Raw genomic sequence first — 70,586 nt, forward strand, 5'->3', positions numbered from 1 at the left:
TATCAGCTGCTTTCTTATCGCATTAATCTGTCTTTTGGAAACCTTGAAATATGTAAAATACATTTTATTTGGTTCCAAACTTCGTTTTAATTTTTGTGTGATTTTCTTGTTCCCATCTACTCTGTATGTATATATAGTAGGTGTATTTGAGTCCAAGTCTTTTAGTTAGTGGGCAAATTACATGCCTAGTTGCTTTTGTCCGGGAATCTTTATCTTTTGTTATCTCCAAGGAAAAATGATTGTGGTCCTTCATCACTTGTCTCTGCAAGATGCTTATTGTCTAACCGAAATCTGAAGCCCTTTCTAGATTCTAGTTTCTTTTGATTTGGGCATTCTGGGCACATCTGTTCTGACCATCTTTCCACATGAGCCATGTTGCAGAATTTTCGAAGTTTTTTTACTCCCCGGAAGCTTGCTATTCTATAAAAGATTTCTTTTCTTTCAAATAAATCTTTTGCAAAACATGTTGTTTTTATTGTCATAATATTTAGCATGAATGATCCGTTTAACGAATTATGATAAAATTTAAACGGAAACTTGACTTTGTCCATCTCGGTTAGATAGATCCCTAGACCCTATGCTCTTCTGGTAATGTCATCTTCAGTTATTGAAGCAACAACATGTGTTTGTTATGTTGGAGGATCCTTGCTAAATTTTTGAACATTTATATCTGACCTTCTTAACTTGATAGAATGAAAGGTTTCGTGAGAGCCTTTTCCTGCTGGTTCTGGTGCTGCACTGAAAAAGATAGCTCCAGAATATCTCCTCTCGTTATTTGCCCAAGTTTCATGAACCACTTCCTGAATCCATTTAGGTAGTCCTGAAATTTCGAGGAAGTTGGGTGATGTAATATAAATTGAGACAAGAGGCTCGAATAGATACGAGGCTTTTACTTCCTTTGGATATGAATTTGGTTTCATTCATACCTTAGTATATTTTCCTGAAACATTAACCCTGATTGTGGCGGGGTTATTGCCTACTCTTGTTTTTAATTTCTCTCAAATTTGTTGATAAACCTGAAATGGAGAAATTATAGCTTCATTAGTATCAACCTTAGATTTACCCTTATCTGTATTATATCTAAGGTTGATCTGTCCCTCTTCAATTCTTGAGGTGAAGGGTTGACTTGAAGACTCGATATATGAATCTAGAGTTTCAATTTTTGTTTCAGCCGACTCATATGGAGATGATCCCGACTTAACAGTTGTGCTAAGGATATTTGAATCCCTACTCCAGCTATAGAGTCATGTACTCGAAAATTCTTCATTTGGGAAACCAGTGGCTTCTCAATATCTTAGAGGATAGGCCTTTGCATTACAGACCATAGCTGAGTGAATGTAAACATCCTGTAATTCAATCAGATACAATTCTCTTATCTGCTTGTTGTAGCCTAACCGCGACTTCTGCATTTAGGGCAAGCTTGTTAAACTCGTTTTGAAGCATTTCAAAGTGTTTCCCTCGAATGATTCTGCATTTTTATGATGACATCGATGTCACCGTTGTCATCTGTTGTTAAAAAATCTGCAAAAAATATTTTCATGAGATTTTATAATCAAAATATCAAAAATATAATTTTGACATAGAGCTTGCCATCTAAGTAGTCTAGCCTTCTCGAGTTTAGATTCTATTCTATTTCTTAAGATAGATCTTACTTGTGTATTATCAACTTTCAAAGTAAATTTCTTTACTAATAAAAATAATGGTCATCTTTCAAAAGCCATTTTACTGCATAAAATTCATTTTCGTTGATATGTCATCTTATAGCTTCTGCATCTGAGAAAAGTCCACTGAATATCTGTATGGTTGTTTTTCATCTGGTGTGCACTTAGTTAATAATGACACATACCAATTATCACTGGCATTTGTATATAATACCAGATCATCTTCATCTTGAAGAATAACCATTTTTGAAAGATTTTTACAAATCTCATTTAGTTGACTAATTCTTAGTGTGTGTTCTTTCGTCTATATAAATTTCGCATGGTCATTCTTGAAACATGCAGCTTGAAAGCAATGCTATTGCAAGAAAGTATCCAGAGGAGTACTGGCAACATGTTACGAAAGATGAGCCAAAGGCCTCGTTGGTGCAAGGCAAAGTTACATGCACCGACAACAATAACCACAAGCAAACCAAAGACATATATGATCACAAAAAACTGGCTTGGATCCGCACTACAACAAAAATGGCTTTCCGCAGCGCGCATATGAGCTTTCCGCAGCGCGCATCGCACGCTACAAAGTTAAAAGCTGTTAAAAGTTCAAGATTATCCGCGGCGTGCATTGTACGCTATTAATACTATTATTAACGGCGTGCATATGGACGCTGTTAATACAACTTTCCGCAGCGTGCATGTGTACGCCGTTACTAGTCATAAAAAAAAAATATTAGCGACGGTTTGGATAAAACCGTCTCCTATCAGCGACGGTTCACAAATTAAATACCGTCGCTAAAATAACGACGAAATTTAAAAAAAAGACGGTTAAAACTTCGCGACGGTTATAAAAGCCGTCGCTAAATTTTGTGTAAATTTTAAAAAAAAATTACTTTATAATTTAATAAATTTTAACAAATAAAAATTAAAAAATTAACCAAAAATGGAAACAAAAACAGGTATCTAAATCGAAACTAAAATCATATAAGTATAGAAAAATTTTAAGTGTTGTTAAATATTGTGGAAGAAATGAAACGGAGATCGGTTTAAATAGATAATTTGCGCTTTGTTGCGACGGTTATTTATTAAACCGTCGCCGATTTCTTTCTATTAGCGACGGTTATCAGTTAACCGTCGCGGATCTACATCGGCGACTGTCGTAGATAACCCGTCGCTAAATGTGGCCTTAAATCGTGTAAGGCGGCGACGGTTATAGATCAACCGTCGCTAATTGTGACCTTAAATCGAAATTCGGACTCATTTTCGGCAGCGTGCTAATAATATGCATGCCGTGAATAATACTATTAACGGCGTGCGGTTAATGTACGCCGTTAATATCTGAACACGAATTTTTTTTAAAAAAATGATTTATTTTTAACAGCACACATAAACTTGCACGTCGTTAATAATTCTATTAACGGCGTTCGTTTATTGTGAGCTGTCGTTTATATAATTTATTAACAGCGCACAAAATTGCAAGCTGCAAATATTACTATCCGCAGCGTGCGTTTAATGCACGCCGTCCATAGTAATATCCACAGCGTGCTTTTAATGCACGCTGTTAATAGTATCAAGTTACTATCCGCAGCTTGCTTTATATGCACGCCGTCGATAGTACTATCCGCAGCGTGCTTTTAAAGCACGCCGTTAATAGTATCAAGTGTAACCTATTAACGGCGCACAGGTCGGTGCACGCCGTGAAAGTCGTATTCGCAGCGTGCTTTTAATGCACGCTGTTGATGACGTGCTGCGGAAAGTCATTTTTCTTGTAGTGCGTTCCGAGTCTGACGGTCTACGTCGATGATGTTAAACCAGAAAATGCTAATTATTTCATGAAAGATCAACTTAAACGGAGTCCCAATATCCCAGTTTATAGAAACAACAAGCACTTCCATGTCTCGTCCGAGAGAACTAGCTTCGATCCAATTCCAAGTGTCACGGCCTACACCGATGATGTTAACCCGAAGGTGAGAAGATTTACTCAAAAGAATTTGAGCTGAGCCCCAATATCTCAGCTCATAATGATGGTATTATTGAGTTAAAAGCAGAAAATTAAAGGATTTCAAGCCCATGCCTAATATTCATGTTTATCAAGAAAAGAAAATTAAGAAGCTGCTGATGAAAATAAATAAATATATGATTGTAAACTTTTGAAAGAGTACTGGTTCATGTTATGTTCAATGTGCACGGTGTCAGGACTTTGTATGTTTAATGGTGTTCAACTTGAATATGTGGCTACTATCAACGTATTAACCTTTTCTTTTATCAATTCAAAGTATATATTAGAAAGTTCACAAATTTGATTTCTTTCCTGATTTTTTTTTTTTTGCATATAATCGTGTTGGTACATAAGACGATCATACGATTGTTTTATGTTTTTTAAGTGTGAATTAAGAAGAAAGTTAATAAAATTTTTAGACAAACTTGTATTTTTTGTTATGTAATTGTAGATTTTTCACTTTTATTATGTTATCGGTCAATTAATCTACGATCTTATTCTATTAATTGTATTTTTTATTTAATCTTTTTCATTGTGGTGTTAGAAAATGATGACGTGACAAAATATATTACTGGTATTGCTATGATGAAAAATGCAAAAAAATTACAAGCTAATAAACTAAAATCGTGAATTAACTGATAACATTTAACTAAAATTAAAAATAAAAATGTATAATATTACATGACTAAAAATTAAGTTTTCCAAAATTTTAAGAGGTTTAATCGTATCGTCCCTGGATTGTGTATTTTTATTTGGACATTGCATATGATAAATAAAACACGTCCATTGTATGGAAATCTTGGATTTAAATATAAAATAATTCTAATTAAGATAAGATCCATATAATGAGCAATAATCAATATGATAAAAATATATTATATCAAGATATATAATGCCTCATCTTACGTTCGATCGACTCGCCAGGAGTTTGCAAGACCACTAAGGCGAGAAAGCTCCCGTCGATCAGATTTTAATTCCTTTATGCCATTTCTATTGTTTTTGCCCATTTATCCTTTTAATCCATATTAATACTTGGATGCACACGAGCGACTATTTATACATTAAAAATAAGAAAAGAAAACTCTATGTTTAAGCACATATTTTACTATACTTGGGCATATTTTTTTCCATGTGGTAAAGTTGTATTTTTTACATGTATCTGCGTGTTTTTTTTTTTTTTTGGATCATGTTACGGTAAAATTTCGATTAGTCTTGTATATTATTTTTCAAATTTAGTCGTGTAACTTATATACAGTTTTTACTTTTGATCATTCTTTGATTGATAATGACGATAGATTCTGATTAAAAAAAACATAACATAAAATTTATCAGACGAAAAATGAAAAATTTACTCTAACATGACATCAAATGATTATAAAAAAAAAAGTTACTTGACTAAAAAAATAAATTCATTCTCAATATGACTAAAAAAATGAATTTCATACTTGGAATTAGAAGCCAACACTTGTTTGGCCAATAACTTTGTTAAGTAATTAGATGTAAATAGCCATTGGCTTTTTTTCTCCCACATTTCTTTGAGAGTCGTACATTAATTATCCTCGACCCTTCTCCGTAAGGTATATTCATTATGTTCCGCTCTTCTTCTCCCTCCTTAATTTCCCTTCATTTTTCTATAATTTTTTTTATTATAATGTAATTTTTACAGTTGATATATAATTCATGGTCGTTCTCTTTATCAAGAAACGTTCATGAATCTTGATATCAAGTTATTATTAAGGAAAGTGACGACGGGGTTAACAAGCTTTCATCGAAGATTTTAAATAAAGATCTGAAAATTGTGAATATGTCGCAAGAGGATGCTTCGCCACCCTCTAATTCATCATCCCCGTCTCCGCCCCCGCCAGACTCGTCAGATTCATCGCCGCCGCCCCCACCACCACCGTCACCATCCGATTCATCAACATCACCACCGCCAAAAAATGATTCATCATCGCCACCACCTCCTGACAACGGCTCAGATTCTCCATCCCCGCCACCTCCATCCTCCGATAAAAATTCCCCACCTCCACCTCCACCTCCTAACAACAACGATAACAACGATGACAACAATAATTCTCCACCTTCGAACAACAACAAACATCCTCCACCGCCCAAGTCAAGTTCATCAGACGGGTTTTCACCTCCCCCGCCACCATCATCTCACTCAGGATCGCTTCCTCCGTCTAGTGATCAGAGGTCATCAAACAATGAATCATCCAATGGTCCAGACCAAAAGGCCATCATAGGTGGAGCAGCAGCTGGGGCAGGATTACTGCTCTTTATCGTGATTCTCTTCATGATATGTTGTGCTAGAAGAAAGAAAAGAAGGGCACGAGACCATATGCATTACTACACAGATAATTCCCTAGGACACAAAAGTACGTGCAACATTCCCTTTATTTTCCATCAACCTTTCCTCATGTGATACAAATGCAATTATTATTATTTTTCTGAGAATTTTCATAACACACACACACACATATATATATATATATATATGATGCCTCGGGATATCTCGGGCCATGGATTGTGCCTGGGTCAGGGGTATGGATTGTGCCTGGGTCAGGGATGATCCGGGACAATTGATGATGTCTACAAAGGAGCCCGGGTCACAAACAAACCGAGATATCGAATGCCGGGCAATTGAACACCCGTGACGTATTTTCCCTGGGATATTGGATGCCCGGGCTCTTGTACAGGCTCCCGGGAGATTTTCTACCCAGGACACCTCGATATGAGCACCGCAATCGAGTGTACTATCAGGATAAGGTGTGGGCGGCTGTCCCATCTCTGACACTAATCCAAGTGGTTGACAAAATCAGGTAGGGTGGATATGACTAGTGTGAGATTTGAAATGTCAAAATATAGGATATGACTAGTCGTCATGCTATAATTAGTAGGTAACACGCAGAACGGGGTCATAATTACTTCTCCTACTATAAATATCAGGTTCCTTCTTTGCATTTACTTCATTATTCAGATATTGAATACTCATATTTACTACTCATTTATTGCACAAACTCCTACACCAATATCATAATCATCACTTGGTTACATTGGTTTTCTGCTTGAATCATTAACTGACTTAAGCATCGGAGTGGCCACGCCGGACACCCCTCCAACGCCTGTTCGTGTGGTTACCTTCTTGAGTGCAGGACATCCTACTCGCCCGAGAAAGAAGTTTCTAGCTCAGATACCTCTTACTCTTATTTCCTTCATTATCTTGATAGCAGATCTGGCGGAGTACTCATCCATTTCGCCCCATCAATATATAATGTGTTATTTGTTTTTTAATAAGAAAAGTTATACAATTCATCCAAATTATAGCTTATACATGCACCTAGAAATCGAACTGTGCAGGTGATATATATTACAACAATATTCCTCCACACGGCAACCTGAACTCGGAACTAGGCTGGCCTGCGGCGCCTCCCCCTCCCCCTCCAATGATGAGCAGCAGCGAACTAAGCTCCACCGGGTTCTCCGGCCCACACCAATCATCACTGCCGCCTCCCCATCCAGCTGTCGCCTTAGGGTTCAACCAGAGCAGCTTCACGTACAACGACCTGTCAGTGGCCACTGGCGGATTTTCGCAAGCAAATCTACTTGGTCAAGGCGGATTCGGATTCGTTCACAAGGGGATTTTACCTAATGGGAAGGAGGTTGCGGTTAAGAGCTTGAAATCGAACAGCTCGCAGGGGGAGCGGGAGTTCCAGGCGGAGGTGGATATCATCAGCAGGGTTCATCATCGACATCTTGTGTCGCTGGTTGGGTACTGTATCGCAGGATCTCAAAGGATGTTGGTCTATGAATATGTTCCCAATGGAACTCTTGAATTTCATCTTCATGGTATATATGTTTCAACCATAAAATACACACACACACACATATATATACACCAGCGAGGGAGTAATTAACATGATATCTATATATATATATATATATATATATATATATATATATATATATATATATATATATATATATATGTGCAGGAAGTGGTCGGCAAACAATGGATTTCCACACGAGACTGAGAATTGCCATTGGATCAGCCAAAGGATTCGCTTACCTTCATGAAGACTGTATATCTCATTTTCATAATTATAATTCGTTTGTCTAAAATTTGTTAATCTGATTAATTTTATAAGAATTTTTAGGTCATCCTCGGATTATCCATCGAGACATTAAAACTGCAAACATTTTGCTGGACTACAATTTTGAAGCCAAGGTAAACGTAATTCCGTCGTGTAATTTATATAACACAAAAACTCCTGTGAGACGGTTTCACGGGCCAATTTTTTGAAACGGATATTCTATATGGGTCATATACGAAAAGGTATTATTTTTTATGTCAAATATATTAATTTTTATTGTAAATATGTACATGATTGATCCGTCTAACGAATAAAGATTCGTGAGACCGTCTTATTAAAGACCTACTCCATATATAATCATCTATTAAAGAATTTAAGTTTTGATATTTATTAACATATTACTTGTGATTTTTTAAAAATTAAACTTTATGTCTTTAAGGACATAAATCGTTAATGCTCTTCAAAAATATTATCGAATTACATGCTCTAATTTGTAGGTGCATGGGAATTAATTAATTAATTAATTTATATATCTACAAATTGTTGATTAATTCATTTTTGTGTGGCATAATTCCATGCAGGTGGCTGATTTTGGATTGGCTAAGCTATCTTCAGACACCAACACTCATGTCTCAACTCGGATAATGGGAACATTTGGGTGTGAAATAATATACTATCCTCATAAATTAATAATTTCTATTCTTATAAGATTAATTCCTAGTAGATTAATCTTATATTAAATATTGAATCATAATAAATTATTGATTTATCAATTAATTACACCTCTTTCAATTAATATGTTTTCCAGGGTCGATTCTATTATCTTATAGCTAGAAGTGCTTGCATAATAATTATGTTAATTGATTGATTAGTTATCTAATGTTTGAAACATGTTATATATGAATATTTGAAGATACTTGGCACCTGAATATGCATCATCCGGGAAACTTACTGAGAAATCCGACGTCTACTCCTATGGGATAATGCTTTTGGAGCTAATAACCGGCCGTCGCCCCATCGATCTGAGCAGCGACGACGACGATAGCCTAGTTGACTGGGTACGTACACGTACATTTTGAATTCTTGAGTATATATATTAAGTGGGTGATTAGTAAGACAAATATCTCCATAATATCTTGAGCAACCATGTTAATTTTTCCAAATAAATGCTAATCTTCGTTGTATAACATTTTCTCCATTTGGAATGATTACTGCATTATTCGAGATTAGAAAGTATTTACAATTATTAATTTAAATGTGATCATAGTTCTAATTTTCTTAATTATATTGAGTTTCATGCATTAATATATTTAATAACAGGCTAGACCAATTCTGATCCAAGCAGTAGAGGGAGGAAGCTATGAAGAGTTGGTGGATCCACATCTAGAAAACAACTATGATCACCATGTTATGCTGCGTATGGTGGCTAGCGCCGCCGCCTGCATTAGGCACTCTGCGAGACGACGTCCGAAAATGAGCCAGGTAACAACAAATCAAGATTTTTTAACTCAAGTTTCCCAATATTGTTTGTGCATATGTATATATCTATCTACAGATTGTGAGAGCACTGGAAGGTGATGTATCCCTAGAGGACCTCAACGAGGGAGTGAGACCAGGGCACAGTAGCATGTTCGGGTCAAACAGTGGCTCAGAGTACGACAGTGGCTCATACACAGATTTGAGAAGATTCAAGAAAGTAGATGGGATGTCGAGCCAGGAATTCACCAGCAGTGGCGAACATGGACTCACCGGCGAGTTCGTTCACCCTAACAAAGCACATTAGCGAGAAGTTCGTCCCAACCATGCAGTGATTCGAAGAATGAGTATGATTGTATGAAGAAGCATGTGATGCACCGTGACGTGATGGCGGAATTGTGATTTTGTATAACACACATATCAAACCTATGCAATGTGTAGTTACTAATTAGGTTCTTTGACAATGTTTATTCAATTATTTGGGAGTACTCAACTTCAAATTGTGCATGCAGTACGTGTTGGGGATTGGTCATATTTGTCTAATATTTTGTATGTTATGTGATTGCTAAAGTACTTTTGAAAACACGAGAGCCGTACAGAGACTGTTAGGCAGTTTTTTGCTTTCATCGGTCCAACATTCAACGCACTCAGGTCGCGCTCGTACGCATACCTTTAATCCAACATATATTGGGGATTGATGCATATAGTTTGAAGAGTGCGTAAAAAGAGGGGAAAACCTCCCAATCCTCTGAAAAAATGAATGAAATGGGCAGAATACTACAAAAAATCAGTGAGGAGTACTTGGCATTTTCTTTTGTATTGTTCTTGTTTTGATTCCTAATTCATGAACCCTTTAAATTTCAACAACTCTTCTTTCTTTCTCTCTTTGTTTTTGCGATGGAGGAACTCGTCGCTGTTATCATTTGAGTATGTAATAAGTAAAACATCCGGGTTTAACATAGTAACCTGCAATAAGATGAAAAAAGCGCAATGATTATGTGTTAAAGATTTTTATCTACACAAATTGAAATTTACATATCAAATATTGAGGAAAAAATGGAAGAATTTTTTTTATTGAGATATATCAAAACCGGTTATTCATATCCTCATGATTAATAATATAATATAAATAGTATAGATCATAGAGATCGAATTATGATATTTTTTTAAAAAAAATTATCTAAAATATTTATTTTATCCTTTATAACAAAAATGGTATATTTAGATTTTATGTAAAATTTTATATAGTTGATATTATGTATAGATTGAAGAAATAGGAAAATAATATTAAATAACTAAATTGATAATTATGAAAAGATAAACTTTACATTTCGATCATGTATTTTAGCTTTACTTTTTATCCATTTTGGTCATTTTGTTTATTAAATTCAAGTGTCATTCACGCATCTTTCAATTTTTGATAATTTTATTTTTTTTAATCCAAGTGATGCGACACTCTACACACATCAACAATATATCAGGTTCATGTTGTTGGGTGCAATAATTATCCCTCTTAAATAATTGAATCGGTGTACAGTTTAAAAATTTGAGTTATATCATTACCACAAACTATAAGTTTTGACGGTGAGATCCGATGATAAAAATGTTAGTGATGCTATTCATGAAATTGTTACAAGTGGATAATTCATCTTTTTTAATCCCCTAAGCTTGATGGTAATATTTTTATTTTTATTTTTATTTTTTACGTTGAGAAGAAACGTGTCACGGGCTTGGATTATGCCGTTTTGTATGTTGTATTTCTGACGACTGGAATACATGTACTTTCGTTTGTTTCTGTGTACTCTTTATTCAATATTTTTATGTATCGATGATAGACGCTATAATATGAAAATTACTGTGAGGATAAAAGATTTGAACTAACAAAATTTTCAATCGTTTTGCTTCACAATTTATCCGACCACATTAATCATCTAGTTTTGTTAATAAGAGACGTGACAACGATTAGCATATAGAATATGAAGACTGGTTACTTTTAGCATATCGAATATTGTATTTTCTTGAAATAAAAATATATATCACAATATTTAGTGATTAAACATTCCATTTTCATATATACCACCAATAACAGAAAGGAAAAATAAAATAAAAGATTTAACAATTAAAATCAAGACTCCATCGATCAATCCTTCCTCTATCTTACATTTTGCAACTTACCTAATGACTGTCTGTCTTTCAGAAAACATAAATATTAGAGGCAAAAATACAAAACAATTACATCTCTACAACCCAAAAACAGAAATCATAAACAAAAACATAGCTCTGAGTGTCGATTTACCAGAAGCCAGAGCAATGAAACTAAACACTCCAATCTCTCAGCTCACTTTTCTGTAACCTCCAAAAGCCCAAATCTGCCATGCCATAGATAATAACAAATTAAATATGCATATAATGTTGGAATGTTGTGGGAATCAAATTTTGATAAACTAAGTCACAGACAACTAGCCTTGCAATTTCAGTTATATACGATAATTGGTTTCCCCGATTTCTTCGTTAATGTTGACCATTTTAAATAAATTCCATGCTCTACAAGCTAAACAAATTCTGCATGTATTTATGTGGCGTGAAATACTACAACGTTCGAAGGCGATGAATTCATTCCATAAAAAGTAAATATATCCAAGGGGATTTCTATAATCGATTTAAAGAATACAGGAGGTTTTAGCATACTGGTTTTTCACCTAGGGATTGTAGCCTATTTCAAATAACACAGGAGGGTAATATGCAATCTAGACTTGAGAATATTTTAGAAGATATCATTCAAGTTGATATCTATAAAGGGTTCAACAAAAATGGCACTAAGAAAATCGACCTGGTAATCACTAAGAACGACAATATACACAGCAAAAACAACGATTTGACACTCACCTTAAGGTTTGTATCCCAACTTCCTGTACATAATGCACTCCCATCAGCTGATAGCCCGAGACAGCTAATCCGAGATTCATGAGAATTTTGAAGGGATCCCAAGTTCAAAACCACCTAATGCAAAATACGAGTTAAAAAGAAAGTAAGGACGCATAAAATCGACCCAACATTGAGATTGAAGAAGAAATTTTTCAACATGATAAGATGAGCAGGAGGGTACTATAAGAATTCCATATACCTTAGCGAGCAGAGTGTCCCACACATAGCAGTCGCCATTTGTATATCCAGCAAAGAGGAGTCGGCCTGAGATAGAAAATGCAATAGAAGTTACATGAGGGACCTCGTTATCACCATGTGGTTGCTGGTACACTTGTAGCTGGTGCCCAGTTCTAATGTCGAATAGTCTACAGGCTCCATCATCTGAACCAGTTCCAAAACTATTGCCATCTGGGAAGAACTTTACAGTATTAACATCTCCTTCATGTCCATGAAAAGTGCGAACAGCTCGACTGGCAACACGAGTATCCCAAAGGCGGGCAGTTGAGTCGCACGAGCCGGACACAAACATTCTCGAGTTGGATCCGTTGATGGAGACACTAAATTGAAAATGGTACATGTCAGAGTCCTAACTTTGCAAGGATAAATTCAAGCTCAGCAGGCCCGATAATGCATTTCAAGAAAAATGCATCAGAAAGACTCTCCACTCCAGCATACCTTAGCACATCAGCGGTGTGGCCAGACTGAAATTCGCCTCCAAATACAGAAGTCCTCAGGCCAGTGGTTATATCCCATAGAACACACGTGTGATCACCAGAAGCAGTTATCAGATGCGAGTCTTCGTCGGGTACATATTGACATGATGACACATATCCTTTATGCCCTGTTAGCATTCTTGACACCGGCAGATTCCCATCCTTGTCAGATGGAGAGTTAAGGTTAAAGACAGAGCAAACACTATCTAAGCCACCACAGGTAACAGACTGCCCAGTGGGAGAGAAGGCACAGGTCATGACCCATGCACATGGTAGCTTAATTGCATGAGTTTTTTGGCTTGTTAGAGCATTCCACACTATTAATCTGCCATCTTGAGATGCACTTACAATTCGATTCCTTTCAGCAGTCCAATCCAGGGAATAAACCTACAAGTAATTCAAAATTTATCAACCATAAGATTTCTGGCATATAGACATTTGCACGCATTCTATACACTATGCGGAAACCAATAAGGAACTACAGGCTGGCATGAAAGAATAGAAAACCTAATTTGAAATAGAAAAGATTTCTTTATGGAAAAGTGCTACATTCATTGAGCCACACCGATGTTATGGGCATTGGCGGACTAATGTGCTGGTAGGCTGAAACACCATGTTCTGAAAGTGGGATCATTGTAATATCCTTGCGCCACATTGCTTTCTAGGAATTATTGGATAAAGTTGTAATGTTACACATTTAAGTTCCAAAATTCTCAATTCAAGCTTAGAATAGGAAACTAGTTAACTAAAATTTATAAATCAGAGAACATATCCACAACTTCAAAAAATGGCTACCACCCAAATGAAATCTTAGACCAGAAAATGAGCATAATCAGGCAAGAAACCGCTAATTTAAGAAAAATGAAACACCAAAAATAAATAAAATAAAGAAAAGGGTACCTTTCCCGTGTGACCCTGCAACGTTCGACAACAAACCAGATCGGTTGGCCCAAAATTCAACGGATTTTTCCCCTGCAACCTCGAGTAACCAGCAACTGCAATTAAAATCATCACGGGAAAACAAATCAAGAATCTTTAACCAAAGGAAGATTTAAGCACAATTACGTAAAGAAAGACAAACCATCAGTGTCGAGAAGAAGAAGACGTTTTTGCTTCAATTTTTCCCGGAGCCCATTAACGGTTTCGGAAGCAGCCAAGTGACGCTGTTTCAGCTCAGTAACTGACGCCATCCTTCTTCGTCTTCACAACAAGATGCAGAATCAGAGCTCCATTTTGAACACTGATTCCAGCTCCCGAAGAAAATTAGGGCTCTTGAATCGCGACGGGGCAGAAACAAGAATTGAAGTGAAAAGTCGAATCGATGTTGACCGTGGGGGAAGAGAATGATTGTGAAACGGGGATGTCATTAATTTAGTATTTTACCCAAATAAAAAAAAAAAGAAAAGAAGAAAATTAAAAAGGTTCCATTGCCGGGAATCGAACCCGGGTCTCCTGGGTGAAAGCCAGATATCCTAACCGCTGGACGACAATGGAATTGTGATAGATTGACGATTTAAATAATTATATAGAAATATAATATTATATAATATTATATCTTTTTAAGTTTATAAATTAGTAATTGACTATAATCAGCTTTATAATCATTGCACATGCACTATGAAAAAAAACAGAAGAAAATTGTTTTAAAAAACTTTAAATTGAAGTTGTTAATTTTTTAAATTGAAATGATATGCGAAAAGAGATAACGAGGAAAATAGATTTGTAACATATTGAATGAAATTATTTAAAAAAAAATTGGAATTTTAAAAAAGTTTCATCAACGCACCAAAAGTTGGTCGATCTATTTGATTTTATCCATGAAACATAGAAATAAAAATGAGAAAAAAAAATTATCAAAGCTTAGCTGTTATATGTATGTGTGTGTATGATGTCCTTAGGGATAAGAAAAATTGAAGAAAGAAATAAGAGTAGGATTTTTGTGAAACGGTCTCACGAACTTTTATCTGTGAGACGGGTCAATCATATCGAGACATTTTATGTGTATATTTAGAGGCTCCATAGCTCTATTAATATTGAGTAGGTATCTTATTAGACTATCTTACAGATTTTTATTCGTGAGATGATTTAATCATATTCATATTTATAATAATAAATAATAATTTTGAAATAAAAAATTATATTTTTCATGGATGACTCAAATAAAAAAATGTCTCTCAAAATTGACTTGTGAAACTGTTTTCACAAAAAATTTGTGATCGATATTACTAAGATTCTTGAAATTTTTTTTACCATTTACTATTTTTATATAGACTCTATAATAGAAGTACTTTTTTTCATTGTAAGTTATTTCTAAAAATATAACAAAAATTATTCCAGGTGAGTTTTGGATAAATCACCCCAATATATTTATATATATATATATATATATATTTTTCGTTAAATTTTTTGCGGAGCCAAGAAAGTAGTATACAGTTGAAAGAATCTTTATAGGTACATAAATAAATAAACAAAAAGAGATAAAGTTGAGAAAACTTACACAAACTTTCTAGAAGGTTTCTCCAATAAACACACAGGTTGAAGCCTGAAGGGGTTGTGATTTTAAGAAGGAAAAAAAAAGAGTACATAACTCTGAATAATAATATATTAATGGCTATAAATAATCGTCATAAATACAATCGCAAAATAAACAATAGGAACATAAAAATCTTTACATTCAATGGAAATTATTAAGCTATAAAACTGCATCAATAACTGAAGTTTGCCAAATTACAAGTGCTCCTCCTCATGTATTTCCACCAGGGTAAACGCAAGCATTGTAACCTACAATATAAGGAAACAATGATGGCAAAAACAAATGTTTCGTATGATAGGATGATGAATTAAAATACAAAGTTAATAAATTTCAGACATAGGATGTTGAATCTCATTTTCGCACCAAATGATGATGGTTTTCTCGGGTTAAAGATTTGTCAAAAACTCATGTGAGACGATCTCACGTATCGCATTTTGTGAGACGGATCTCTTATTTTGATCATCCATGAAAAAGTATTACTTTTTATGCTAAGAGTATTATTTTTTATTGTGAATATCGGTAGGGTCGATCCGTCTCACATATAGAGATTCGTGAGACCGTCTCACAAGGGACCTACTCTAAAGATTTACCCAAAAACTTTTCAAATCTCATAATATCTGATTTATTTTCTCTCCATGTTAACTCGAGATAGATATATAATATATATGTGTATTTTTTGTGATACGGTTTCACATATATTTTTTTGTAAGAGTAATTTGTCCGATTTAAAATAATAATATTTTTTTATGAATCGAGTTGGAGATCTGTTTCACAAAATTATAGTGTGAGATTGTCTTGTAGAAAATTTTGTATATATAGAAAATAAATAAGATATATCTCTTAATTATGAGGAAGAACTGTAGGACCTAGGGTATAAATGGAAAGACTTACTAGGATTTGTAGAAGTGATTGTTGCGCTCTGCAGGAAGTCGCAGTTCCACGGATTTCTACCCGCTGTTTGGTATAGAAGATTCATGGCGTAACAAGCATGCGATAGAACAGTTGGTGGCTTGAAACATGCACCACCGGGCTGAATCGGAGTACAATCAATGCCCTGTCCGCATGCATAATCAAGATTTTCCTGTAGTTGCGCGTCGGATACGCCTGGCTTGGGTACACACCAACCTGCTACTGGTTTTGGTGCAGGAGTCACCGGAGTCGTGGGCGTTGGGGCAGTTGGAGTCTAAGAAAGTTAAGCAAAATGTCATCAAACAAAGTAGAATCATCAAATGTACTAATGTAGGATATCATGTGCACATGCAAGCAGGGAAACATCGGCAAGTGCAACAGAGGGGTACTGACTGTCGAGGGAGGTCGACTCGAGCTCAATCTAGTACTTCAAGAAAACAGATAACTTATATCTCCAAGTGGTTTCATTGCATTAAATAATTCTGTCTGATGGAACACTAGAAAAAATACATTTAACTAAATTCTAAGATATGATTTTTGTCCCCAACATCATGTTGTCCTAACTCCTAAAAGCGTAACATATGTCATACATATCATAGGCTTCGAGTATCCAAATGTTAAAGGAATCGTCTAACCTGCGAGCTCTTCGAGAGACCAGCATCGTAAGTCACCGAAAGATCGGGCCTGAAAAGCCCAAACGAGCGCTCTGAAGAAGGCCCGGGTTTCAAATCTTCATCATAAAGTGCAAAGATATAGGTATCAACTGATTTTCCAGGCATGAGTGGAGTACCAACCATGGACCTGAGGTGGTTTATCAAGTTCCCATTGTAAGCTTTCGCGTTATCCAAACTCGGACCGACTTCGTTAGGATCGCCTTTATAAGGCCACCCCGTCTCAGCAACAACGATCTCGATATCCTTAAATCCGATTCCACCCAAGGCCGAATATACAGCATCAACCTTCAAGAATTTAAAAACCAGAAGATTTTATCAATAAAAATTGTCCAAGGTGTTGTGTTTATATTTCCTACAAGCACTCCCCCCAAATTAAGTTTCCATTAAATCGTAACATAATATATGCATTGTCATACTGCTTGTTACACAAAAATATAAAAGGAACATTCAGCCAACTTATAAGTTTTGGAGAGTCTACTGCTGCCACAGATTGGTACAGATAGAGTCCAGGGACGATATCGACCCCGAGCAATTTGCGCAAAAGAGGTCTAACTACCTGAGCATCAAACATGTTCATGTAGTTGATGCCAGTTTTTGAATCCATCCTTCCGGCATTAGGTTGGAACAAGCAAAACGCCAACGTTTCCGGCCTCGGATCGCTCTGGTAAGCGAAGAAAGGATATGGATTGATCATAAATGGCGAACCGTTTGCACTATGGAACTGCAACAATGCCTTCATTGCATCGGTTGAAGCCGGATTGAAAGCCCCTAATGATGGTGGTTCCGATTGGCTTAACACCGCCATTGAATGCACAGTTGACACCTTTATTTTCCCACCAAGTGATGCTGTAAAATATATACATAACAAGCAAGCTGAGAGCACAATTTTCATAGGATATATACATTTATAAATATTTAATTAATTTAAATAAAATTTAGTACTTTTTATGGGACAAACTTTTATATTATATCAAATTATGTCACAATTATCCTGAATTATTACAATGTCGGAACTACGGCCTAAGTGTAATCTAGCATCATTGGTGGGATGTCATTTGTCTTTGATTAAAGAAGAGAAGATATTTCACCGGCATTGAGGGCGTTTTGGACATTTTGCAAGGCGGGCAGGAGCAGAGCCACTAGGTTCGGATCTTTTGAGCTCATCACCTCATTCCCCACCGTGACAACGATGATGTTGCTGGCCGGGTAGTACGGCAGCACATTCGAATTGACCCAATTACCCGCGAAGTTCGGGTCGGACCCCAGCGCCGGGATATCACCATTGGCGGCACCGATCACGATCCCCACGCCGCTGTTCGCCAGCGACTTTATTATTCCCGGGTCGGCGCCGTACAGCCTCACCTTCTCGATGGTCGTAGATTTCAGTAGCTGCGCAGTCGCCTCCGGCGGAGGGAGGTTGTCGGCCACCTGCCCATAATTAACTCCGACGAAAGACTGTGAATCTGAAAATGGGAAAAAGAAAAGAATCAGCAAACTCGACTGATCAGAATCACCAGCCAATCAAGATAATCATTAGGATTCATAACTGTACACAAAAAAGGGTGCAAGAAAAGGTAAATCATCAAAGGCCCGAAAGAATATAATATTGTATAAATCAATAAAAATAATTTTCTAAAAGAAACCCAGTAAAAATTACTTGCTTTGAAACTCTGAATTATTTAATTAATTAAAACGATATCAAATTAAATTAATATAAAAAAATGGGTTGTTGAGTACAAGTGTCTTCAGTCACATGAACCAAGCTTCCGCCATATACGTAAACGGTGGACTGAAGGAGAAACGACAAATAAAAAAGGAAAACAATGCGAGGAATCTTGGAGAACTACATGTAACCAAATAACAAAGAAATTGAAAATGAAAATAGATTTCGTTTTTTTTTAAAAAAAATTGTCGCAGATGAAGTGAATTACTAGCAGAGTAAAAAGAGATAAGGAGAAGGCAGAAGACAGCGTGTGATTGGAGGAAGATTGGAGGACCGGCCATTGCTAAATCTGCTGATCTGCAGGTAGGTGGGTGGGCTATCGCTCTATTTCTATGCACATATGTCTGTAACGCAAAGACAGTAAATGAATTGAATAAAAAAACATTATTATAATACAGTCTTATGGATTTATTTTTACGAAAAATATCAAATTTATTTATATTTAAAATAAAAATAAAAAAAAATAAAAATAAAAATAAAATAATATTTTTTTGTTAATTAAATCGAATTAGATATACATTTCACAAAACTAATAATTAATCCATAAAAAATAGTTTATGAAACTAAGAATTTTTAGAGTTGAGTTGAATTTATTACCAAGGAAGAAAGCTAGAAAGGTTGAAAGTGAGGGGAGGCTTAGAAAGTTGGAAGCGTGGCGGTATGATTGGGAAACATTATCAATCAATAGTCGAAATGGATTTGTCTTCTCTTATTTATGTCTTTTGAAATTTGAAATAATACCTCATCTTTTCAAAAAAATTAACCAAAAAATAAGTGAGACATGTCAACTCTACCGATATTCAGAATAAAAAGTAATACTATTAGCATAATAAGTAATACTTTTTTATTGATGACATTTCTCACAAAATACGACCCGTAAGACCGTCTCACACAAATTTTTGTCTTAATTAAAATAATTGAGTTAGCCACGTATCTTATTTTATCGTACGTGGATTTACGTACTTTATAAGATATATGTAATAATTTATTATTTAAAATATAACATCATATTCAATAGATAATTAACATCAGTTCGTATCTGATATACTAGTTCCTAACACAAAGGGGGTCTATTTTTTAAAGTTCGACACGGACTTACGGTTTATTTATGTAATTCATTTTATATAATTATATTCAGTCAAACTTGTAAACGAGAACGAATTGCATAAATTTTATTTATATGAATTTAATAAATTAATGGAGAGATTGATGTATTCGGTAAAATTAAAAGCTTGGTGGTCTTTTAAATTACTACAGGGACAATATTTCGGACAGAGCTCGAAAGGGACAAATTTCAGTTACGTTGTGTAATAAATATAGCTTTTATTTTATAAAAACTATTAATTAATTATAGCATAAATTGTCATTTGGACTACGATTAATTGTTATTTTCTGCGTTCACACAGCTACATAATAATAATATTATTATCATTTTTAGTCTCATGATAGTGTGAATGATAGAATATGGATGAATATTTATCAAAAGTTCAATTACTTTTTGTTTCTTTTTATCTTAACTTTGGGTTTGTTACTTAGAATTCGTCAAATGGGATTTATCTATCAATGTGGTTGTTGACTCTTTGAGTTTGCTCAAAGCATATCAAAAATAATGATTACGGGTTCTCAAATTTCAAAATTCAAAAATTCGTATACATATAATCAAAATAAAATTAAAGATTTTAACATAAGAAAACCGATTGATCCAGTTTTGAAAACATGGCGGCATAGTCCAAGAATTAAAGAATTTGAACAAAGTTTCAACCCAAATCCCATCTCTCTCCCATATTTTTACACAAATTGTGGTCACATCTTGACTCGCTTCAAGCTAAAAAGGCACCAACGAGAGGTATATTTTCCACATCAGAAGAAATGGGGACTAAAAAAGTGGGGGATGAAAAGTGCAATATGTTAGGTCTATTGTGAGACGGTCTCACGAATCTTTATCTGTGAGACGGGTCAACTCTACCGATATTCACAATAAAAAGTAATACTCTTAGCATAAAAAGTAAGACAAAAACTTGTGTGAGACAGTCTCACGGGTCGTATTTTCTGAGACATATATCTTATTTGGGTCATCCATGAAAAAATATTACTTTTTATATTAAGAATATTACTTTTTATTGTTAATATCGTTAGGGTTGGCCCGTCTCACAGAGAAAAATTTGTGAGGCCGTCTCACAAGAGACCTACTCAAAAAGTAATAATTTTTAATGGATGACTCAAATAAGAGATGTGTCTCACAAAATACGACCCGTGAAACCGTCTCACATAAATTTTTGTCTTAACTAAAATAATTGAGTTAACCACGTATCTTATTTTATCGTACGTGGATTTACGTACGTTATAAGATATATGTAATAATTTATTATTTAAAATATAATATCAAATTCCATACTTATTTTATCGTACGTGGATTTACGTACTTTATAAGATATATGTAATAATTTATTATTTAAAATATTATATCAAATTCCATATATAATTAACATCAGTTCGTGTATATGATATACTAGTTCCTAACCCAAAGGGGGTCTATTTTTTAAAGTTCAACACGGACGTACGGTTTATTTATGTAATTCATTTTAGATAATTATATTCAGTCAAACTTGTAAACGAGAACGAATTGCATAAATATTATTTATATGAATTTAATAAATTAATGGAGAGATGGGTGTATTTGGTAAAATTAAAAGCTTGGTGGTCTTTTAAATTACTACATTCGGCCAACAGGGACAATAGTTCGGACAGAGCTCGAAAGGGACAAATTTCAGTTACGTTGTGTAATTAATTTAGCTTTTATTTTATAAAAATTATTAATTAATTATAGCATAAATTGTCATTTGGACAACGATTAATTGTTATTTTCTACGTTCACACAGCTACATAATAATAATATTATTATCATTTTTAGTCTCGTGATAGTGTGAATGAGAATATGGATGAATTTCTATCAAAAGATCAAAAGTTCAATTACTTTTTGTTTCTATTATCTTAACTTTGGGTTTGTTACGTGTAGAACTTGTCAAATGTGATTTATCTGATCAATGTGATTTGCATGCTACTGTGTTGACTTTTTGAGTTTACTCAGAGAGAATAAAAAATAGCAACTACGGATTCTTAAAGTTTTAAAAAAACTACATATTTTTTTTCGAAAATTATAACGATGTGCCTAGAACCTCATATTCTGTTCTTTTTAATTAATATATATAATAGTATTTTTTTAAAAAAATTCAAACTTGACAAATAAAATTGAAGTATTATTATTTCAGCCATGATAACTATCAAAAGTTATTTTTGGTTATTCCTCCTAAGCAGCTCTTGTTTGTACTTTTAATTTAGTGGAATATATTAGTTCTAGATTTTTAATGATTTTCATGGAGTTTAAAAGTCTAAAAATACTCTATAAAAGTTTAGTGGTATTGAATGTAAACTTTTGTAAAGTCGTGTAGTATTCAAACGTGACTTTTAAAAACTCTAAAAAAGTTTATAGATATCAAAATATCAATAGACTTTTAATGACACCAAAATTTTCATTCTTTTCTCATTTATTTATTTTTCTTTTCATTTCTACTCTTTAAAAACATATTTTTTTTATTGCTAACAATAATTTAAAATCAAAATTATTAATATTGTTCATTTTATTTTTGTAGTTTCAGTCACAAAATCTCATAAAGCTAAAATTATATTTATTAAAAAATTTAATATTACACTACATAATAAAAAAATTATAAGATTTTACTGATCTATTCATTATTAATTAATTTTACAAATATGATTTTATAGGTAATTCATTGGATGGTGGATATCCAAATCAACGTCAATTTTTGGCTCATTTTCGAGATATACATTATCTATCATCTTCAAGAATTCATAGGTCAATGTCGTCGCCCTAAAGATACTAAAGAATTGTTCAATTTTCGTCATGCTTCTTTGAATAAAACTATTGAGTAGACATTTGATATATATTTAAATCACGGTTCAAAATATTCAAGATGACTTCTCCATTTCTATATACGACCCAAACATATCTTGTATTGAATTGTGTTGGATTACACATTTTTCTTCGAAAAAGTGTCAATTTGATGAATTTCAAATTGAACCATATAATGAAGCTCAATTGTCTTCATCGGCACAAGTTTATGAAAGCGACAACCTTGAGCAATTTTTTGATATTCAAGAACAACAACGAGCAAATATAATGTTAATACATGAAGAGATACCATAACCAAAAATGATTAAATTTATTTTATGAAAGACTGCTCATTATTTTGATTATTCTTTTATTATGAACTTATAAAAATATTGTTCATTAATACGTTGAATTGATATAAAGAATTGAAATTTTGATTTCAATAAACTGGATAGTATATTTGTCGTTTTTCACAAATTAAATTGAAAATATGGCTGCATGGTCCAAGAATTAAAGAATTCGAACAAATTTTCAACCCAATTCCCATCTCTCCCCCCTATTTTTACACAAATTTTGTGGTCACATTTTGACTCGCTTCAAGCTAAAAAGGCACCAAATGAGAGACGTATATTTTCCACATCAGAAGAAATGGGGACTATAAAAGTGGGGGATGAAAAGTGCAATATGTTAGGAAAGTTGCCATCTTTTCGAGTTGGTATGAGAATCCAACACCAGATATTGACAGCAATAATTCAAATACATCCGATAAATTTGCCAGCTACACAAATCCCAAATGTTCATTGTTGATTCTTAAACATAGCAAACTCAGCCACCACCACCGACATCTTTTCTCATGTGAAATCGATGAACAAGAATATCCTTAAATATGTGACATTTTATTAAATACACCCACGAATGAAGAAAATTGAGTCTAACCGATTCTCCAATGATAAATATTCCACTTACATGCATTTTCACCAAAATTTTATAAATACATCAAGCCAAGATTAAATATTTGTGAAATATATATTGAACCAACCTAAATATTATTTACAACCTTAGATTATCGTAGCTTTATATATAAATATCAAGACTAGATTTTATTTTTAAAAAAAATTAACAACCAGATAAAAAATGTTTATGACTCAGAATACTAGACCATAATCAGATCCTTAGCATATATGATAGAAACTAGTACAAACCTTTACGCAGCATCAAAACTGATAATTTACGCCTTTAGTTTTCCTTCATTATCATGAAGCACTTCATTTTGGGCTGCCAGAATTTTGTCGTTACCAACTGTCGATGGTTGCGGAGCTGTGTTACCAGCAGATCTAGGTTCCTAAAGGTGAAATGGGTAGAAATCAGAGGATGTTACTTACATAACAGCAAACAAATACGTGATCCAGGCTATCAAATTCCGTTTGACTAAATGAAAATCAACAACAGTGCACCAGTCATGGTATTATTTGAACTGAAATAAGGGAGGGAGAGCATGGAAATTGCACATGTTTTGGTCGTAACATGTTAGTTATAAATCCATGACACACTTTATGTTCACTTCAAACTTGCTCGTTCCCAAACTATGTATCAAGATAGGGGTGAGAGGGGAGCTCACCGCGCGGTAAGGAAATTCATCTGCCTCAAGCATGTGTACAATCTGTCCCATCTTTGGACGCTTATTGGCATCCAAATCAACGCACCGAAGGCAAACAAGTAATATTCTTTTCAAAGCTCTTGGGGGAGGAGGAACCTCAATCCGGGGGTCTACCAACTCTTCACTACGACGGCTTGATATCATCCCTTTGAACCAATCGATCAAGTTCATCTGAAAGTGGGAAAATGTGTTAAAACATGTGAATATTTTGGAGGTACGTAAGAGCACATTTCAGCGAAGAGGGTTGAGCATGGGATGGGGATATACACAGAATAAATGGTTGAAAGTAGAACTTTCTTCACCTCTCCAGGCGGTCTGGAATAGTCTACCGGGCTCCTTCCAGTTATTATTTCCATGAGTAGAACTCCATAGCTGTACACGTCGTTGGCTTCATTAAGCATGCCAGTACTTGCATAGTCGGGGGAGACATATCTGTCATAAATAAAAAAAAAATGGAGCAGATGGGAAATTATGAGAACTGCTCGCACCTATACAATTGAAAGATTAATGGAATATGTACACCAAAGACAGAATAAAAAACAAACCCAAATGTTCCCATTACTCGTGTAGTAACATGGGTTTTATCAGATTCCAATAACTTGGCAAGTCCAAAATCGGAGACTTTAGAGTTCCATTTTTTATCTAAAAGAATATTGCTGGATTTCACGTCACGATGAACAACTTTGGGTTCCAATCCTTCATGCAGGTATGCCAGTCTGGTAATGAAAAAGAAAAAAAAAAAGAACAACCCGATATCAGCAGAATGGTCCTTGATGGGATGAAAATTATGTCAATAAAAATTGACCATGGAATTTCTAGAACGATCTTTTTCCAAATAGTAACTACTCGAATTTCCAGAATTAGTTAAGATGATATATAAGGGATGTTTCAAAGAAAGCACAAAGATACTAATAAAGAAAAGACAGACAGAAGCAATAATAATACTATGCCTCACCCTCTTGCCGTCCCACTGGCAATTTTCATCCTGATCTCCCACGTTAAAGGGCTAACTGGCCCCACCTCACCATGCAACCATTGCTCCAAATTTCCATTATCAATGAACTCATAGACAAGCAACCTTAATCAGAGTGAAAAGATCAGTTGACAATTGAAGAAAAGCTAGTCACATGTTCTACATTAACCAAGAGCTAATTAGGTGTACCTTTGAGCACCTTCCGCACAATAACCTATCAGTCCCACAAGGTTTTTGTGTCTTACTTTGCCAATTGCTTCGACTTCCACCCTAAACTCCTTTTCTGCTTGACCCCTGCCACAACAGAATACTCAGCATTAAGTATTTGTGCTCATAATTGCAGCTTTTTCTAGCAAGTCTTAACAAAGCATAGGTAGGAACTTTGCAGTCACAATCAGAATTGCTGTCATAGTGATGATCAAATTCGTGCTAAAAAACAAAGTGGAAATTTACTGCTTCATTTTCTTCAGAGATTAGAACAGTATTGGCTCCATGTTTTATAAATGAAATTTATACTTTCTACCAGTGCAGGATTACACCATCCAGTACCTTCTGCACGCGGCATTATTAGACTCATAATGTCATGATCGCATTCCAATGTGGATTACGGAGTAAATGCGAGGTGCAATTGCTAGTGCAAATGCCCACTAGCAATACACTTTCAACAAAAAGTCCTTCCCACTCAAAACATGCAATTGAAAACAAGTCGTGATCAAATATTTCCCATATGTATAATTTTTACACTTTCTGGCATCATTTTCACACAGTGAAATGTCTTTCGCAAAATTTTAAAAAACGGATAATACAATATAAGGGAAGAAGCCGCAAATATAAACTGAGAAATAAATGCAACACGACAGAGTTAATGAAGATAGATGATACAACACCTTGCTAAAGAAGACCAGAAAGGATCGGCAAAGTAAGGGAAAAACGGCAAATATAAACTTAGAAATAAATGCAACACGACGGAGTTAATGAAGATGAGATAAAGCGAAAGATTATAATGCAACTGTTAACAGAAAGCTAAAAAGTGTGTGACACTTGGTCTGCCGAACAGAGCACAAGATGAGAAAAATCAGAACCAAAAGAAACAAAGGGAAAAAACCACCGTTCGCTTCGTGTTTCTAAGTCTAATCACAAAGGACAAAATCAGTCACCAATCCTTTAATTCCACATAATCCAGATCTAGGGAGCATTAACTCCGTCTCTCCATTCCGCCAAAAAAATAAAGCCACAAAAATCAAAGACAATAATATTTCTTCTTACGGTGGGCTAAGAATTAGATTAAAATAACCATTAAGAAATCATAAATGAGTAGTAAAGCATGAAACCACAGGCTGGCAATAAAGTCGCCCCTCTACTAAGTCTATAAATCTAATGTTCCACTTGTTCTAAATTTGAGTATGTTAAGAGAAATACAACTTTAAACATAAAGAGAAAATACTTTCTATGAACCCTCAAAACTTTCCAATCCAGGGTAATGGTCCTCATAAGGAGATTCTCAGGCTGCATAATATGAGATGCCTTCTGCAATTCACAGACTAGCTATGCAAATTACACAATTTAGATTTATATTCCGATTTTCCCATGCTGAAGACAGTAAACTTACTTGTTGTTCAGAAGATTTTTGACAGCAATAACAGAACCATCCTGCAAAACACCTCGATAAACAACGCCATAACCTCCTTCCCCAATCACATTCGCGCTGGTAAACTGATTCGTAGCGACTAAAAGCTCATTTAAACTGTACCACCGCCCCCATCCAGCATTCCCAAAACCGTCGGTGGACGCGGAAAATGCCGATGAAGATTCACTCCGAGTCACACTCGACTCGTTGCTCTCCGAGCTCCCCTTCTTACTCCCCGATTCAATTTCCCCAACCTTCCCGACATCTTCCACCAGAACTAACGCTTTGATTTTCTTATCAATAACTTTGATAGCCTGACCTTGATCGGACTCATTAACTTCACCGATCTCCTCAAAAACCAGAGGCAGTCGCCCCGAGCTGCGTTTGCCGCCAATGTGGCGCAGTTTTGACTTTCGTCTCCAACGAAATAACAGAAAAAATATGAGAAAAACAGCCATCATAATCACGACGGTAACGATAACTATGGCGTACAGTTTCTGGCCGAGAATCGGAGTTTTTGAGGTCAAAATATTGCCAGAATCCGCCATTTCTCCGAAGAGATACTGGCCTAGTCTCCCTCTCTCTTCGCGTGGAACTTTCTAGAAACGAATGGAGAGGGATACGGAAAGAGAAAGCATTTCTGCTAGCTAAGTAGTCTGCACTCTGCCAACGGATACTGAAAGTGGAACTGGGAGTTGAATCAGCGGATGAGAAATTAAAGGGGCAAAAAATCATACGCAGGAAGTTGCTTTGACCGATTTAGGTATTTTGTTTCGAGAATATTACAAGAGTGCCATTCTTATATTTCACAGCATCAGACCGGCGGAGACAATTTTAGGAATTATAGGTGTGGGATGTCGGTTATTGTTAAATGACTATTGTACCCTAGGTTTTATTTTGAATTCGCCAATAATCCACGCAGCCCGCATTATGCTATTTGCCATTTCACCGATCCAATTCGTTTATTTTATATATTAATTATAGAATAGGACGGATCAATCTTATCGATATTCACAATAAAAAGTAATATTCTTAGTATAAAAAAATAATATTTTTCATAGATAAACCAAATAAGATATCAGTCTAACAAAATACGATCCGTGATACCATCGCACATAAATTTTTGTCCATATTATATCGAGCCAAGTAAATTTGTGTAGAATTTAATGAGGCGGGCATGTCTATCTATTGGAACGTATTTTATGTGAAAAAATGAACCAAACACATTTTGACCGTTTTTAATATGATTATTCTTATAAATCATGTTATTTTATTTTAGTTAATTATATTTTATCACGGAGGGGTGGAGTAATATTAAAATCAAAGTTAGTTAATAGCCTGATTTTTAAATATAAAAATAAAAGTGAGGATAAAGAAGTATGTATGAAAGATTAAGAAACAAACAGAAAATATTGGAATTATTGCAAAAGAGACACACAAGAACTTGGTTTGGGTCAATTAATCATTATAATGAAGGCTTGCTAATAGCTCTTTGGAGTATTATTATTTTAAGCAATAATTTAATAGAGTTGATGGAATTATCAATATCTATAGATATTAGTGCTTGTGGGCCAAAGCCAATAATAAGTATTTTTAGGTTTAAAATCATGTCCCATGGATTATGAGTTAGAAATTAGAATGGTCAATGGATGATTATCATGTGCGTGCATATGTTATATGAATAATCCCTCGTTGCGGTTGTTGCTAATTGCGCGTATTCGAATTTACTCAACCCATACTCGAAACCTAATAAATTCTTCATTGTAGTTGCGGAAATTGGTTAAATAACCTCGATCAATTCTTTTATCCCGTCACAAAATAGAAACGGAGAATTCCTTGTCATATAAGCCAGCGAATTTTGGGGGTTGCACCGACTGATAATCGAGTTTTGATATTTGGGGTATTTATAGAGTCACTTTAAAAATAGGTAATCAATATATGCATGATTTTCTATTATTTGTTTGACTTTTTGGATAGCTTAGGCAGATGAGGTGGGCCCAAAATTTGACTTTGTCATGTTTTTATTTAAAATATGGTAAATTATATACTTACTCAAATAAACAAATTATAGAAATACTCTATATATGATAATATCAATATTGATAACTTCAAATTATGATTTTATGAAAATGAGATAATGTTAAAATATTAATTTTGAATTTTATTGAATATAGGTAATTAAAACGAATTAAAATTATACATAATTTTAAAAAATTAATTACAAATAATTAAAATATAAATATTAACACAAAATACATGAACTCTAAAAAATTTATAATAAAAAATTACAAATAATTAAAATAAAGTGTGGGTCTCATGTGAGACCGTATCACGGATCATAATCTGTGAGACAGATCAACCATATCGATATTCACAATAAAAAGTAATATTCTTGCATAAAAAGTAATACTTTTTCATGGATGACCCAAATAAGAGATTCGTCTCACAAATACGATCCGTGAGACCGTCTCACACATGTGTTTGTCTAAAATAAATTACTTACAGACTTAATAAATTAGTGTCCAGTCCACAAATCTTTCTTTTCCATCTAAAATTGAAAGCTCTACAACGGCCAAGTTATCTTAACCACTCCTTTATTTTTTGTTAATTTTTTTATTAATCACTTATTTTGTTAATCATCTATTTAATTTTTTTTATTAATTATTTGAATTATTTAAGTTTTTAAAATTTAGCCATTGGATTTAATAATTTTAAAAAGAGGACCGCGAACTTCACCGTGCCGAGAGAATCCGTGCGAGACCCGCCTGCCTGCACCATCGTGCTAGGAGAAATCCTCGCACGATTTCCTCGTCCATTGAAAATGGCCTAAAGGAATATTACACTTTTATTAATTATTCATATGGATCCGTGATACCGTCTCACATAAATTCATAGTTAGCAAATGTTTCTGCAATAATTAGAGTCCCACAGAAATTCCATATAACATCTGACATTTAATTAATTTCTCAAAATTTCTATACAAATAATCATTTTGTTTTTATAACATAAGGACACGATGTTGCCGACTACTTGATACGTTCACTTTAATGTCTTAATCAATATAATGATTAAAAAAACTACAAATTATATTTGAAAGTTAATTTAATATTGAGATTAATAACGTGGAAAGGGATTGAAAAGCATGATATTATCAATTAAGTCAAAGAAAAACAAATTTAACGTTACACTCCAACTGAAAAGGCCAATGCAAGTTTGATTAAGTTGTCAAAGAATAAAAAATATTCCAACCAATTCATGCATACCTTAAAAAAAAAAAAAAAACAAGACACCAACTTCGATCATTAAGAACATTTTCCTTAATTAATCATGGAACCCATTAAAACTCCGAAATTTATTTATTTTTTTCAATGAGAAATTTAAATTTTATTTTTTAAAAAGAATATTATGTGGGTCGCATGTTTAATGTATTTTGTTAGAACAAAGTTTTCTTATTGAAACATTAAAACTCCAAATGTTATTTTTTTTAAACTCTTATTTCTACTATTAGAAAAGCTCTATAGTTTTCAAAGTATATTATTTGAAGCGATCATTAACTTGAGCGTAAGAGAATTTCACCAGGTATCTTCTGATATCTCTAACATTGTTTGTGACACATGTAATGACTCCAAAGTTTCCTTATTGAAGCAATAAAGGTTCATAGAATCAAAATATGAGCTTCTTCGAGTTATATGTGCGTGATACAACTATTAATGTACTTGAAAGAATTATCTCTTATGGTTCTTCTACTTCAATGCATGAGGAAGCTATTGGTTCTTTAATAGTGATGAATCTTTTGATATAATTTTTATTTTGCATTTGATGTATAAGATTTTGGGGATTATAAATTTTCTATTTCGTGTCTTACTACAAAAATATATTGATATCATAAGTGCAATGGATTTGACTTCTACATACTAAAGCACTTCTCCTGACATTGAGAAATGATGGTTTGGTATTTTTATTTTGTATGTCAAATCATTTTGCAGATTGGTCATTGATATACTAGAGATGAGTGATCATTATAAGCATTATAGTCGTTCATGTCATCAAAAGGATATCATCAAATTTGATTATCACGTTCATTATGATATATTTAATGATGCAATAGATTTTCAGTTTGAAGCGTTAAACTATAGACTGGTAATGAGACATTATTACTTCTTATGCTTAGCTTTGCTTTGGACCTAACATATAATTTTAAATGGTTTGACATTGACAATATTTTTACTCACGTTGAGAAGTATTATCTTGAGTACTTCATTGAACATGAAATGCATCATTAATGATGTTAGCTACAATATTATGAATTAGCTAGATATAGTTTGTCATGACAATTTTCAGAAAATATCTACTATCTAATAATTGTGATTAGAGTTATTTGAAACAAAAAAATTTGTCATATTATAATGATACCCCATGGATGAGCCCGTTATCTCTGGCCCATCCTTAGCCCGAAATGGAATACAGGCCCATCAAAGACCCGTATATTTTCCTATAAATACCAGGTTTGAGCGTATGATAACGGATTCACTATATTGTTTTCAGCATCACCCTTAGCTGCTCCCCCCCATATATCCTCAGTCTCTGACTTGAGCATCGGAGGGGCTACGCCAGGACACCCTCCTGGCCCCTTTCTAACGATCTTATTTGTGATTTCAGGCTCAGGGCAATTTCAAAACCTGCGTCTGGATTAGTGACACTTACTGGAAGCGGACCCTAAATTTCCCGTGAGTATCATATAATTTGATTGAAAGTTGACATGTCTAGTTTTAACTTTGTTTGTTTTTATGATAACTAAGGAACGTGCATTTTCGGCTATGAAGCATGTTAAAAGGAAGAGGACTTTCTGATTATTCTATAATTATCTAAATTGAAAAAGAGTTCGTTTCAAGTATAGACTCGGACTATATAATTGATGAATATTATCTTTTGAACAATCGTAGATCACAACTTCAATAGTATGTGTATATCTATACGGATTGATTTTAGAGACATTCATTTTAATTAAACTTTATTAGTTTCATGATGACGGGGATACAAAATATTACATTGTCAAAGTTTTTTTAATCTTACGATTTCCATAGAAAAAATATCGAAGATCTTGTTAACAGAAAGTTTTTTGAGACTACAATGAACATTTATCTTACTCGTGATTTTAATTGATATGTATAATTTTGTTTTTCATTAAAAAATAAATTCGGATAGATTTAAAATCGTGACTCCGTCATTGGACACGTTGACCACTAAACACCCATACTCAGTTGCGGCTGCCATATCCACATTAACAATTCCAACTCTAGCTCTTCCGACAACCTTGAGCCTTCGAACACCTCATAACTCACATTGGTGCCGCTCCTCCCAGTAAGCACGTCAAATAGCGAAATTTCTGTGCAAAGTTTCTCGAGGCTGAGGTTGTTCGAGCAGTCCATTTATAGCGGATTCTTTGAGTAGCTTCAACCCCGAGCTTTTCATCAACGGGAATCGTTGGCTTCACGTCCATGGAGAAAACAAAGAACCGGTCAAGTTGAAGGTGGCGATGGAAGGTTGAGGAGTTGATGCCGAAAGTAGGGGAGAGGGCACGGTGGTCTAGCAATGAGACGAATTGAATTGCATTGTAGTGAAAGTTTGATTGAGTCTCATGTGAGACCGTCTCACGTATCTTAATCTGTGAGACGGGTCAACCCTACTCATATTCACAATAAAAAGTAATACTCTTAGCATAAAAATTAATACTTTTTCATGGATGACCCAAATAAAGATCCGTCTCACAAAATGCGACCCATGAGACCGTCTTACACACGTTTTTGCCTGAAAGTTCAAGGTTACATATTTATGAACTTCTTGCATTAAAAATCTAATTGTATAAATAATTTCACTACAACAAATTTCTTAATCAACAACACACATACGACAACGGTTTTTACTAAAACTGCTGTTAAAAAACTTTTGACAGCGATTTTAACGAAAACCGTTATCGTAGAGCCTTATCTTAAGCAAAAGACAACGGTTTTATAAAACCGTTGTCTTTTGGGGGTCAAAGACAACAGTTTTTAGGGTCAATGATAACTTTCTATAAAACCATTGTCTTTGAGCGCCCATTAGCGTGTTTTGTTTTTTTGACAATTGACAACGGTTTTCTAAAATCGTTGTGAGGAGTAGTGTTGTTTGAAACATTTTAGCGACGGTTCACTAAATTAGTGAAAAAGTAGAATTCTGATAAAAAGTTTGACCAGGCTTGTCACCATTTTTAAATTAACAATGCTCTCATTGAAGTGGTCGGTGAAACTACGGCGACAACGACAATGACGGAGACAACACGATGGTGGAGGTAAAAATAGAGTGGTAAAAACGGAGAATTGAAATAGAACGACGAAAAACAAGATATGGCCGTATGCCACAATTTGAATGGATTAGCACTGTAACGTCCAGGGGCGGAGCCATGATTCAAAATTACCTGGAGCTGACTTCATCTCATGATGTATTTAATAAATAAATAATTAAATAAAAAATTTAAAATAAATAATATTTAAACAGTGATTTCATGAACATAGAACAAAAGTATTTAATATTTAATACCTTCAAAAACATGAAGCTAAAACACTACTGCAGTTGTATTCTTCGATTCTTCTTAGAATAAATCTTATTAATTATTAAATCGTTATCAATTTTTTCAACCAAATCTCGTTCGATGTATATTATCATAGAATCTCCGAAAAACTCTGTTTCCATCTTGTTACGAAGAGCTGTTTTAACAAGTTTCACTGCTGAAAATGCTCGTTCCATTGTTGCTATAGAAACATGGAGAGTTAAAACTAGGGGTGCGCAACGGTCGGTTTGGTCCGGTTTTACTCTACAATGGTTCGGTTTTTCAGTTTTCGGTTTTGAATATCTCTAGTCCAAAACCGAACCACTATATTACGGTTCGGTTCGGTTTTTTTGTAGTACGGTTCAGTTTATACGGCCGGTAATATACGGTTAGCTAAAATTTGTTACAAAATAAAATTATACGTCACTTTGTACCTTTAAAATCTAAATCATAGTATTTTTCAAACATTTAATTTGTGAGACTTAATTTTTTATATAAAAAATTAAAGAAATATATATAGAAAAGAAAAAAAAAATCTACTTGTGAGTGGTGGGAAAGAAGAAAAAAAGATCGGATTGAAAATTGAGAGTTAATGATGCTAAGTTTTTAAATCTTAATAGGCCCATTATACATAAAAAAATCTTATACTTAACAATAATATGACCCATTATACATAAAAACCTTATACTTAACAATAATATGGCCGGTTCGGTTTTTCGGTTTCTTCGGGGGTTAAAACCGAAAACCGAACCGAAAAACCGAATTTCATAAATTTTAAAACCATAACCGATCGAAAAACCGATAAAACCGAACCATTTAAACCGAATTATTCGGTTCGGTCGGTTTTTTCGGTTTTTCGGGTTTTATGCCCACCCCTAGTTAAAACAAGACGAATCAACCTGTCAACTAAATATAGGGGTGAGTATTCGGTTAATTCGGTTACCGACCGAACCGAATTAGCCATAACCGAACCGAACCGAAATATTTAGCAATAACCAAACCGACCGAATTATTTTTCATAACCGATGAAAACCGAACCGAATTAAAATCGGTTAATTCGGTCGGTGACCGAATTAACCTATTAGTTTAAAAAAAAATTGTGATTTAATTTTAATTATATATGTAAATTTTTTTAACACTATAATTTACACAAATGTATAAAAACATAAAATTACACACATCACAAATATATAAGTTTTATTTGGACACAATTAATACATATTATATCGATTTTAAAATTAAAAATTAAAATATTTATAAAAATTGTTAAATAAAAAAATTTATTAAATAATAATATTTATTATATCGGTTAATTCGGTTAACCGATTTTAAAATTTTGAAAACCGTAACCGAATCGAATTAACCGATATAACCGAATTTTTTTAATTTGAAAACCGAATTTCCGAAATAACCGAACCGAATTTCCGAATTTACTCGGTTCGGTCGGTTAATTCGGTTTAACCGATATCTTGCTCACCCCTAACTAAATAAGTATATCAGATTTGGTAATAAGTAAACGACGTATGTATAAATCACATGTCAATCAAATCACAGGTTCCTGACTTATTTGTCTCAATTAATTTTCGATATAATTCAGAAATAATTGATAAATTCTTAAATCTTTCATGGCCAGCAACATCAAGTATATAGTGATCCAATTACATTATCAAGTGATGCAAATATCGTGAATCGAAATTAATATAATAGAATTTCTCAGCAAGTCGATAGATATGATCAACATTAAGAAGCTTGAAGTTTTTTTTAGTTTCCAAAGCACAACTAAGTTTAAGAAGTTCAACTGTTTCATCTTTGTATCCATTATTAAGATCTTCAACTTGAAAATCTTTTGTAGCTATAAATACATCAAATTGATAGTGTGCTCAACTGTGATTGAACCATTTTGTTGATAAGAACAGCCAATACCAGATTTAAGAAACTAAAACAAAAATTCCAAATAAACAAATCGATTTTTCAAATTAATCCAGCTCGATCAGTTATTTGGGTTGAAATCGATATTTTGTTCATCTCTAGGCTGAACTGATGTATGGCCTTATCTTAATTATAAAACGGATTTTTCACTATTAAGAATCCTTGCGGTCAAAAGCCAAAGTCAGTTCACATCATTTTTTTAAAACCAACAATAAGAAAAAATAATACATAGATTTGGATATTGACAAACATCAAAGGACAATAATAAAAAACAAAAAGCTTGATACATCGTTTAAGTCATTATACACAAAATTCAAATCATATAATATCACATATTATGATTCACATTAAAAATTTGAGCAATTTCTCAAAATCATTACTTTATTTTTTTCAAAATAAATTCTTATAAATATACACTAGTTCATACTAAAAAAATTAAAATTCTATAAAACTTTTACTATTAATATAAATTAAATAAAAATAAAAATATGGAAATTTATGCGTCTAGGTGTAAAACAGTTATTTTACACCTAAAATTGTTAGACGTCCTGGAAGTGCTCTGAATGCTGTAATATATGCTAAAGTGTTTATTTTAAATATTTATGAAATTATATGATGAAACGTTAATTCTAAAAGACATGTTGCATGCTTTGTTTAAAAGAAAAATGATTTCTATATGCATGAATTTTTATAAGTGATGAAAATATGAAAAGTTGAAGGAAGTGAATTGATTGTGACTCATTCGATGATATTATGATTGAAGATATCGTGAAGAAAAAGACCCCAGAAGGAGCCCCGTTACGGGAGAAGGCCCAGAGAGAGCTCGACGTAATAGGCCAAGACTCAGTTGACGGACGAGAGTGTTGCTGATGTCCCCGCCACCCAGTATTGTGGTTACACGTAAATAAATCCATCGACCTTCAGCTGATACAAAAGTCATAATTAACTATCCGAATTCGATAAAAGAAAACATATATGTATATGATGAAAATTTGTTTAAGTTTATGCATGTTCATGAAAAGTTATTTTATTACAAGTATTTTCACTGTTGTATGTGATTGTATATATATTACATGTTATCATGGTTAAGGTTTGCTGAGTTAATAAACTCACTAGGTGTGATTGATGCAGGTGATCGTGATGTTGATATTAATGAAGGACTTGATGGTTGATTTTGCTGGATTAAAAGTGCACACAGCCAGAAGACCAGCGCTAGTTTTCCGCACTTACGTTTATAACTTATGTTTATGAATTATGCTAATGATTTAAGTTACTTTTAAGATTTTATGATTTATGATACTTTTGAGAGGTTTTTGAGAGGACATTAGAGTTAAGTTTATTTTTGAAACAATGTTAAATTTATGTTTGGTTGACGATTTACGATTTTATGCTTTGAATTACTTTCTTTTGGATTTTCAAATAATAGTTGGTTGATTTATTTTAAATGATGTAAAATATTTATATTTTAAATGCTAAGTGTTTCGGTCGAATGAATTAATTTTTTTTCCTAGTATATTTTAAAGAAAAACGAATAGTGTAAGTTTCAAGAACAATATCATATATTAGTGACAAATAAATCGAATATAAAGAGAATTATTTCGAGTGTAATATAGATTAAGTCAAGATGTTTTGTTAGCACTTAACTGGCCCAATTAATGAAATTCCAAGTGCAACATTTTACGTTAATGTTCATAAATGCAACAACAAATAAACAGCTGTAACCTTGATGGGGCATTATCTCGGCCTTTTTGAAAATCCAGCGCACAAAGTTGTACGGTTCACATTATTTATTTCAGAAACTTTGGAAATTCTATTTTTTAATCATTTGAATATCTTCTATTTTTTATCATTCAAATATATTCATGCCAAACATATATTTAGTAAGCCAACAAACATTCACATAAGGTATAATTTGGTTCGGGAATACCATTTTTAATATATTTAGTAAGCCAATAAATATTCCCATAAGGTATCATTTGGTTCGGGAATACCATTTTTATAATTTGGGTTTGGTTTTATTTGAACGGTTCAAAATATAGGGGACCGAAGATGACATCCACGGAGTTTTAGTAAGATTTCATATCAATCGTCTCCATCTACATTTATTATATTCGTCTATATGGTATTCAACTCCATCTCCGTCCTCATCCCTATCAGATGATTGAATATTTTTACTGTGCCCAAATATCATATTACCATCTATAATTATATTTTCTCATATATGAATTATTTCGAGTAAACTATGAATATTTACTAAATTTTTGATAAAAATAAGAAAAAAATTAATATAAAAATTAAACATTATAAAAGAAATAATAAAATATTATAAACAATTTATCCTTACATCATTATCCTACATAAAATAACATCAACACTATAGTAATAATTTTTTTTATTCAATCCAACTAATATCATTTAAAAAATCAAATTAGAATTAATGCCGACATTTGGATTCGGGTATCGGATTCTCTATCAGATTTCGAGGAAATTGTCATCCATGAACATTGTTTATAATGAATTGGTGAAATCAGTAAAACCGTAATAATCAAACAAAGCGTATACAAATATAACATTAAAAGCTCAGGGACACCTACGTTCCAACGTAGGACATGTCTCAGATTTGAAACATGTTACACTCCCCTTCCCAAATGTCCCCAAAAAACGAAGGAAAAAACATTTGGGGGCAGAGGAATTTATGAATGACCCCATGAGGTTTAATGGGGCATTAATTAAGACAATTTTTTGTAGAGTGAGTCTTATGTAAGACCATCTCATAGATCCTAATCTGTGAGATGGATCAGCCATACTCATATTCACAATAAAAAGTAATAATCTTAGCATAAAAAATAATATTTTTTCATGGATGACCCAAATAAGAGATCCGTCTCATAAATACGATCCGTGAGACCGTCTCAAATAAATTTTTGTCTTTTTGTATGACATCGGAATCTGATTGTTGTTTCTTTTTTTGATTTGTTGGGGTCATTGCATGACAAGCAGTCCCAACATGAGTCATTGATATTTTTGAAAATAAAATTGAAATTTAATCAAGACCCACCTCAAACATTCAGCTCCCCAAAATATAATACAGACAAGTTAACCTAAAACAAATTCAAATCACAATCAAAGTAAATAAAAATAATAAGTAAAAAATAAAATAAAAATAAAACTCGAATGGTGTCCAATTAAAGTTTTAAAAATTTAGTAATTGGTGAGTAGGATTATTAAATTCCGATTAAAAATATTTTAATTGAATACTGAGTGATTCCAAAATTAAACGAAATTCTCTCAAGACTCACGACACTCCAAGAAAATCACACAAAAATTATCAACAAGCAGAGAAGCAATCTCTGAATTCTTACGAATACTGTGAAGGATCTTAAGCTAGGATTCCTAACTTTGAACGTGAAGCTCGAGCAGTATAACTAAAAAATCCCAAATTCTTTTGCTGATCCAACATCACTAACCTGGAACAACCCCAATTCTAATTTGCATTGTTCAACCACATATTCAGCTCACGACAATCAACTCAAATCGCTGCGCTGGGATGTTCCGTGCTTTTTATATAAAAATCCGGCAGTTTGGATTTATGAAATGCAAAGGCATTTTGATTTCTTCAATACTCCAGATCCGCAGTGCCTACTTGTTGCTTCTTATTATTTGGACCGACTTTGCGTTAGATTGGTACAATGAGATGCAAAAAAATCGATTACTTCCTAGTTGGCAATTGTGAAGAGATTTTCTGGTTGGAGAATGAGTTACGACCCCAAAATGATTTTGCAAAGAAGTAACTAAGGAGACAAGAAAATAAAAAGGAAATCAATGTAATAGAGTTTAATATGTATGATATGCTATACCCCAACTCCAACCAACTTCTTTCTTTGTATAATCCCTTTTCTCCTTTCCCAAGCTACTACTTCTAAAATTCTCTTCATTACTAGCCCACTGATTTTGGCCCAATACATTTAGGGGCATAACATTATGCGGATTCTCTCCGCAACTTAGAAGAATCCCACTATATCTATTTGATCAACTGTCCAACAAGAGTATTGAGGTTCCTGACCCTATAGCGACAAGTTATTTTGTCTCGGATTTGCAACCGGAATTAAGGAAGGAAATCGAAGTGTACAAGCCCCACTCTCTAGTTCATGCCATGAGTCTTGCAAGATTATCTGATGACAAGAATAGGGATCACAATTTCAGTTTTAAAGGGCTTGAGGATCCTTACAGTGGAGAGAAATCAACAGCATATTCAAGAAGCACAAATCTTCAGCCACTTTTGCCACATCCTTCTTCGGATGATCTGCCCAAACCAGTGAAAACTCAACTATTGGTCACTATCAAGAAACTTTATGTGTACGCAGTACACAACCAGATTTTGAAGAAAGCATGGGAGCAGATTGAGTCTCTCTGCAGAAGAAAAACACTACCAGATTTTGAGCAGAAGTGCCAGAAAACTTCCTAATATTTTCTTGTTTCTGCTACATTTACTACGCTTCACTGCCAAGATCATGTTCCAATCTTCTCATTGTCGGCGGCTTCAATTGCCAATCAATCAATGCTCACTCTCCCAGCCATTATTCATTGCCAGCAAATTAACCCGAGGGACAGAGATGCATCACTCCAAAATTGGTTCAGTGGCACAGGTTGTCATTGGAAGCCAACTTGTAGGAAGAGCTTACCTACATACACTCTGATTCCATCGATAGACTCCAGGGGAATGGAAACCAAAGGCTGGCCATCACATAGAGATTAAACAGCAAGTTTCTGAGGTGAGTTTGCTATAATGGAGCACAGAGTCAATCAAACGATATAGTGGAAGACTGGCCGTACATCCATTTGAATCTGTATTAGCTGCTATTCTAGAGGTTCTTTGTGTGTTACTACTTCAGTATGCTGGGCTAAAATCTAACAATATTATGGCTCCAACAATGGACAGTAACCTACTGGATACATTCTCTGCAAGGTTGAAGCACGGTGTTCGCTGTAAGACTGAAATTGTGAATGTTGCAGGAGTTCATCCAGGGTGAAGTATTCATCCAAGTTACAAAACACACGTTTCCTCTGTTTGTAAGGGTGCAATGGGTGGAAGATCTTTATTTGTGTCAAAAAAAGTTCTGATATTCTCCTTGTCAGCGGCTCCACTTGCAAATCAACCAATGTTCACTTTTTTAGCCATTTTTATTTTTTGACTAATACACAAAAAGGATGGCGGTGGATCACTCAAATATTGGTGCAGCGGGACGGGTTGCCAGTGGAAGAAACTTCTTGGGATGCGATTGCGACTTTTGGAGCACATATTCCGACTTCCACCTTGAGGACAAGGTGTTTCTGAGGGGAAGGTAATGATACGAGTGCGAAACAAATGAGTCAAGGATAAGAAGATTTGAGGGCTTAACAAGTTAGTCTAGTTCATGTGATTGTAAAAGAAATAATGGAAATAATGATTACCATATTTATTGTAATACCAAATGATATAAATAGGACAAAAACTCTCGTTTGTAATCATTCAACAACTATCAATAAAAATCTTTTTTTTTGTATCTCAAATTTATCAATTATTTTTTGCACCCTATTCTAGGAGTCCGGCTGACTCAAACTACCCATTCTAATTTCTATCACACAAGCAAACACATATCCAAAATAACTATATCCTATCATAATGCATTTTAATTTTTTTATAACTATCCCATATCTATGTCTTGATATATCTTAACCTACGTTAAAAGTTTCATCAAATTATTTTTATTTTTTTAAATATATAGGGAGAGTTTATACACAGGTTTCAAACTCAAGATCCACGTTAATTTTTTCAGCAGATTATTAGTGAACTAAATTGTCACATAATTTAGTTTTACGTGGACTGTATAAGTGAGAATTACTCCCATCCGACCTCCATCCATCTCAAACTTTAGAAAAAATTATTCAGTCCTCCCAAATGACTTAACTTGCTAATAAAATTATCGGAAGGATCCTACTCAACTTGAATTTGAACCTACCAAAACTTATTTGGAAATATTTATATCCAAATATGAACTCAAATCCAGACTAATGAAAATAGCAACGACATTCGATTTGTATAACTCAAAACTTGAAGAACTATCCAAATGTATAAAGACAGTATAAATAGAAAACTATAACTAAATCAAAATCATCATCCAAATTTAAAAACAGCATCACTAAGAATGGCCGAGCTATCAGAGTATAAAATTGTAGCGAAGACTGGTTGAAGATGGAGAAGATGAGCCACTTGAATTCAAGTACGGATTTTTCGTCCTTGATCACCGAGGCATAGCAAAATCTAAATAATACATAGAACAAAGAAAGTTGGAAGATCAATGGAAAAATATCACATGATCATCATCATTGTCACACAAGACTTGGATCCAAACTATTAGGGGCTGATAACAGGGATAAGACAATACTATGTAAACAATTGGTTTGAAAATGTACATAAATCAGCATTTTTGGCAAACTGAATGGATGATAAAGTCTTACACTCTACAACGCAAAATGGGACTCCTGGAGCATAATTCAATCATGCAAAGTAAACAAAACAAGAAACAGGGAGTTACTTAGATAATTTAGAATGTAATAATGACGTGTCAACGAACAGCAATTGTCCACTAATACCAACCAGCTATAGGTTTTATTGATCCTACAATTTATATCAAATCCAAGGTCACGTGTTCAATTTACTAGAGCTGCAAGTTGGTGCAATTGTTATATGAGGACGTCGAGCAACAATTGCCTCTCAACAAATGCCACTTGTATTACACTTTTAATATGATCAAAACGTAATTGCAAACAATCTGTTGCCTGAATCTCGAAGGAACCATCACATAATTTGAAAAATATGTCAGAAAAAAGCAGCACAAAATAGAGCATTCTTTGCAAGATTACAACCAAAAGGAAAATAAACGACTAAAAACTCGTTTTAGCTTGATAACTTAAACAAACAAAATTCTTTGGAATAAGGTGTAATATACCTATATACATGAATACCCTAAACTAGATTATATTAAAGTAAAAAAATATGTTTTTAATTATTAAAAATATAAACATGTTTCTTCTTCCTTATTTAATAGCAACCAGAAAGAATCAAATATTCTGTAGAGAGATTGTGTTAGTAAGAAACAAAAAATTTATTTTCTGATAATTAAATTGACATTTCAGATGTAGATAAATGAAATGTAAAAGGGCCTATATCACGTTAAAATATAGGCAAGAGATGTGGCATCTCCAAAAAAGACACAAGGCCCCTCAATTTGTAAAACACAACACGAAATTATCAACAAAAACATCAAAACAAAATGCAGTGTGACCTTGAGACAGCCAACTCCAGGACGCAGAATCAGTTGCGATATTGGACTTCAATCGAGCAATGGCTACTGTACTATGTAGCGGCAGCATTGATTCGACACTTCCCAGCACTGAAGCATGCCTACCAAATAACACAGAAGCAATTATTTTGAAAAAATGCATATGAATTAACTGAAACTTGCACAAAAAATGGTGTTTACCTTGAAGCCGTGTAAGGGATTGGTCTGGCGGCGGAGGGAATTGGCCTCCGAGATAGGGTTTGGAATATTGAGCACGGGCGAGCGCTCATGGAGCTTTTACAGATTGCTGCAGCTGATCTCCACACCTGCGCCATTTCAGTTTGGTCGAGGTTTGCGGGACTGAAACGGAAGTGGCGTCGTTTCAATTGCGATACAAAATATTTATGGCCCACTTGAAAGTGGAAACTGTTTGTATTTTTAAATATATATATATATATATATATATATATAATTATTAATTTAATTTAACTTAAAATGATGATAATTTCATAATTATAATAATTAATGAAAATCGCACGGTAATTTGAAATAATAAATGAAAAAAAAATCAGACAAAGACATCAATTTGTCTATATTACACATTCATAATATAGTAATAAATTACAAAAATTCGAAAACCTTTGCTTCGAAACTAAAGTCTCTTGTGAGACGGTCTCATGAATCTTTATATGTAAGACGAGTTAATCTTATTCATATTCACAATAAAAAGTAAAACTCTTAGTTTAAAAAATAATATTTTTTCGAAAAAGACCCAAATAAAATATCTGTCTCACAAAAAACAACACGTGAGACCGTCTCACACAAGTTTTTCTCTCAAAAACTATACTAGACAAAAGATAAATTATATAATATAAGAATGATAAATTTATTTATATATATTATAACATGATGATTTGTTTGAGGGAAGCTCGTATACTAAATTAGCTAGTATTTTTAAATATAAATAAAAAAGTGAACAAATAATCAAAATCAATTATTTAAAAAATTGATCACTGAATGAAAGATCATTAAAAAAAATTAAATTGTAAATAAAACAAACTTCAGTAGTGGTTAACTTTAAGTTTAGTTAAATATTTTGGAGTGCTATGCAATTATTGAAACTTGATTTGGGTCAGACCCGGTTTGTTTATATACGGGAAGCGTACTTGGTCATCTCATTTTAACGGGAAAGGTACTGCTTCTTCCTCTCACTCGCTCATACTTTTGAATTCATGCTATTTATTTGGTTTTCTGCTTAATTCTTGTGTTACATGAGATTCTCTTCATGCTATTTCTTTGTTTTTCTGCTTAATTCCTGTGTTACATGAGATTCTCTATGCGAGATAGCGGAGGTGTAGATAGCGTCATCATATCTGTTAATGGATGTAAACTGTTTGATAAAATGTTTGAATTAGTTTTATGGGCCGCACTGATAATTGTCTTGGATTTTCTCATCTCCCTGCTGTAGATTTTGTAGGCCAATTAATATTAGCCTTCCCAGGGGCATTTTTGTGATCCCCGCTCATTTATGTGATTCGGGTTTGCACGAGTTCAGCTGGATCGATCAGTTTTTTCCCCCTTTTTTATGCTTTGGTTTCTGTCGGTTGTGAGTTTTATGTTAATTTAGATGTGGTCTTATCGGGTGTTAGTAAATATCGTTAAACATTATATATATGGCTGATCTAAGATATGAAAATTGAAATTTATGAATTTGTTTGTCTATATGATGTTTGAAAGTTGTTTGAATCAATCAATTTGTATGAGGTAAATTCGGGTTCTAAAACTGGTTGTGTGTTTTCACATAGTTAACAAAATGATGAATATTATGGCGTCACTCCAGAGAAGGTTGAGCATCCGGGATTTGATCACTAGCACTCCCGTCTATAATTCTGCCAGTGGTATGATTTTGCTCTTGCTTTTTTGTAATAGCGGCTCATTTACTTTGCATTGCTATATATGGTGAATAATTATCCGATTTGTACTATTCAGATGTATCTGGAGAGGGATTAAGCTTAATTTTCAGGCGTTGGGCTACTAAAAAGACGGCAGGATCTACAAAAAATGGCCGTGACTCACTTCCCAAAAGTCTCGGGGTTAAGAAATTTGGTGGAGAGGTGAGCATCAGAGCATGAAATGGCGAAGGATCTTTATTACTGAATTATGCATGCAAATCTTAATAACAAGGAGTCCCCCTCAATTATTCAAACCTAAGGCATCTGTGTAAAAATATAAGCTTTTAATTATAACCTTGGATTAAATTTATGGTTCAGCTGAAAATAACATTTATTTAACCATCCCTTTCTTCTAATTGAATTTATAGGTCTTTTAAACTACAAAATTAGTGACAAGCGCCACATGAGATATTGGATATTTGGATGTGTGAGTGCATAAATCTCTAGTTCTTGAACTAAGTAAGGATACAAGTACGAATGCACGCTGCATCTCTTGATGTGAACTGAGTATCTTAACCTTTATAGCCATCATTCCTTCTTCCTATCACAAAAAATCTCGAATTTTACAACACAATTTCACTTTGGGTGCAGAGAGTGATACCTGGGAATATAATTGTTCGTCAAAGGGGAACTCGTTTCCATCCTGGAAATTATGTTGGAATTGGGAAAGATCACACTCTCTATGCTCTAAAGGAAGGTTGTGTCAAGTTTGAGCGTCAGAAGCTAACTGGTCGCAAGTGGGTCCATGTTGAGCCTAAGGAAGGTCATGAAATCCACCCGGTATATCTGGGTGCTGGTGCAGCTTCAAAGATGAAGACAACTTCTTGACTTTGTTCTTCATCTGATACACCAGTACAGAATGCTTACATTTTCACAAGATTTTGCTTTTGAATGCTTTGAATCCAAAAGAAAATTCATTTTCTGCGGTACTGACTCCGTGACGATTTTCCTGCTCTATTAATTATGACCTGGTGGTTATACTTAGTTCACGCTGTTAGGCTTGTGTTTGAGTGATAATTTTGAAAAGATGCAAGTTCTCTATCTAATTGCATTGGCCATATTCAGATACAGAAAGCTCGTTCTAGGGGGTGCCAATAAGTTTAGGTAATCAGTGCAGTGTGTGTATGATGTATCTCTATTAGGGTTCATAAGGCGTTTAACGTTCCGTAATAGATTTAAGAATCGTTACATGTCTCACTTGGGCTCCACAACTAAATTTAACGTGGTCAACGATCTTAGGAAACTCTCCAGTCCAGAAGATAGTCCCACGGGTTAGGACTCTAGTAAACACGGAGTGATGTGCGTGAGTCGAAATCTTCTGAATATTCTATAACATGAATATGTACAGTCTGCTAAAACTATCCGGTTGGTCACTAAATACATCGCATCATTTGTAAGTATATCAATATCAGTCTGTTGGCTGTGCATCCCTTATACCTGATTCAAATCTTCTTCGTCTCTCAGCTTCATCCGCGACCCTCGAGTGAAATTCATCATCTGTACTTGCCAACATGCATCGTAGCTTAAAATTTATTCGATTTTCCACCATAATCTTATGCCTTGGGATTATTCGTTCTTCAAGTGAATAGCTGAAAAACCTGCAAAAATTCAGTATACAAGAAAATATAAATTTTTCGTATTGTGGTCACCGGGGGTTTGATTTTTAATTCGTTCTCTATATAACTTTTATATTAGTTGTATTTTCCGGCCAACACGCCTCATCCTTTTCGATGAAAATATGGCCATTAATTTCTCTTTTACAATCTGCTTCTCCTTTTTTCACTACTACAATTTACAAAATATAGGTCGGTATTTGAGACTTGCCATTCGAATTTCCACAGAAGGGTTGAGAGTAAATATCGGCGCAATATGGATTTATTCGAATATGAATCTCTGCATATGTTAATTTGACTAGATTCAAACTAAACTAGGGTTGTATACGCAAACGCTTATAAAAAATGATTATGGTGTGATACCTGTGCAACTTTATAAAAGAAAAGTCCATAATCATTTTCTTGAACATTTGCAAACACTACCTAATACTATTGGCTGACTAAATTATCATATTTTAGCCAAAAATATCAAATCTTGTTGGGAAAGTATCACTTTCAAGATCAAATGAAAGTAGTTGTGCATTATTGGTGTGATACCTGGGAAATTCGATGAGATCTTGCAAAGGCTGTACCATCATTCTCCGAAGGTAACGATATTTGGGTCGAAGGATGTCTATGTTGTATCGCAGCAGCATTGGAAAATCCGCAATCATCTCACCCAACACTGGTAACTTGATTCCCAGTGACAGAAAATACTTCACATTGTTATCAAGTTTATTGGCTATGCTGCATCCTAAAAGTTCCGGTGCCAATGCAATCACCTTCCCAATGTCCTGTTGGGAAACCCCGGCGTCCGTCAACAAGAAAATCACCTGCAGATTAATATCATATTTTAGGTATGAAGATCATTAGAATTTAAAAACATTAAAATTCAGAAGAGAAACAACACCAACAAAGAAAGGAAAAAGAATTACAAGATGAGATGTACCACGGGTCTAATCTTCTTGTATAGACTGTATGTCAACAAGGAGGGAAACCTAACGAGCATGCTGCCGATGGCATCATGTTGAACTCCAATATCTCGTAAAAATTGAACCTGCAAAAACCATTTTGAAGTAAATGTTATCATACAGTACCTGAGCGGCACTAAATGCCACAAGACACGAATTACGTTGGATAGTTATCCTCTTATGGTGTTCATGACTTTGGTAGCCAATCCCAATTAGTTTTGAGAAAGGGTCGATATTGATGGGAATTCGGTAGGTTCGGTTATTGACTAGGCCGAGTTGTTTCAAAAGCCGAAATAATTGAGCTGGACTATCATAAAAAGACAAACTATGTATTCACACAAAAATCAAACTAGTTAAATTGAAGTAGTCAAAATATTCAAGATAACTGAAATTTGAAAGACAAGAAATTTCTTCGGAGTTAGGTTCATGAGATTTGCTCATCATTCAGATCAGCCTAGGAAAAAAGTAAATGAAAGCAAACTAAAGTAACCGACCTTCAATCTGTTGGTTCTCTTCACCCAAAACTTTTCTTACCCCTATGTTACTTTTCTTACCCCTTGTTCGATCAATGACGCGGTGAGTGAGGTAGGAGGTATTCTAATTTTGGATTTTGACCTATCGATCGTTTTAGGAGGGAAGTTGAGAGTAGTTAAATATTTCCTCAATCTATTGAAGTACCATCTCTTTCCCAAATTAAATTACACATAATGCTACATCAGCAAGCAAGGCATACCTTCGGGACAATGGTGCTTTCAAGATCAATGCAGAAAATAATTGGTTTTCGAGTTAGGATTCTTCTCATGCCATCTTTAGAAATTCCAAGGTAATAAAAGTACTTAACGAGAGGAATCCACTGTTCTTTGATGTTACATGCCATCAACTGTGGTTTAAATGCTAATAATCTCCCCACATCTTCATTATCAAGGCCAAACTCCTTCAAATAAGCTACCTAGATAAATAAGAAAGCGTCGTAAGATGTGATTAAATATTGGGAGTTTTCTGTGCATGAATAATAAATACACTAAGCATTTGCAGAATATTTGGGATCAACATGTTGACTTCGAGTACAAAATAAGCACACATTTATAAAGTTATGGCTTGTGAAACTTCACAAATTCATAGAAAAATCCACACAATGATGAGCAAATAACCATTATAATGTACTGGCTCTTTGTAAAGCATAGAACTTTAGGTACCTTTTTGTTCATCTCTTCCATAGAAAGGGAACCAAGAACCTTGGGACAGTCAAAAAGCATCGTTCCAAAGTCATTTTTATCCATACCCATATTCATGTAAAACTCGACACGAGACCTCAGTTCTTCCATGCTAAAACACAGTACCTCCGGACATCTGCTCACTAAGTAACCCATCCAATCCTGCCTCACACCATTGCTCTCCAGATACATAACAATTTCATCTAATTCTTCCAAATCCCGTTCCAGAACAGTTTCTCCAGCTCGGGTCATAGCAACTCCGATAAATCTCCCTTTAACATGAATTGACTTCAGCCATTCAGCTAACTTTCTGATGGAATCAACATTTCCTCTTGAAGCACATATCAACTTCCCAATTTGGGGATATGACAATGAATTATATTTCAACCACCTACATGAAATTCATAATCAAAATTCATAGAGTAGGAATTTCCGTTTCTGTATCAGACAAACTAAACTCATTCAAGATTCAAAGTTAGATGACCAAAGGTGATATTCATATAGTAGGCATTTCTGTTTCTGTATCATCCAAACTCATTCAATATTCAGAGCTAGATGATCAAAGGTGAAAGCTATAATTCACAATAATTTAACAACTTCTTGTAATTGGTATTAGGAGCTTATCCAACTGATTTAAGAATTTTATAAACAAGCAACCAAGGGTGCATTTCTGTGATGAATTTGAAATCCATAAATTTCGATTATAGTTTTATTACTATATCAAATATAAACTCACGGCTTACTTATTTATACGTAAGTTAAAAAAAATAGAATAGATTTTAAATGATTACATTATTAGGATAAATTCACCTAATTAACATGAACAATGTATAAATATATAAGTAGATTTGAAGTTCATGGTCTTGTTTATTTAAAATAACAAAATTACATTTGAAATTAATCGATTCAAATGCAAAGCAAAGGTATTTTGTATTTTGAGGAAAAATAACATGAAATCTATTTTTTCCCGCCTGAAAGAGCAACACCTCTTTTGTCACTTAGAGATGCAAACGGCCAAGCCATTAGTCACAAGCAGCTCAATCAAAGCCTAGTCAAACCAAGCTTTTTTATTCGTCTTAACTCGAACTCGAAGTCTCGAACTCCAACTCGAACTCGAACATTGATTTATTATTTATATATCACAAATAAAATGTTGAACCCACTTTGGTAATTTTATTTTTGAGCTTGTTGGAGCTCGAGATTGAATAAAGCTCGAAAAATTGAACCAATGGAGTTCAAGTAACTCGAACGTAAATCAAAGTTGAGCTCAAAATTCATTTCCCGACTGGATAAGTTGAGCTCCAAATTCATCACCCGATGAAGCTCTAGCTCAAGTCCGTGTGCCCTGTAGGTATTAGAATTGAGCTCCAAACTAACTGTTGAATAAGTTCGAGAAAAGTTTTGAGCTTGAGCAGCAAGTTGTTCTTCATGATATATTTTAGCTAAATAAGTCATAACTATCTATTCACCTTATAAGAGGAACAACACCAGATTCATTAATGAACGCCTTGGCACGATCATTGTACGAGCAACCAGAGAATTCAGGCAACTGCTTCATGGAAGCAGCCTTAATCATAACACAATCAAGAAAATCAGCCAAAGTCGAAATCAAATTCTCACAATAAGTGATTCCAAACTTCCCCTTTTTCATAGCCTCTTTGAAAACCTCCAAAGTCACCTTCCTCCGGATTTCAAGTGCCTTCATAAGCATTTCATCATCTACATCATCATCAACATCATCAAGTCTAGTGTTTTCCGCTTCAAAAACATTCTTTACAAGCTGGGACGAATTACTCAAGAAAATAGAGCCCGGAAACTGTGGGGGTCTTCTGTTAAGTAATGATAATTCCAATAGCTTCTCTTTATCTTCTTTCGAGAATGGCAGATGGTGTTCTTGTCTTTGCGACGGCGGCGGATGTGGGTTTTGCTGATCTTGGGGTGAGAGGTGGTGGAGGAGGAGGGCCGTGGACTTGGCGTTGTGGGTCCGTAGAGAGTCATTTTCAGTGCTCAGTGATGCGCCGGCCGGGATCGGGGTGTTTTCTTGGTCTGGGGGGGTATGATGGCGGTTGTGGAAAGATGAGCAAGTGGGACGGAAATGGAGAGGTTTGGAGGCGACAGGGGAGATATATAGATTGGTGGCGCCTGGAGAAAGCCGGCAGTGTTGGTGGCGGATGACGGTGGCGATATGGTGGTTCTGTGGTTGGAATGCCTGCATTCTAGTGTTTAAGCAAAGTGGATAGACATGCTTCTTATTTGTATTTTAGTTATATCATGATAAAAAAATCTAAACTAAAACGAAAGGAATTTAATCCACAATTAATCTATTTGGTCTCACGCTTCTTATTTGTATTTCAGAAACTAGCTACTAGATTTTGCCTACTTGGTATTATGCATAATATCAAGTACATGAAAACAAAAATTTGTGTGAGACGGTCTCACGGATTGTATTTGTGAGACGAATATCTTATTTGGGTCATCCATGAAAAAATATTATTTTTTATGCTAAGAATATTACCTTTTATTGTGAATATGAGTAGAATTCACCCGTCTCATAGATTAAGATCCATGAGACGATCTCACATGAAACTCACTCTAAGAAGAATTGTAAAACCTAAACTAAAACGAAAGGAATGAAAATATAGTGGAGACTAATCAAGAAATGATCATATATTATTTTTTGGGAATATGTCTCTGCAGTTTAGTACAAAAACAAAATTTTCATATAGAAGTACATGTTTGAGTTATTAATTTAAATTAGGAAAAATTATATTTTTGGTCATATATGTGACTCTTTGCTATTTTTTTCGTCTATGTTGTCAAATTTCAATCTCATGTTATTTATCTTTGTTTTTTTTTTTGTTGCAATTTTAGCTATTTTTCTGACGTTATGTTGATGTGGCATTGATGTAATGTTGATGTGACGATAACATGTGTTGTGTTGTGTCATATCAAGATTCCCAACGGACAAAAAATATTAAAATTGTCAAAAACGAGAGATAAATTTGCAAAACTGAAAATTGATAAAATAAATTATATCAAAACCGAAAAAAAGCAAGTAGATATAACCAAAATTGTAATTTTTCGTTTATATTGGGAGTAAAAAAAAAGATATAAAGAAAGAGTAAATCTTCGTAATAATAAAATAAAAAACAGTCCTTGTGGATTAAGAATGTCCAGATTCGTAAATCCCCCCATGTTTTATGAGGTATGATACATGTGAATGGGGATAATCGAAAATGTTGGTTCCACGTGCGGTGATTTGAGATAATAAATATGAAAATAAAAAATAAACTGGATACCGAGATTTACGTGAAAAACTCATAAAAATTATTAGGGTAAAAACCATGAGTAAAATAAAAAGATTTTCACTATAATATTTTATGGTGTACAACTCACTTATTGTGTTTCCAAAGAGAACACACACTCTCTTAATACAAGAGAACAAACACCTCACAAATATTATAGAACTAAGCACTCAAATACTATAAGATGAGAGAAAACTCGAAGAAGTAATGATTTCAGAATGAAACGGGAAGCTCTTTACAGAGCTTCTTGTTAGTGTGAAAACGCGTTAAAAACACATTATCCCATATGAATTTTCCTTAGTAGAAAATGACAACTTTGTCAATTCAATTCTTTGTCTGTCAATTACCAACATTCACATTAAATGATGTCTGCAATTTTTCTACCGATATTTCTCCCACTTGGAGATTTGATTGAGAATCAAACACATCTCCACACATCCTTTCAATTTTGTCATTCCTTGCTACTTACGTTTATGCTAAGCCAATTGAGGTTCTACACCACTCAAACTTATCAGTGTTCATTGGCTTGATCAGAAAAATCAGCTATGTTATCTTTTGCATGGATCTTCTGCATATCCACACTTCCTTCTTCTATTACTTCTCGTTATACACCTGTAATTGTAAATAGGATAGTCAACAAGATTTTATAAGTAATATGAGTATTTGAGAAACATCCATCCATTTTTTAGGGTAATTCACTACATCAATTGCAGATTTTGCATCTCTTATTAATTACCACTTCAAGAATGTCAACTCTGAAAATAAATCATCATCTTTAATATAAGAACAATTCATACGAGTCAGCGATTAAGTTTTATATTACGTCAATTTACTATAAAATATAATATGTGATACTCATTGTCTCACATCTTAAAAATAAAAAATTTAAAACGATTTTTATAATGGGCTTACAATGGACTTCAATAACAACTTGGATTAATCATTTTCGTAAAGCGATGAACGAAATAGTTGTTATAGAGGCTTATTGTGCAGTCATGCATGAGCGGGCCCATGCTCGGAGCGCGACATAATAAGTCTAGGGAATACAAAATTTTTTTTGTTTGTATTTGACTCAATTTTTTTATCAAAAGATTCAAGATTAATAAATTTTATAAATAAATTTATTGAGAAACATATTAATAAAAAAAAAGTTTAAGTTCGGCCCAAATAATAAAATTTTTTTGTGATATGCAAGGAAGAAAAGCTCACGAATAATAAATTTATATCGAGTCAATTTACACTATTATAATAGTGGTTTTTTTGTTTTTGTTTTCAAAATCACGGGCTACTGAAAAAATAGACTGAGTCAGGCATGCTTATCGGTTCCACCGGACCGATTTCGGACCGGTTCCTACCGGTTCTGGGTCCGGTGAGTTCGGAACCGGTCAGAACCGGTTCTAAGTTGAAAAACTTGGAGCCAATCCCAACCAAGACCGGTTCGGCTTCTAATAAACCGGTTTCGATTTGGTTTAAACCGATTCCGAACTCTAATTTATTATATTTTACTATATAATTAAAATTAATAATATTAATGAACAATTTTTTATTTATTATTTTGATTGCTAATAATTGTGATTACATAAAAAAATTTAACAGAATATTTTAAACATTTATTTTTACAATTGAACATCTAAAATTCATCACGATTTATTAAAATATATTTGAAATATTCTGGATCTTCGTCGGAACTTGAGCTTTGGAATTCGTAGATCGCGCCAGAGGTCCTATTCTTTTTTCTGCTGCAAACCAATATTATAGGCACGTTAGCATGGAAAGTGTTTATGGCTTTTAATTAGTTATTTGGTCACCAATGATCTTTCCACATACTGAAAATGCTGATTCGGAAGCAACACTTTAACTTTGAATGGGTAGGACATCTCTTGCAATTGCAGATAACACTGGATAAAGTTTAGAATTTACATTTCCACCAATAAAGAACATCGAAATTATCCGTAGTCTCAATATGTTGACTTAGATAAATTTGGATCTCATTGTAATTGGTTGTTGTCACCGATTTTCCTTTGAAATTTTTTCGTTTCAAACTTTGAAAGAAGTTCAGTGCTCCACCTTTGTCCTTTAATTCCGGTTGATTCGACTAGTGTTTTCCAGCCACGTCCATATCTTCTTTCACGTAATAATTTCCCACATAATTTGAATTTTTCTATTACAGTGGACATTTGTTCATCACATGCACATTTAACACATAAGTTGATAATATGACACGTACATCTAACATGAAACAAATTACCTTCTAAAATTGGTTTTAGTGAATCTTTAAGATATTTAATTGCAAGAGTATTGGCACTCGCATTATCTAACGTTATCGACATTATTTTATTTTGTATGCCATAAATCATAACAACATTTAAAACATATCTAGCTATAGTGTATGCGTTGTGAGACGATTCTAAATGATCTAGTGCTAAAATTCTTTTTTGCATAGTCCAAGTTTCGTCAATCCAATAATATGTAACAACAAGATATGATTCATATTTTAAATTAGTCCAAATATCAGTTGTCAAATTAACTCTACAAGAAATATTTGACAGAGGCGATTTTAGTGTTTCTTTATATTATTTGTAAATATCAAAACAATATTTCTTAAGTGTGTGCCTAGAAATATTGTGAAAAACAGGTTGAATAGTATTAGTAAATTCAACAAAACCTTCTTGTTCAGCTATTATAAAATGTTGACAACATTTGGTAACAAACTTTACGATGGCTTTCCGAGAAATTTCTTTTGTAATTGTAAAAGCTTTACCACTAAAAAGATTAATTTGTTGTTGTATTAGTTCCCTACCGAATGGTTGTAGCGTATCAGGGTCAAGTTTATGTACCTTAACTAAATATTTTTTCAAAGTATCGGTACCACCAGAACCACCACCCGTTTTGTAATAATACCTCGTTTTGCAAATTTTACAAATGGCAAAAGTGTTATTCGTACCTTGTTGTTCAATATCAAAGTGATCCCAAACTTTGCTTCGCTTTGCACGGGCTGTCGTCGTGCTCGTTGACATTGTGTTGCTTGCTCGAGTAGACGATGGCGACCCTACATCTTTGTTGGGGAGTTCCATGGCTTTTCTTCATCCTCGTGGCCAGGTTCGACTTCATCAAAATCGGGGACGTAGCCAAAATGTTCACCAAATTCGAGAGCGTATTCGCCACCACCACCATTGGGGGCCAAATTTTTTTTTTAAAAAAAACATTTCAGTAGCCGTTGAAGAACGGCTACTGAAATGTTGCAGTAGCCTGCAAACCGTTGCCTGCTGCAAATGTGCAGCCGTTGGCCCAAAGTCCATTTATTAATTTTTTTTTAAAAAATTCGGATTATGGGTTTCGGATCTAGCTCCGGGTTCGGTTCCGGATACGGACCGGAACCGGTTCGGAACCGGATCCAGAACCGGTTCAAATACTGAACCGGTTCAACCCAAAAACAAAGGGATTGTACATGGTTTCGGGTCCAGTTCTTCCATACTGGTTCCGATTCCGAGTCGGTTCCGGGTCGAACCGCCCGTTAAGCATGCCTAGACTGACTGGGACGTCTATATGCCTTTTAATAGGAACAACCTGATTTTATGAAAGTTTATATTCTCATGTATTTTATTTTTTTTATTACAACTCATGCGGGGAGAGGTGATCAAATCTGGAAAACCGGCTAGTTCGGCAAGAGAGTGAGACCATTAGGCTACAACTCCGGTCTCATATTCTCATGTATTCAAAATCTTTTAAGTTTTTATTATCTTGAGTAAAACTAATCATGGAGAATATGCTATTTCTAATTTAAGAAACAATTGCACCCGTTTTCTCATTTTATTGGGAGAAAAGAATTTTTTAAATTATTATTTATGTTTTGTCTATCCAGTATTAAAAGTTTGGATTTATTGCGGTAATTTTGATTATTTTTTAACATCTAATTTTATTTTATTATAACATTGATGTGACATCGTAAAATTATATAGTGTATGACGGTCATGTCAACCACAAAACCAAAATATTCGGAAATTAAAGTGAAGTATTTTAATACCAAAATCTTATAAGTTATGAACTAAATCGGTAAATCCGACAAATTACCAAGGAAAACAAAATATTTTCCCGTTTTATTATCACCAAATTAGAAACAATTAAATCCTATTCAAATACAAAAAAATTTGTCGCTTTGGAAACAAAGTGAGTTGAGTAAAAAAGAAAAAGGGGAACGAATCTAACTTTTGCCTATAAATAAAATACCATCACCTCCTCCAATGCATTCATTCCTGCAATTCCTACCGTTTATTCCATACTGCAAAAGATTTCACTCACTCTCAACTCCAACTTTTTTTTTTTTTTTTTTACTTCTCTCTAGAAATGGACATCGCAGTTCATTCATGCTCTCTGTTCAAATTCAAGGCTCGCTTCAAATTCTCATAAAAATTGTGGAAATATATAAGCCAAGAAAGAAACCCTGAAATATAATTGTAAATATTTGTCTACGTAGATAACTCTTAAGAAATGGATTCACTAAAGTTTCGTGATGTAAGAGTGGAAAAATCCCACGCAATTTCAAAGTACCGTAGGATTCTGAGAATTACGACTCTGTTTCGGTTGGTGGAGATTTTTGTTTTCTTGGTCATCGTCGTTCGATTCTGTTCACAGTTCCATTTTTCTGTCAAGTCTTCTGGAGAACATTTCAAGGGTATTCTGCTGACTTTGATAAGCCCTAGATTTGTTTTCGTGATCGGTAACGTGATTGTCGCCGTTCTGCTGTTGAAATCAGGGCTATTTTCAGCTGAAAATAGCGGAAAGGGGCCCGATATTTACGACGAGTACGTGGAAAAATGCGGCAGAAACCATCAATCTAGCGGTAACGAGAAACTAAGAGACATGGGGATGAACAGAAGTAAATCAGAGAAAGTGTTGAGAGTGGCGCACGTGGATGATCGCCGCCGTGAGTTGAGACGAAGCGTGACGGAGAGGTACTGTCAGAGAACTGCGAACAGCGGGAGGAAGAACGCGGCGGCGAACGGCGGCATCACCTCGTACTGCGCGGAGGACGAGATGAGTAGCGCAGAGTTCCGGCAGGCCGTGGAGGCATTTATCGCTCGGCAGCAGCGGTTGTTGAGGGAAGAAGAAGCACTTTCCGATGTATGAAAGTAGACTTGCATGCTCTTGATGGATTTCAAAACGAAAAAATGCATGTATTAGAACTCTTTCACTGTTCTAGAACATCGCAAATCAATGGAGTTCAAAATGAATTTCTGTCTCTTTTTGTTTTTATTTGGATTAGTTAATGATATTTCGACTAGAATCAAATCAATTACACAAGACAAATATCTCATTTTACTCTACATTCCAGTTATCATTCTTAATTTAGAGTAATAGACGGTTTCACGAATCTTTATCTGTGAGATGGGTCAACCATACCGATATTCAGAATAAAAAGTAATACTCTTAGCATAAAAATTAATATATTTTCATGAAAGGCCCAAATAAGATATTCGTATCACAAAATACGACCCATGAGACTGTCTTACACAATTTTTTTGCCCTTAATTTATTCTATCGGTAAAATCGCAATTTTTATCATGTATTATTTCTCCCCATTTTTTGAGAATCAACTATTTTTTTTTTAAAGAAACAAATATTTGGTTCAATTTTAGAACTGGATAAACTCTAGTGATATGATGACTAATCCTTAATTAAGATTAGCATTAGTTATCAAAACCACACTTAATAAAAAAAAGTATAAAGCCACGAGAACAAATTAAAGGTAGTTCTATACGATTTGTCGAATGACTCAGCCCTTACACAGCAGAATTGATACCTCCGTGAGGCCAAAAAAAGGTAGCTTTATATTAATTATATAATTATCCAAATGAAAAAAAATTAATTCGATTGTGAAAACTTTCCCTCGATGAATTTAATGTTTATGGTCTACAATTGAAGGATTGTCGTCAATATGATTTTCTGAAAACACGACTTTAACTTTGTTTCCCACTTTTCAATCCACTTTTTTGTCGAGGGATATTTTAAATGGACTAAAATCACTGCGTCAAATGCTTGTCACTTTTTTAACTCTGAAGGATCTAATATAGGAGTGAGTATGACTTGATATTCCAAAAGTTTATTGTTATTAGGAATGGTGCAATTTAATCGTACAGAAAGAGAGATGCATATATGATAGCAGAGGCCACGGCTCATGATGATCTTTATCAACTTTTTTTTTTCTTTTGATTATATAGTTTTTCATACCGAAAGAATAACTATGTGTGTTATAATGAAATAATTGTCTCTGTTAGAAGAGCGACAGACACATCACGGCACTCGAGGTGCTATATGATTTAAAAGTATCTGAGTTGTACTCTTATTAGCAGTTATAACTTTTGATAAAGAGGAAATTACTCGATCCTACACGTCAATAATTGGACAAAAATAGTCAGAAATTAAAAGTGTGTATTTTATGCATGGCTTTAATTAACCCTTTGGCTAAGTAAACCCTAATTAAACACATGGAATTAGAGAAAGATAATTAATTAAATTGGTGATCAATTAAATAGTTTAGTCTCTCAACGTGTTTTAAATTGAACATTTAGCGACGAATTTCAAAAATCCGTCGCTAAATGCAAAGTTCCGTTGCGTGGCAACGGCTAGCAAACGGCTACTTTAATAAAAAAATTCAAAAATTCTTCTATAAATACTCATCACTCTATACAACTTATTTAAATTATTCACACAACCAAATCACTCTAAAAAAATTCTCTCTACTATTTCTATTATCCTATTTTCCTCGAGCATGTGTGGAGAATCGTAAAAGACCGGCCAATGTTTACTCCACAGTCCGTCGATCACCTTGTTAGCACAAAGAAGGCGAGGACCTCAGAGTCAGGGGCAAGCAACACCTCATCTAACCAAGATGCAAGTCTACATGTAGACTTAAATGAAGAAGAAACTCGTCCAATGGGTCATAAGGCAGCTAAGAGAAAGGGAAAAGGGAAAATGAACTCTGACATTGAAGGTATGACGATTAATTTGGACAAAATGTTTGCAAAATTTACTGAGTATACAAGCGTAAAAAAGGTTGAAGTTGAAATGAAAAAAAAAGAACTCGAAGTTGATGAGATGAAAGCGAAAGCTGATGAGATGAAAGCGAAATCTGCCTTAGCCAAAGTTGAACTAAAGGAATACGCAATCCTTTCGAAAGACACTTCACAAATGACAGAAGCGCAACTTAGCCTCCACGAACATCTATGTCAAAAGATTAGGGCGAGATGGAATTTGTAATTTTTATTTTCTGTAATTTTAGATTATTGTACTTTTCAATTATTGTAATTTTGGAGTATTGTACTTTTCAATTATGGTAATATTCGATTATTGTATTTTTCAATTATTTGTTTAATTTTAAATAGACGTCGGTCGTAATATAAGACAAAATTATTTTACGCAATAAATACATTTAAAATAAATAATATTATTTATCCAAAATAGTAATATTATTATTTATTTTAAATAATAGTCATTTAAAATGTGTAAAAAAATTGAAATTATATTTATTTAATGTAAAATAATAGTAAGATGAATGAGTGGACAGCGGGACCCACAAATAATGAGTGTGAATGTTAAAATGAATGTGGGAGAATAGATGTGTTAATGTAATATGTACGTGGCATGTGGACCCCACGATTTTCCTTTTTCTAATTCTGTTTCTTTATTTTTATTCTTTTTTATTTTACTTTTTTTTTTTTTGTTTGATACGAGGGGGAAATTTTTTGGGGTCTTGAAGTTCTTCCTTGCTAACTAAGAAACTGCCACTGAACCCCTGTTTTTCCACGTTCAATCAAAACCCACTAAAAAATATTAATTATTGCAATTCATACAAAATTATTGATTATTCCACATGAAAGTTGCAAAAAATACAATAATAACATAAACGATTAGATCATGTTAGATGTAATAATTGTTTTTGCTGAGTAGATTAATTTAAAGGTTGTGTTTATAAAATATTTGAGTTACACAACTACCACCAGCTATAACTTTTGGTAAAACAGTAAATGATCGGTCTTACATATCAGCTGTAACAAAAAAAACTGGTATTTGCTTACTTGGTCTTTCTCCATTTTTATTGAATACGTAATTTCTAATAATACTAAAATTCATTAGCCAAAATTTATTTTAGGACTAATCCATATTGAGTCTCGTAGATAATGAGGGATTGATTTTCTACGTGGCAATGGAACGATGTTCAAATTATTATCACAAGAAGGGCCCTCCATAAAGCATTTCAAATTCGGTTTTTACCCATAATTTTGTGAAATTTGAGACATGAATGGGACATTCTTTTCATAGCAAGAGTTCCGATTCGAGTATAATTTTATTTTATTGAGTTAAAATTTAATATATATCTCATTATAATTCTATATATATATATATATATTCGTAAATTTTTTACTTCAATATGATAAATCATCTTTTATTTTATAAGTCCATAATTAAAAATAACACTTCTCGTAAATAGGAGAAAATAAAATTTAATAATTAATAAACCATTTTAATTTGTATAACTTTCAAATATTCAGTTGCCCGATCGATCATTCGAATTTTAAATAGATAGACAAATCTTTGATAAAAATTAAATTAAATCTATCTGAGTCGGCCTTTGTGTTTAAAGTTTACTAGCCGATTGACAGTAATTGAGCTTTATGTTCTAGGCTTTTTGCTGCAAATGAGCCGTGTTTTGACTGAGTAGGACCGGAGACACACACTTTCCCATACCATTAATTTAAACTTTATAAAAATCCTCTAAGTTTGGAGGTATAAATTGTGACACTTGTGAATGAGTGATTTTATTTTCCAATTTTTGTTTATCGCACTCTATTTTTTGAATAAATTTTTATTCATAAAATAGGATGTGATTACAGAAAAATGGAATAAAAATAACACTGGTATGTGATAATGATTGGATTCCATGTTATTACATTCTCGTTTTTCCTTTGATGGAAATCATTTGGTCCATCCTCCAAGATACTACCTGAAGAGTTTAATAAATCAATGAATGAATGTCTGACATTTGCTCCCAGTCATGTTATTGCTCAATTTTCCCAAAATTGGATTACAGGAAAAACTCTCTGTTTATTTTTCACAGTATTTGGCATTCCATGGATTTGAAAATGGAAACCTGAATCAGGTTTTAATGATATTGGTATCCATTGTCTTTGGAGAGTCAATATGACACAATTATGGGATAAAATGTTACGAGAAAACCCTGAAACAGGGAAAATTTATGGACGTGAAACTCTTCTTCATATGGAGGAAAAAATTAAATCCTACAAACAAGATTATGAGAAACAACAAGAAAAAGAAAAAGGACAAGATTCATTAAGTCCTTTCAAAATTCTTACTCAAAAATATGCAGATATCTATCCAAAAGAAAAAATAATCGATTTATACATCCAAGAGATGAAAAAAGATCTTCATAAAAATATTGGATGTCCAGATTCAAAATTTGACAAATCAATGGCTTCAAATTCCGGTGAAAATCAATTTATAAATTTCATGAGAGCACATGATGATCAAGATGTTCAGGATCCATAGGATGATATGCCCGAAGACATTTCAATTGATAATGCCTTTGAAGAATTAAAAAATTCTTTAAAGAATGTATTGTTTGTACTATTTGCTTTTATAAAGCAATCACTGTTTATTTTTAGTTTTGGAATCCGGGGTTCATGTCAGGCTCTTCCTATTATAAATAGGTTCTTATTTTCTTTTAGAATGTAGAATTGAGTTTGCTCCCTCCCTCCCTTTCTACTCTCTTTGTAATATATTTCAAGAATTCAGGGGCGGATCTAGAATCTGGACACTGGGGGGCCACTTAGTTTATTTTGCGACGGATTTTTAAACAACCGTCGCTATGTGGCGACGGTTTTACAAAACCGTCGCTAATTCTCGCTAAATTTTTTTTTTTACATTTTTTGGGGGGGCCGCTTAGTTTATTTTGCGACGGTTTTCTCATCAACCGTCGCTATATGGCGACGGATTTCGTAAAAACCGTCGCTAAAATTTTTTCTAAATTTTTTGTGGGGGCCGTGGCCCCCGTTCGCCCTACACTAAATCCGCCCCTGCAAGAATTCAATAAAGAAAGTTCTGATTCTGCAATACAACTTTGTAAGTTTTTATTTTCTATTTTTATATAAAATTCATATTTCATAAATTAGCCTGAATGACAGGCTAAAGCATTTGTGCTAAATTATTACTTTACTATGACATGATCTATATTTATTTGTAATTTGGAATAAAATTGAGATAATGAAAGATTTATTTAAATCTTTGGAATTTAATGTAATATGAGAGTCTTTGGTTAGAACATAAGGTTAAAAGATGAACCAGGAAATGGTAAACATAAGGTTCGAGTTTAATCAGAAAATAATAAATTCATGTTGTAGTCCTTCAGCCTGCTTAGCCGAGAAATGGCGTTTAAGGCGTTTATGTGTGATTTTTATGAATTTATGTTTCTGAGATGAACCTCGGTAATATCCTTTGTTGTTTAATTTTTTGGTATATCTTTAATAAATCCTTTTATTTTTTGTAAATTCCAAATAAAAATCTTATATTCATTATTATTATGAGATTTAAATGTTTCATTTTATTCGCTCAATATGAGTTGAAAATAATATATAGGCCGGAAATCAATAACCTCCATGTGTGCGTAACCCACTAAGGAAAAATTTGGTAAAACAACGCCACGTATCAGTGTCAATTCAATTCCAAGCCAAGCCTCAGATGGTATCAGAGCCATGGAAATAGTCTGGTCAGTAATTTAACACTTTTATTTAATGAATATTTTTGGCATAAAAGAATCTGTCCAAAACAGTTTAAATGAAGAGTATGATTTACCAAAAAATTTAGATTTATTAAATAAATGGACTATTTCTAAGATAGAATCTAAAATGATTTATAAATTAGGAACCTTTGAAAGAATTGGTTTCAAACAAGTAGTTAAAACTACAGAATTATCAGTAGCTCTTCATAAAGAAGAAATGATTATTAGATTATTAAATAATAAAGATATTTTACCTTATAGGAAAATTACAGATTTATTCATGTAGGTTTAATACAAATTGCCTTTAGACCTTTAACTTTAGAAGGCTTACCAGAAAGCTTTATAACAACTTTAAGAGATGATAGAAATTTAAATTGGAAACAATCTCTTATGAAAATAATTCAATCTAGTCCGATACATGGACTAGTATATTTTGATGTTTATCATAATCTATCTTTATCTCTGTCTGATATAAATATATTAGATTCGTTAACATTAAATGTTAAAACACATGGTTATAATTATACTCCTGGAACAGTGGTCATATGTATATGTTATCATATTTATCATAAACCATTACTTACACTAAATCCTATGTGTAAAAGAGTAGATAAAAAGTTAAATGAAACTATTCTTATAGCAACTAATTTTAATAGATCTAATATTACAACTCTTAGATTTATAAAATGGAAAGAAATTGAATTTCCAGAAAATTGAATAATTGAACAAGCTATTCCTAGAAATCCTATAATAAATAAGAATTTACAATAAGTTATACAAACTAATGAATGATCTGTTCAAATACAGTTCAATAATGAACAAAGAAGATTGTTACCATCTTCTTTCTATGCTAGATCAAGATCTAGTCATTCTTTTATTTCACCTCTAGATTATATAGTGGATATTCCACAAACTCCTAAAGCTTCTACTTCTCAAATAATAAGAGAAGCTTTAGAATCTTCTGTACAAGATACAGTAGAAGATTTAATTATAAATCAAAATAATATAGTTCGTAAAGGTAACTTTCAAAAATTTAGAGAAACTGATACAGTTTCAGAAATGAATTTTAGTATTTAATGGATAGTAAATCAAAAATAGATTTTACTAAAAGTTCTATAGCTAGAGCCAAGATAAATACAAAATATTATTTACTCAAATGAGAATATTTCAGAGATTGGTACTTTAAAAGTTTCTCTGAAGAAGAATTTGAATACATTGTTTCAGAATTTTATAAATATTGTGAAAACCAAAATAAATTAATATATTTTGTTCCTTGGTTTTTTAAAATATTTATTATTGATTATATTTTTTTACTTGAAAGAAATTATAAACTTTTCTCAGGGCAGATTTAAAAATCTGTTTATCCTCCTCAACAATCTTTTATTATAGATTTTTTTTTAAATTTTAATTCTTTTTCAAAATTAGTTGACAATGATATGTTACAAATAATTTTTAAACATATCAATCAGATAATTGAAAAACAAAATTATACAAATTTATATCTTACTATAATAGGAGAAAAAATAATTTCTCTTAAAGATCGTATTGATAAAATTATTTTAGCCATCAATCAGATTAAACCTGAAGTTTATATACAAACTAAAGAAGAAACTAATATTATTTCTATTACAACTTCTTCTATACAATCCCCTCTAGAAATAAAAGATTTTAAATTTAAGTCTTATGTTTCTGATATAGAAAAATTGTTAGAATAAACAATTAAAAATCTTAATTTAAAAATACTCTTAATGAAGAGTTTGAAAATATTAATAATCATTCTGTTGAAAAAATTAATAAAATAAAATGGGCAAATAAACTTACTCAAACTAAATATTATTATGATAGACCTACTCCCATGGATGTTCTTGTTGAAGAACAAGAATATATTTTTTTCCAATAGTTATAATGGGAAAAGTATTTATGAGTGGAATATTTATGGTTTTAGTAATAAATAAATTTATAATACAGCTCACAGAATGCTTATGTATAGTACTGTGTGCAAAACTTCAGGTAATAATGATAAAAATATTGCTAGCATGATTTACTGGCCAACTTAAAAGTTTGTAGGATAATTATTTAAATCAATCTCATAAAGATGAAATTCTTAACTCAATTAAATTGAGAATCAAATTCAATTAGATAATTCAGTTTATTCATTCATAATGACAATGATTGAATATTTTACTGGTAGATTCACTGATAATGGTGAACAAATTCGTACTTTATTAAGTAATCTAAAATGTAAAACTCTTACTGATTTTAGATGGTACAAAGATACATTTTTTTTTAAATATATGAGATACCAGATAGTAATAATAGTCTTTGGAAAACCAAATTTATATATGGCTTACCTTTTCTATTTGCTGAAAGAATTAGAAAATTTTAAGAAAAGATGATATATGTATATTCGATATGAGAATTATACTTATGAAAAATTAATACTTGCATACAAGAAGGTTTAGCTCTCTATAATGAATTAAAATTAAATAATCAAATTAAAAGACATAATTTACTTGAGAAAAAACAATTAGGTAAATTTTGTTATCAATTTGTTATGGATTTACCTAATAAAGGTAAGAAGAAAATAATAGATAAAAACGAAAAACTTTAGAGAAATAAAAGACATTTATCTGAAAGATAAAAAGAGAAAAAGAAGAAAAGAAAATAAAGCTGTGATTTACGGAAATCAGAAAGATATAAAAACAAAAATAAATTAATAATTTGTAGAAAATGTAAAAAGCCAAGACATTATGTTAATCAATGTTGAGCTAAAAACAAAATTAATAATTTAAATATAGATGAAAACCTAAAAGCAACATTATTTAAAATAATAATGGATTCAAATAATAATTGTTATAGTGAAACTGAAAATTCTTCAAAATCATATAATTCAGAAGATATTCTAGATAATGAATCAGATATTTCAGATCTAGAAGAATGTAATAACTGTATACAAGGAAAATCTTTTATAAATCATATAAATGATAATAATGATAAAAATTATGAAAAATGTTTTCACAAATTTTTAGAAACCATGAATGCTTTCTTTTTTCATTTTCATATATTAAAGTTTTATGAAAACTTTCAGTATAATCACAATAATTAAATTTAAAATTCATTTGATGAATTGGAGAATAAAATTCTTTTTCCACTAATGGAGATATTCCACATTCTTCAATAGATATAATTTTCTTGATTATAAACTTTGAGAAGTAATAACTTTCTTTTTGCTGAGTATTACTAAAAAGAATGAGTAATTTCTACACTTTTTAAGGATAGTAGAAGATTTTCATAAAATTCTTTTTGTTTGTAAGATCCATTTACATATGATGTATTGGATAAATATCTTTCCATAATAGTACATGATTCCAATTGGACATCTTTTTCTTCTATAAGAAGAATAAGATCATTATCTGGATTTTCAATATACAATACTGAATCATTTTCTTCTTCTTTAATAATATTGACATATGACGTCGTCGATTCAGAATTATTTTTTTTGCATAGATTTTAAAAATTCTTGAAATTCTTTATATAAAGAATTATCAGTATCCATATTATCACTGGATGAAGAACTGGCAATATTTTGGGCTATTAGTCTTTGTGAACCATGTTGTGCTATAATATGAGGAGTTTTACCCCTTCCACCTCTTCCTCTATAAGAGGAATCACCACGACCTCGAGTACTCATACATGTAAACGTGATAAATAATCTCGAGTTAAAAAATCGGGTAGATGATTACCTTCACTTTTTTTATAAATAATTTCAAAATCAAAAGAGGCTAAATGAGCCTGCCATCTTGCAAACATTTGTTTAGATAAATCATGTTTAAAATCTTTAATAAACATAAATTTAGCAGATTTACAATTAGTTTTTATACTAAACTTTTGATTATATAAATCATCTTGAAATTTTAAAACGCATCTTAGAATAGCTAATTTTTTTTTGCTACTGTAGAGTAATTCTTTTGTGAGTTATTCTATTTTTCTAGAATAAAATCTAATAAGATATTCCCGTTTTGTTTGAGGATTTATCTATTTTAAGATTCCTCCAAAACCTATATCAGAAGCATCAGTTTCAACAGTTTTATCTATTGGGGATTTGCTAACATAAGACAAGGAAGATTTTTAACTTTTTGTTTAAAATTTTTAACAGCTTCTGTATGTTTTTCAGACCAAGGTAAATAATTTTTCTTTAATCTATCATATAAAATAGCAGAATCATTTGTTAAATTTTTAATATAAGGTGAAATATAATTTAAACTTCCTAAAAATCTTTGTAACTGAATTTTATCAGTTATAATATCAGGAAATTTTGAACCAAATTCTATACTTCTTTGTATAGGAATAATTTTTCTTTTTTCAATCATATGACCAAGAAATCTAATATTAGTTTGGAACAAAATCATTTTCGATTTTGATATGACAAGACCATTTTGAATAACAATATTCTTAAATATATCTAGATGTTTAAAATGTGTTTCAATATCATTTGAAAATACTAAAATATCATCTATATAAACAATTATGAAATTATATAAGAATAAAAAATATCATTCATAATTTATTGTAATTATGAAGAGGCATTTTTTAAGCCAAATGAAATTACTGTCCATTCATAATGTCCTATTGGAACATTAAAAGCAGTTTTATATATATCAGATTTTTTTATTTGAATCTGCCAAAATCTTGATTTTAAATCAAATTTTAAAAATATAATTGCATGTACAAGTCAATCTAATAAATCTTTTTTATTAGGAATATGATGTCTAATCTATTTTAAAACCTTATTAAGGGTTTGCAATTTATTACTAATATGAGAACTCCTCTTTCCTGCTCAAAATATTTATTAACATAAAAAACAGTACATGACCAAGGAGATTGAGAAGGTTTTATCAAACCTTTTTTAGTAATGAATAAATTTCATTTTTACACAATTCTAAATATTCCGAATTCATTCGACAAGGACGAGCCTTGGTAGGAATATTCTTTTCTTCAAAATTCTCTTCATATAGTAGAGAAATAATATGCTTCTTACGCTTCCAAAAAGCATTTGGAAGATCATTACATATTTCTAATGAAAATTTATTATAAATAAATTTAATCTTTTCTTGTAATTTAGGATTTTTTAATGTATGTTTTGTAGTTAAAAATTTTAGTTCTTCTTTTAAAGAATTAATTTGAAAAGTTTTTCTTTCAATCTTTTCTTGTAATTCATTTAAAATTCTATGAACATGTTTAGTTATAAATTGAAAAGAAATAGAGTTATCTTGAAATGTTTCTATAATATATGTTTCATCAACATATGTTAAAGGATAAATGTGATAAATAAAAGGAATTCCAAGTATAAGTTGGCTATAAATATTTTTTGCTAATAAAAAACTGGTTTGAATACACTTTTTATCTTTTCAAATATATGCTTTTGGTAATTTATAATTTATTTATGATAGTTCTCCTCCAGCATGAGAAATAGAATGATTAGTTTTATGAAAATATTTCGTAGGAATTAATCGTTCCTTCTCATTTGTTAATAATAATAATAATAATAATAATAATAATTCCCTCTCCATTTGTATCCGACCTCTATCTTGTTTAATCACACATAATAGAAAAATGGAACATAACACCCGAGATTTAGTTTTAATATGCGATCACCTCATATTTAAAAATTGTCCTAAGCCTATGACTCTATGTTTATGGGAACAATCAAAATTAGATATTCATGGCTTATATTATTTAGAACTATATGTTTTTTTGTTAATGAGAATCTAAGGTTATTTTTTCAAAAAAATCGTATTAAATAACACAACAATAAAAAAATTGATCAGGATCAAATATTTAACGGACTATTATTAATTATTTACGTCTTTTAAAAAATAAATACGCATGTACTATGTGACATTATCAATTTATGATGTAACTCACCTAAAATGTCTCTACTTAATGATCTATAACATAATGAAATTGGCAATAAATGAAATAATCCTAAATTTCAAAAGCAATTTTTACAACTTCCTAGTATTCACATCCAATCAGTAGATGTGAAGAAACATAGAAAATTACATATCTAATAGGTGAATATCATATCATCGGTGCTTACATAAATGTGCTTAGTGGAGTACATCATATAACAATTGTATATAAATACAAAGTTAAGTTTTCATTTCTCGTCAATTATGAGTCCGAATGTGAGAGAATTATTGTACTTTGTATAAAAAAAAACATGTAAACGAAGAGTACATAATCACCCTAGTAAGGTCTCGCTCCTTTTAGAGGCATATCAGCCAAAAAAAGAAAACTTTCTATTAAAAATAGGAGGTTAGTTTTTTTTTTTAAAATATAAAATAAGAGGTTGGTTTTTAATCTCTTTGTTTTCTTTTTTTTGATATAATCCTTGGACTTTTTATTGATGTAAGTCTTCAAGTACAAAGGATGTCAACCAAAAAGGGAAAGTCCCACCCTCCCAATTAGTAGGTTCAGGGGATAAAGAAGAAAATTTAGTAATATAATGCGCAACCATATTAGCCGAACGACGAACATGGCCGATTTTGGTGATCTCATGTCCTTCCATTAGCTTCAAAATCTCAGTTATCAGGATACCAGTATGGCTCAGATTCTCGCTTGGGTTGGTGACTGCTTGCACCGCCAAAAGAGAATCTGAAGCAATTTGTAAGGGAAGACACTGTCGTTCCTTTGCAACTTTCAAGCCATCCCGAATTGCCAATAGCTCCCCGTCCATCACTGATTGAGGTTTGGGTATACTCTTACCAAAAGCAATAATCCCCAAACATCACTTCCCCTGATGATGCCTCCCGTGCCAAAGGACCCACGCCTCTCATCATAGCATACATCCACCTCTAGACGCCAAGAACCTGGTACAGGTAACTTCCAAACTTCATCTGGTTTTGACTTGGCAGTGGCCACTAGTGGGACATTCTTTTGATATAAGGAGTGTCTATAATCTTGTAAATATTGCATGTGGCCCGAGATCTTGCTAATAATGTGATATCCTTTTCCTTCATGTAGTTTTTTTTTGGCGCTCCTTCCACGTTGCCCACATTTGCATTACACATTCAGCTTTAGTAAAACAGAGCCTTAACCAATCGCAGAGCTCCATCGTTGACACCCTAGAACTGGTGGTCTTCAAAACCTGATAATAATTTGTAGCCTTTCAAAGATGGAGTGTGGCTGGACATGACAGTAGAGAATTTCGGCTTGTATCCCTGGCAGAACCACAAAGTTGGCATCGCTCATCTACCGAAACATGGTGTCTCCATAGGTTAACGGCCGAGGGGATTATATCGTGAGACACCCGCCAAAAAAATATCTTAACCTTAGGAGGCAAATTTAATGACCACAACCATTTCCACCAGCTGCACATTCCATTCTCGGAGCTATTAGCAGGTGGCTCGTAAAACCCAGTCTCCTTTCTATAGCCGCTTCGAACTGAATATGTACCTTTGTCCTCAAAAGACCAATAGAGTGTGTCTTGTTCCGGATGATTGCGAAGAGGGATCCTCTGTATTTCCTTACTCACATAAGTTGGGAACTTGTCATTCAATAAGGAAGTGTTCCACTGCCCATCCACTAACAGAGTCTGAACTCGACCAGCTTCCGCTTGTGGTGAGCGCCATGAAAGCTCTTGACAAAAGGATGGAATCCACTTATCTTCCAAAATTCGAACTTGCTGCCCATTTTCCACTCGCCAGTATATACCCTCTTTGAGAAGATCTCTGCTCCATAATAGCGATCACCACACATATGACGGATTATGACCCAAATGAGCATCCAACACGGACTGATGGCGGAAGTATCTCCCTTTTAGAATCCTAACAACTAGGGAGTCTGGTTTGTGCGAGATCCTCCACAGTTTCTTGGCTAAAAGAGCTTTATTGAAAGCTTGCATCTTTCGAAAGCCCATGCCACCCTCACCCTGCGGTCGACATAGCTTGTCCCAACTCATCCAGTGTAGTTGATTTCTCCCTTGATCTTCTCCCCACCAGAAGTTCGCACAAGTTGACTCTATATTTTTAATTACTGAGGCAGGCAGACAGGTGA

The 70,586-nt window shown here is 33.2% G+C and overlaps 8 protein-coding genes and 1 non-coding gene across 11 annotated transcripts; 3 read left to right on the top strand and 6 right to left on the bottom strand.

Annotated features, from left to right (window-relative positions):
* Nucleotides 1-5,192: 5,192 nt before the first annotated feature.
* Nucleotides 5,193-9,746, top strand: LOC140826991 (proline-rich receptor-like protein kinase PERK15). Its single transcript, XM_073189557.1, has 9 exons — nt 5,193-5,228; nt 5,318-6,029; nt 7,012-7,500; nt 7,647-7,733; nt 7,809-7,879; nt 8,327-8,403; nt 8,659-8,803; nt 9,066-9,227; nt 9,301-9,746. Exons 2-9 carry the CDS (start codon nt 5,456-5,458, stop codon nt 9,526-9,528), a joined length of 1,833 nt encoding a protein of 610 aa, XP_073045658.1. The 5' UTR covers nt 5,193-5,228; nt 5,318-5,455; the 3' UTR covers nt 9,529-9,746.
* A 1,586-nt stretch (nt 9,747-11,332) lies between these two features.
* On the bottom strand, nt 11,333-14,214 carry LOC140826992 (guanine nucleotide-binding protein subunit beta-2). The gene is made up of 6 exons (XM_073189558.1): nt 13,941-14,214; nt 13,760-13,854; nt 12,822-13,246; nt 12,346-12,703; nt 12,108-12,221; nt 11,333-11,590 (listed from the first exon to the last, which is right to left on the bottom strand). The coding sequence occupies exons 1-6, from the start codon at nt 14,047-14,049 to the stop codon at nt 11,555-11,557; spliced, it is 1,137 nt and encodes a 378-aa protein (XP_073045659.1). The 5' UTR covers nt 14,050-14,214; the 3' UTR covers nt 11,333-11,554.
* A 67-nt stretch (nt 14,215-14,281) lies between these two features.
* Nucleotides 14,282-14,353, bottom strand: TRNAE-UUC (transfer RNA glutamic acid (anticodon UUC)). Its single transcript has one exon. It is a non-coding gene; the product is annotated as a tRNA-Glu (tRNA).
* A 1,090-nt stretch (nt 14,354-15,443) lies between these two features.
* Nucleotides 15,444-19,051, bottom strand: LOC140826995 (glucan endo-1,3-beta-D-glucosidase-like). The gene is made up of 6 exons (XM_073189562.1): nt 18,907-19,051; nt 18,064-18,438; nt 17,532-17,821; nt 16,937-17,260; nt 16,284-16,575; nt 15,444-15,640 (listed from the first exon to the last, which is right to left on the bottom strand). Exons 1-6 carry the CDS (start codon nt 18,977-18,979, stop codon nt 15,603-15,605), a joined length of 1,392 nt encoding a protein of 463 aa, XP_073045663.1. The 5' UTR covers nt 18,980-19,051; the 3' UTR covers nt 15,444-15,602.
* Nucleotides 19,052-23,533: 4,482 nt separating this feature from the next.
* On the bottom strand, nt 23,534-27,569 carry LOC140826994 (probable receptor-like serine/threonine-protein kinase At4g34500). Its single transcript, XM_073189560.1, has 7 exons — nt 26,848-27,569; nt 25,428-25,532; nt 25,221-25,343; nt 24,811-24,981; nt 24,568-24,697; nt 24,227-24,436; nt 23,534-23,950 (listed from the first exon to the last, which is right to left on the bottom strand). The coding sequence occupies exons 1-7, from the start codon at nt 27,411-27,413 to the stop codon at nt 23,837-23,839; spliced, it is 1,419 nt and encodes a 472-aa protein (XP_073045661.1). The 5' UTR covers nt 27,414-27,569; the 3' UTR covers nt 23,534-23,836.
* Nucleotides 27,570-41,426: 13,857 nt separating this feature from the next.
* LOC140826996 (uncharacterized) lies at nt 41,427-43,102 on the bottom strand. Its single transcript, XM_073189563.1, has 3 exons — nt 42,904-43,102; nt 42,706-42,824; nt 41,427-41,681 (listed from the first exon to the last, which is right to left on the bottom strand). The coding sequence occupies exons 1-3, from the start codon at nt 43,035-43,037 to the stop codon at nt 41,662-41,664; spliced, it is 273 nt and encodes a 90-aa protein (XP_073045664.1). The 5' UTR covers nt 43,038-43,102; the 3' UTR covers nt 41,427-41,661.
* Nucleotides 43,103-44,011: 909 nt separating this feature from the next.
* On the top strand, nt 44,012-45,638 carry LOC140826998 (uncharacterized). 3 transcript variants are annotated; one of them, XM_073189565.1, is made up of 4 exons: nt 44,012-44,054; nt 44,508-44,600; nt 44,692-44,816; nt 45,246-45,638. In XM_073189565.1, exons 1-4 carry the CDS (start codon nt 44,027-44,029, stop codon nt 45,480-45,482), a joined length of 483 nt encoding a protein of 160 aa, XP_073045666.1. In that variant the 5' UTR covers nt 44,012-44,026; the 3' UTR covers nt 45,483-45,638. The 3 variants fall into 3 exon arrangements, with proteins under 3 accessions (XP_073045666.1, XP_073045667.1, XP_073045668.1); XM_073189566.1 differs by lacking the exon at nt 44,012-44,054 and adding an exon at nt 44,115-44,269; XM_073189567.1 differs by lacking the exon at nt 44,012-44,054 and adding an exon at nt 44,171-44,241.
* A 215-nt stretch (nt 45,639-45,853) lies between these two features.
* LOC140826997 (transcription termination factor MTERF2, chloroplastic-like) lies at nt 45,854-50,687 on the bottom strand. The gene is made up of 6 exons (XM_073189564.1): nt 49,901-50,687; nt 48,414-48,822; nt 47,951-48,166; nt 47,196-47,303; nt 46,805-47,079; nt 45,854-46,252 (listed from the first exon to the last, which is right to left on the bottom strand). Exons 1-6 carry the CDS (start codon nt 50,644-50,646, stop codon nt 46,063-46,065), a joined length of 1,944 nt encoding a protein of 647 aa, XP_073045665.1. The 5' UTR covers nt 50,647-50,687; the 3' UTR covers nt 45,854-46,062.
* Nucleotides 50,688-55,976: 5,289 nt separating this feature from the next.
* On the top strand, nt 55,977-56,975 carry LOC140828335 (uncharacterized). Its single transcript, XM_073191327.1, has 2 exons — nt 55,977-56,408; nt 56,490-56,975. The coding sequence occupies exons 1-2, from the start codon at nt 56,225-56,227 to the stop codon at nt 56,861-56,863; spliced, it is 558 nt and encodes a 185-aa protein (XP_073047428.1). The 5' UTR covers nt 55,977-56,224; the 3' UTR covers nt 56,864-56,975.
* Nucleotides 56,976-70,586: the final 13,611 nt, after the last annotated feature.

The sequence above is a fragment of the Primulina eburnea genome, chromosome 3 (genome assembly GCF_022965805.1).
Source record: "Primulina eburnea isolate SZY01 chromosome 3, ASM2296580v1, whole genome shotgun sequence".
Lineage (NCBI taxonomy): Eukaryota > Viridiplantae > Streptophyta > Magnoliopsida > Lamiales > Gesneriaceae > Primulina > Primulina eburnea.

What these genes read in the sequence shown, in the direction of transcription:
- LOC140826991 (XM_073189557.1), top strand. Translation starts at nt 5,456, where the DNA reads ATGTCGCAAGAGGATGCTTCGCCACCCTCTAATTCATCATCCCCGTCT. An exon ending in TAATTCCCTAGGACACAAAA is followed by an intron (nt 6,030 to 7,011) that starts GTACGTGCAACA and finishes CGAACTGTGCAG; the next exon opens with GTGATATATATTACAACAAT. An exon ending in CGCTTACCTTCATGAAGACT is followed by an intron (nt 7,734 to 7,808) that starts GTATATCTCATT and finishes AAGAATTTTTAG; the next exon opens with GTCATCCTCGGATTATCCAT.
- LOC140826992 (XM_073189558.1), bottom strand. Translation starts at nt 14,049, where the DNA reads ATGGCGTCAGTTACTGAGCTGAAACAGCGTCACTTGGCTGCTTCCGAA. An exon ending in TCTTCTTCTCGACACTGATG is followed by an intron (nt 13,855 to 13,940) that starts GTTTGTCTTTCT and finishes TTTTAATTGCAG; the next exon opens with TTGCTGGTTACTCGAGGTTG. An exon ending in TGCAGGGTCACACGGGAAAG is followed by an intron (nt 13,247 to 13,759) that starts GTACCCTTTTCT and finishes AATTACTTGTAG; the next exon opens with GTTTATTCCCTGGATTGGAC.
- LOC140826995 (XM_073189562.1), bottom strand. Translation starts at nt 18,979, where the DNA reads ATGGCCGGTCCTCCAATCTTCCTCCAATCACACGCTGTCTTCTGCCTT. An exon ending in TATCTCTTTTTACTCTGCTA is followed by an intron (nt 18,439 to 18,906) that starts GTAATTCACTTC and finishes TCCCATTTTCAG; the next exon opens with ATTCACAGTCTTTCGTCGGA. An exon ending in GTCTCTCGAAGAGCTCGCAG is followed by an intron (nt 16,576 to 16,936) that starts GTTAGACGATTC and finishes TAACTTTCTTAG; the next exon opens with ACTCCAACTGCCCCAACGCC.
- LOC140826994 (XM_073189560.1), bottom strand. Translation starts at nt 27,413, where the DNA reads ATGGCGGATTCTGGCAATATTTTGACCTCAAAAACTCCGATTCTCGGC. An exon ending in CGAGTAATGGGAACATTTGG is followed by an intron (nt 24,698 to 24,810) that starts GTTTGTTTTTTA and finishes TATTTATGACAG; the next exon opens with ATATGTCTCCCCCGACTATG. An exon ending in ATGAATTTCCTTACCGCGCG is followed by an intron (nt 23,951 to 24,226) that starts GTGAGCTCCCCT and finishes TTTCACCTTTAG; the next exon opens with GAACCTAGATCTGCTGGTAA.
- LOC140826996 (XM_073189563.1), bottom strand. Translation starts at nt 43,037, where the DNA reads ATGGCGCAGGTGTGGAGATCAGCTGCAGCAATCTGTAAAAGCTCCATG. An exon ending in ATCCCTTACACGGCTTCAAG is followed by an intron (nt 42,825 to 42,903) that starts GTAAACACCATT and finishes GTTATTTGGTAG; the next exon opens with GCATGCTTCAGTGCTGGGAA. An exon ending in CTGGAGTTGGCTGTCTCAAG is followed by an intron (nt 41,682 to 42,705) that starts GTCACACTGCAT and finishes TGTATTATTTAG; the next exon opens with ATTTTGCTATGCCTCGGTGA.
- LOC140826998 (XM_073189565.1), top strand. Translation starts at nt 44,027, where the DNA reads ATGAGATTCTCTATGCGAGATAGCGGAG. An exon ending in CTCTATGCGAGATAGCGGAG is followed by an intron (nt 44,055 to 44,507) that starts GTGTAGATAGCG and finishes GTTTTCACATAG; the next exon opens with TTAACAAAATGATGAATATT. An exon ending in TTAAGAAATTTGGTGGAGAG is followed by an intron (nt 44,817 to 45,245) that starts GTGAGCATCAGA and finishes CTTTGGGTGCAG; the next exon opens with AGAGTGATACCTGGGAATAT.
- LOC140826997 (XM_073189564.1), bottom strand. Translation starts at nt 50,646, where the DNA reads ATGCAGGCATTCCAACCACAGAACCACCATATCGCCACCGTCATCCGC. An exon ending in AAAGCACCATTGTCCCGAAG is followed by an intron (nt 47,304 to 47,950) that starts GTATGCCTTGCT and finishes TGGTTTTTGCAG; the next exon opens with GTTCAATTTTTACGAGATAT. An exon ending in ACAAGAAGATTAGACCCGTG is followed by an intron (nt 47,080 to 47,195) that starts GTACATCTCATC and finishes ATTAATCTGCAG; the next exon opens with GTGATTTTCTTGTTGACGGA.
- LOC140828335 (XM_073191327.1), top strand. Translation starts at nt 56,225, where the DNA reads ATGGATTCACTAAAGTTTCGTGATGTAAGAGTGGAAAAATCCCACGCA. An exon ending in TTCTGGAGAACATTTCAAGG is followed by an intron (nt 56,409 to 56,489) that starts GTATTCTGCTGA and finishes TGTTGAAATCAG; the next exon opens with GGCTATTTTCAGCTGAAAAT.